Source organism: Zingiber officinale, chromosome 1B (genome assembly GCF_018446385.1).
Source record: "Zingiber officinale cultivar Zhangliang chromosome 1B, Zo_v1.1, whole genome shotgun sequence".
Lineage (NCBI taxonomy): Eukaryota > Viridiplantae > Streptophyta > Magnoliopsida > Zingiberales > Zingiberaceae > Zingiber > Zingiber officinale.
In genome coordinates this window covers 8,646,572-8,718,660 of record NC_055986.1, presented here as the reverse complement: position 1 = coordinate 8,718,660, position 72,089 = coordinate 8,646,572, and the positions used below count along the sequence as shown (strand labels likewise).

The 72,089-nt window shown below is 38.2% G+C and overlaps 4 protein-coding genes and 1 pseudogene across 6 annotated transcripts; 1 reads left to right on the top strand and 4 right to left on the bottom strand.

The window, feature by feature from the left end:
- Positions 1–5,611: 5,611 nt before the first annotated feature.
- On the bottom strand, positions 5,612–10,411 carry LOC122049284. Of its 3 annotated transcripts, none has more exons than XR_006130912.1 (6): positions 10,021–10,411; positions 9,641–9,711; positions 8,765–8,870; positions 7,877–8,009; positions 6,772–7,502; positions 5,612–6,064 (listed from the first exon to the last, which is right to left on the bottom strand). XR_006130912.1 is itself a non-coding variant. In XM_042610699.1 (6 exons), exons 1-6 carry the CDS (start codon positions 10,086–10,088, stop codon positions 6,032–6,034), a joined length of 504 nt encoding a protein of 167 aa, XP_042466633.1. In that variant the 5' UTR covers positions 10,089–10,411; the 3' UTR covers positions 5,612–6,031. The 3 variants fall into 3 exon arrangements, 2 of the variants coding, with proteins under 2 accessions (XP_042466633.1, XP_042466624.1); XM_042610699.1 differs by having other exon boundaries at positions 7,410–7,502; XM_042610690.1 differs by having other exon boundaries at positions 5,612–7,502.
- A 161-nt stretch (positions 10,412–10,572) lies between these two features.
- On the bottom strand, positions 10,573–13,237 carry LOC122025050 (mannan endo-1,4-beta-mannosidase 5-like). Its single transcript, XM_042583835.1, has 6 exons — positions 12,848–13,237; positions 12,545–12,739; positions 12,351–12,473; positions 12,029–12,231; positions 11,479–11,934; positions 10,573–11,168 (listed from the first exon to the last, which is right to left on the bottom strand). The coding sequence occupies exons 1-6, from the start codon at positions 13,235–13,237 to the stop codon at positions 10,697–10,699; spliced, it is 1,839 nt and encodes a 612-aa protein (XP_042439769.1). The 3' UTR covers positions 10,573–10,696.
- Positions 13,238–14,327: 1,090 nt separating this feature from the next.
- On the bottom strand, positions 14,328–17,238 carry LOC122049272. Its single transcript, XM_042610682.1, has 2 exons — positions 16,947–17,238; positions 14,328–15,832 (listed from the first exon to the last, which is right to left on the bottom strand). Exon 2 carries the CDS (start codon positions 15,711–15,713, stop codon positions 14,697–14,699), a length of 1,017 nt encoding a protein of 338 aa, XP_042466616.1. The 5' UTR covers positions 15,714–15,832; positions 16,947–17,238; the 3' UTR covers positions 14,328–14,696.
- A 1,151-nt stretch (positions 17,239–18,389) lies between these two features.
- On the bottom strand, positions 18,390–19,439 carry LOC122038274 (glucuronoxylan 4-O-methyltransferase 2-like). The gene has a single exon (XM_042597969.1). It carries the CDS (start codon positions 19,343–19,345, stop codon positions 18,485–18,487), a length of 861 nt encoding a protein of 286 aa, XP_042453903.1. The 5' UTR covers positions 19,346–19,439; the 3' UTR covers positions 18,390–18,484.
- Positions 19,440–36,371: 16,932 nt separating this feature from the next.
- LOC122024963 lies at positions 36,372–42,667 on the top strand (annotated as a pseudogene).
- The last annotated feature ends 29,422 nt before the right edge of the window (positions 42,668–72,089 follow it).

Sequence of the window (72,089 nt, the reverse complement as noted above, 5' to 3'; positions counted from 1 at the left end):
ATTCATGATTATGGAATTGGAATTCTGATGCGATGTGTTGATTTGGGGGAGTTTCGGAGTTATGCATGTATAAACCTAATCAATTAGGTTGTGGAATGGTTGAGGTTAATTGAAGAGATTAAATCTAATCTAATGAAGATGATGGATTGAGTTTTGGCTTTAGCTAGTTATTATATATGTGATTAGCTAAACTGTATATCATGTGATTTGCAGGACTTTGATTTGAGACAAATATCTCGACGTGGAATTGGTTTATCACGATCGACAGATAAAGGCGGGTATTTCTTCCTTAACCTCTATATAGTTCTTTGACCTTAGTGCATGGTTATTATTTGATGGATTAGTCTGATTTACCTTATATCGTGTTCGTTTGCTACTTTCCTGCTTGATACTTCTGTTTGACCTTAGAGATGATCTAGTTATTTTATATACAGTCTCGACTCTTGATATCTATACTCTATTGTTTATGCACACATAGAGTATGTATTGTAGCGGTTGTCTAGTTGATTGAGTTACCATGATGATTATGCATTTGATGTGGATTGAACGCATGTTGGTATGTGGTATAAGAGTCATCATGTTGACCGTACATTTACATGTTGTGTGGACATGTGTCTAGTGGGATTATTGGAGGTTTCTTGATGATTATACCTAGGTGGTTGTGTGCATATGTGTTTGGTATAACTGTTGGAGATGTCATATTGATAATACATATGTCAGTGATCATATATGTCTGGTGAGATATTGGGGGAGTTATGTTGATTATACTTACATTGTAGGGTGCGTATGAGTATGTTGTGTACATATCTGGTGGGCTACTTATTGTATTTATTTGTTAGTAGACACTAGTTAGATCTACCCATATCTATGGATATAGGTGTTAGATGGATCATTGTACTAGAGGTGCTTATGTGGATTGGGAGGTTACATTGATGATGACTGTGTCTATATTATGATTATCACATCATGTTCATCATTGCACTACATGTTGACGACCATTTGATCCCTTGTGGTATGAGCTACTTGTCAGTCATATATGTGGAGGGTTTGATGACCACTAGCTCCTTTAGGTATGAGCTAGTCATTAGACATGTTAGCTGTCCATTCGACCACTGAGGGAAAGTGGTAGCTAAGAGTGGAGCTAGTCCTGTCATGCTCACTTGGCCGCTCAGTGTTATACTCTATCAGTCTCGACCATTCATGAGTAGTGAGTCTGGAGGGTACAGTAGTCAGGGGGCTAGAGATGTGAGTGGTCAGGGACTCTGATGCTTAGTAGTTAGATAACTACTTAGCTAATTGTCCGACTCGGCCGCTCTATAGTGGTTGTACTGGAGGCTAGTACAGTTGTCATGGACCCAAGCCTCTCAGTCATACAGGGGTTGTGGTTTCTTGAGAGGTGGCGGGGGTGACCATGGAGCATGCAAGCGCATTTGCATATGATGCACGGTGCATCTGTGGAGATATATTTGCATGCATGATTAGTAGATACTAGCTACATATGGTTGTGATATGTTGCACTTGTTTGAACTATGATTGTTGCATATAGTTGTCATGCTTCATATATGTCATTTATTATACATGTATATGTTGTTGGTTATATTGCTCAGGTGTTGTGAGCAGATCTGTTGTTGATCGCCGATGAGTTTACTGATCATTATATCGTATGTGTCGATTCCAGATTGGGTATGCACATTTATTATGTCATTTTCGATCTTGACCTTATGTGTTAGATTCAGATTAGGTATGCATGTTTATTATACTATGGGTAATCATGATCTTATATGTTAGATCTAGATTGAGTATATATATTCATTATGTCAGTTATGTTTAGATGCATTGATTATGTTAGTATGATCATGTTCTTATTTCCTTACTGAGACTATATACTTTGATCTCCATGTTTTGTATAGATCATTTACTATCTTATCTATTACTCGCTGAAAGACCCACACTCCCCGTCGCATTCTTATGTTGTCTATTTTCTCAGGTAGCAGGTAGTGATTATGGAGTCTATCGGTCCCACATCATATCAGAAGATGATTTTTGTTTCGCTTTCATTTTCTTACATATTTTCTTTATGGTTTTGATGTTGTATTAGTGTTTAGGCATGTGGCTATTTTATCGTTTTGGTATTTGTCTTGTTGTTGTTGTGTTTAAGCCATCCCGACACGCATTGTATCGTTTAGGTTTGTATGAGCTTTCCTTTCATTTTTTACTGTATTTTTAGTACAGTCGTGTGGACTGTTTATTATATAACTACATGGTTGTGATCATTTTGTTCCAGCCGAGTGTGCTGTGTATATAACTGCGTGGTTGTATATGTTCCAGTCGTGTGGGCTGATGATTATAGCTTGTGAGTAGCTTTGTGGTTGTATTTATGATTCATATTGTCACAGTTACAGGGGAGATGCTGTCCTTTTGTCGGATAGGGACTTCTTTGGAGCGTGACAATTTTAGAATGAGTTACTTCAATTTCAAGGAAATATTTTAGTATTCCAAGGTCCTTCAATTTGAAGCAAGATGCAAAAAAGTCTTCACATTGTTGATGACCTTTTGATCATTTCCTGCTATAATCATATCATCAACATACAGTAAAATGATTGTAAAAGAGTTTCCACACACTTGTGTGAAGAGTGAGTAATCGGCCCGTGATTGTTGGAAACCAAACTTGTTAATGACAGAAAGAAACTTTTGAAACCATGATCTTGAGACATGTTTTAATCCATAAAGGGATTTGTGAAGTCGACATACAAGTGACTCTCCTTGTTGACGAAAACCAGGGGTAGTTGCATATAGATTTCTTTGGCAAGGTCACCATGTAAAAAGACATTTTGAACATCCATTTAGTGAAGAGCCCAACCACGAACACATGCAACAACTAGAATGCATCGAAGAGTGGTGAATTTTGCAACTGGAGCAAATGTTCCATTATAATCAATACCTTCTCGTTGGGTGTATCATTTGGCAACCAGATAGGCTTTCTATCTTTCAACAATACCATTAAAGTTTTACGTGATCTTGTATACCCATTTGCATTCAATGGGGCGATGTCTTATGGGAAGGGGGATAAGGGACCAAGTCTTATTTGCTTCCAGTGCAGAAATTTTAGCATTCATTGCTTCATCCATTTTTTATCTTTACATGCCTGCTCATATATTTCTGGCTTGACCAAGTGAGAAACATTAGTTACATTATAGATGAAAGTATGGTGAGAAGGAGAAAGATTACAATATGACACATACCTTAATAGTGGGTGTTGAGTGCTAGATTTAATTAGAAGAGACGAGGCAGTGGTTGGTAGAGTATAGTTGACTTGATAATCTAGTAGATCTCTAGAGTATTGATTCTGGTTGAGGAAAAGTTTCATTCGGTTGATCTGATTATTCCTGTATATTTGGGTTGTGTGTAGGCATGATGTTGGGTTGGAGGTCAATGAGACTGAGTAGTGTTATTGACATCTTGTATAGGTTGAGTAACTAAAGGTATCTCTATTTTGTTATCGACAGGCTTTCGCAAAACTAGTACATTGATTTGGCCATCATATGACGTGGTTGAGTATGGAAAAATATTTCCATAAAATATGACATCTCAAGAAGTAATCATTTTTCTGTCAATCAAATCATAAAGAAGATACCCTTTTTGCCTTGGTGGATACCCAAGAAAAATATACTGTAACCCCCCCAAGTTTCAATGGAAGATCGGCTTGAAAGCGAATAACGCGGTCTATATTTAAGAGATGATGGTGTTTGCATTCAACTACCTCATTTTATTGGGGTGTGCAAGTATAGGATCAATGAAAATTGGTGTCATTGCCATCAAAGAAGATTTGCAAAGAAGGGAATTTCACCCCATTATCGTATCTTAATGTTTTGACTGGGTAATTATGTTGTATTTTCACCCAAGAGAAAAAAAATTCTTAATGACTGATTGGACTTCAGATATTTGATGCATAAGATGAACTCAGGTATAACGAGAATAATCATCAAAATTATCAAAAAAATATCTTTTTTTATAATAAGAATGAATTCTATGGGATCCCCAAATATCACAATGTTCATATCAAAAGGTTCATGACTGTAAATCTTACTAATGGAAAAAGGCAAATGAAATTGTTTTGTTAAATAACAAATATCACAAACATTACTTGAATCTAAAGAAATATCTAGAATAGTTTTAGATAATAATCAGAGTGGATGAACGGAGGGGTGCCCAAGATGTTTATACCAGAGGTTGCCTATCAAGTTGATGGCGTTGCAAAGGTGAGAGATTAGATTCACTGTAAGATAGTACAAACTATTACTCAATTTGCCCAACCCAATTGTCTTCTTCGTAATTAAATCCTGCATTACATAAGAATCAGGGTAAAATGTCACTTTGCAACCTAGAGTTTGTGTAAATTTGCTAATCGAAAGAAAGTTTAACTTGAATTTCAGAACATAGAACACATTCTCAATAGTCACATTGTTGCTTAATTTCATAGACCCAATGAATTTTATTTCTACATGTCTTCCATTTGGCAGTTGCACAATAGCATGTTTAGAGATAAATTTAATTGCAGTAGGTGGAGTATTAGATATGTGATCAGTGACACCACTGTCCAAAATCTGTGTTATTTGTGTAAATAAAATCGATACCTGAAGTATTAATAAGAGATTCAGTGTTACCGATATCTTTGTGAAGGAGGGTCATAATCTGATCATATTCTTTTATCGTCAAGTGCTTGATTTCACTTCTCTTCATATTAAAAACAACAAAGGAATTTATAGATTTTTTATCTTTCGATTTGAAGTCTTTTCTTTGATATTTGTGTCCCGAAGGAAAATCATGAATATAGAAGCAACAATCGATGGTATGACCATCCATTTCACTTTGTCTTTCGTGTTGTAAAATAAGCACACGGACCTTCCGAGTGTTGGGAAGAGGATTCATTAAAAGTATGGATTCTCGAACCATGGAAAAAAGAATCATTCAACCCCATAAGGAATTGCATGACTCGTTCGTTTTCTTATGTTTTTAGTGAAGCCCTTGAGGCTACCACAAGTGCAAGTGATTGGATCGTGGTACGAAGATAGTTCATCCCAAAGCGCTTTCATCTTGGTATAGTAGATTGACAAAAATTGTTATCCTTGTCGAAGTTCTGCAATTTCTTGATAGATTTTAAAAATCCAAGTGTCATTCCCTTGTGAGCTCTGTCTTGTAAATCATTCTATACATCGGTTGCGAATTCTATGTAGATAATACTACTTGCAATGTTAGAATCAACATAGTTAAGAATTTATGAAAAAGTTAAGAATCCATGAAAACACCTTGTGATTACAACGCTCCCATATTTAAAATGTGTCATGATCTTCTTTTGGCCTCTTGATTGTCCCGTTGACGAAATTAATTTTTGTTCTTCACGCTTAGAGTTATGCACATTGCACGACTTCATTGCCCATAATTATTTCCTTCAAATAATTTGGAGACGAGAACCAACCAAACTGAGGTAATTCGAATAATGCAAAACGAAAAGATTCGATTGGTAGGCTCCCTTCTTAGAGCTTTCTTCTCCTATTACTACAGCAGAAGTGTATTGTCTTCATAATCTTTATTGCTTTAATACCATGAAAAATATGAAAGTAACTGGGAGAAAAGCTCTGTTAATTATGTATGTAATCATCAATAGTCAATTACAACAACATATACCATCTTTTCAACTATGAAATCCGCCCATCTGATTGATTACATAAAATAAAAAAACTAAGACCTAATTTGATATCATATAGAATATATTCTGAAAATCATATTTAATCAAATTGATTGGATCAACCAATTAGAATTCTTTCGGTAAGACAGGTGGTTCCCCTGTACGTCAAGCATCACAACTTCACAAGAGAGGAACTCCAAAGTGGAGGGGGATGCCTCCTCCAAGATTGTTCCGCGCTAGAACAAGCTCAGTCAGCGTGGTTAGGTTTCCAACTGAAGTAGACACAGTGACGGCGAGCAGGCTTATCAGCCAAGTGCAGTCCTGTTAGGCTGGAGAGGCTACTGATCAAAGAAGAATTGCTTCCTGTGAGTTTGTTGGCTGCAAGAGAGAGCACCTTGAGCTTCGAAATTAAGGGAGCCAATGGCGATAGATATGAATCAATCATCATGCAAAATCTTGACAAGTCATTGCACACAGAAATTGCTCCTAAAAAATAAATTAATTAATATTGGGAACCAGGATCCTTAAGATGTTAAGAGTATCAAATCACATAAATAAACATCAGAAGCCTGGCTTCAGGCAGAGGGATTGCCTAAATGGGGGTTGCCTAAAAGTGGACGTCAGATTCTGCCTTGTATCAGTAACCAATCTCCTCACGACTCTCTCTCTCTCTCAAACTGAGTTTATTGTGACAAAAGACTCCCATCAACCCATCTCAAAACATGAATGACTACTAGTCTTTGGAATAGAAACTAACACATAAAGGATAAAGGAGGTATTAAACTCTCAAACTGAGCTCATGATCTATGATCTGGTACATGAAAAAATTCTCATTCATAAAAAATATATATATAAAAGAATCAAGATTACGATTTATTCAGGTTGCACACTCAAGATTGGAACAACCACTGGATCGAGAGCGGGATCCAAAAAAAAAAAAAAAAAAAAGAACAGAAAAATAGGACAAAAATGAAATATAAATCTCATCAAAAGAAACAAAGTAAAACCCGTGGATAATAACAATGGAAACTCCTGAAACGTCAGGACCAAAAAGGTCTCCTCGAATAGCTTAAAACGACACCCACCAAGCCAGGATGGGAACGGCGACCGTAGGAAGCAAAGCACGCCACGTCGTCGTGATCGGAGACACTATCAAGAACAAAGAAAGGCTGCGGTAAGGCCTAGAAGGAAGGCGGGAAGTGAGATTCCGGTAGCCTGGCATCGGACGCGGCGAGGGAGCGAGAGCGGAGGCCGCCTTGCGAATCGTGTCCTTGCTCGAAAAAGGAAGAAACAAGGAAACCGGAGAACTGAAATGAAAACGGGCGAGGGAGCGAGTTTATTAGAAAGGGGCAAGGTAAGGAACGTTGTAGATGCAACACACGTGGACGGCGTAGAATCCCGATAGTGACGCGTATATTGTAATCCCGGTTATACATCAACCCCTCATAATTCGTTCAAAGGAGTTCATTCTACAAATTATAAACAAACTAAACAATCAATTTTATTTAAGATTCGATGAAAATAAAAAAAAAATAGAAAAAAAAAGACAGCAAATGAGTATATTCTACATACACGATGAGATAAAATGCGAGAAGTTATGCAAATATTGGAATATCAATGGAACCATAAAATTGTTGTCATTATTTGGCACATCTAAATGCTCTTCTTAGGCATATAACAGAGTTCAATCTGTGGCTAGTATCTTTGAGCTTGAAGGACTTACGCTAAATCTGCGAACCAGTAACTTAAAACAAGGGACCAGGAGAGTATACAGAGTGGCAAGGATGAATGGTGCCGCAATAATCCAACCCAACAACTGCAAGAAAAAGGTTAATGGTGAATTGATGATGTATTGAAATCATAATTATCATCGAGATAAAGTATAACCAAGAGATGATTTATGAAGGGTAAATTATAAGGGATTCTCCGTGAAAGATTTTTGGAGGTTTGTGGGGGAAAAAAAACTAGAACCATTGTAGACAAGATTTGGGATTTTCACTGAAAATTCCAAAACTACTTCTTTATTTCGAAATTAACCCTGCGGATGGTACTAGCAATTAACTAAAAGTTTAAGGTTTGTAGGGAGGTTTTTCTTATGGTGAAAATAAATTTTTATATTTTGATGCGACATATTTAAAAAATATAAAAAAACTTTATTTAGAAATTAACGATTGAAAATACTTCACTAACCGCATGAAATATGCTGATAAAAACGTCTTTCGAGGCCTGACCAGTTATCACTTTTTTAAAGGCATCTGAGGTCAATGCGAAATGGTGACCGCCGGAGATGAGTTCGCCTAGCCGCAAGAATGGTACAATTAAACTGGGCAAAAGTAAAGGGTCTTAGGGGTCATAAATAAATAATCAACCATTATATAAAATAAATATATGCAAAGAAAATTCATTATTTTGGTATAGAAACAAAGGAAGATATGTGATTTTAATATTTGAAAGCACTGTGGTTGCATTAAAAAAAAAACAGAAATAAGTGGGTTCTAAGTTAAAACATTCCCTATGTAAACTAGTTCTAATTTCTCAAATTTAGCATGATAGTTTCTCTAAAGAAGGCTAGACTCTAAAAGAAAAAGTATCAATTTTTTTTCATAATTAACACACATGGCCCTCTGAGAACAGTCTATCTGCAAGGGCTTACCCACCACCAATGATCTAGAAATTAGCATAATTTCTGTTTGCAGGGAAACTTAAAATGTGGTAAAATTCTCATGTCATAATACCCAATATACAAGCATTTTGTACTTGTGCAACATTGCGGAAGACTTGTTTCAGCTGTTTGGATTGCCTAATTTCTATGATCTGCAAGACTATAAATGTATGCATCATATATTAAGTGATCAGTTGAAGAGTAGTGAGGTAGAGATGCTACCACTAACAGGAACTTCCGGATCAAGATAATGCATCTATGAACATATATAAACCAAACCTTCCTATGTTTGCCTTTTGATGAAAGAAAGGGTGATATAAAAACGTTTTATGCATATTGACAAAAATGGGAATTAAAAAAAAAGACCAACACAAAATGGATATTGGAACTTGCTTTAGCTCTAAAGATAATATCACCTCAACTCAATCGGGGTGGCGACAAAATTGGCAAGCATGAGAGTTGGAGCATGGCAATGGTTTCCAATGAGTCCTATGGCTAAACCACAAAGGAAAACCGTCGTCCCTGGTAACAGCACAGGAAGAAAAATAATGATTGATTGCAGTTAAAGTGTAACTATAGTCTATTAGTTATATCAAATATGTATTGGGAATCCATGCAACCTAGCCAGACGTTGCAGCAATACTGTACCAGTAATCCATACAAATAAAATCACAAATCACACATGTAACAAAATCCTCAATTTTTATGCTAATTATGATATGAAAGTTAAAGGAAGTTGAAAATAGCCAGATAATTCTTTCTTTAAAATCACAAAAAAAAAACGTAAACAAGTTTCATGACATGCTATCGTAACAACAAAAGATTTTGTGAACAATATATGGTGATCAATTCCAAATAAATATCATAATTTGAAGCTACCAATCAAAACAAAGCCTCCAGGTTCAACCTTAACTTTTATAAATGCCATCCTCCATATTAGTTTCAACTATTTTAGTTTTAAGGTTGGCTACATGGATCTTATTTCTCCAGTGAAATCAACGCAAGACTATACCGTATGAATATATTAACTAGAGTTCTTTTGGTCACCCTGTACTCCTCACCTTCCACTTTACTAAAATTAAATAGTCTAACTACAGTCCAGCAGCAAAATGTCAGGGTGAAAAAAGCAGGATTAAGCAATCAGGTCTTAGTTTTGCAAAGATAGAAGTATAATAATGCAATAGTCTCATTATCCTCAGTATTGCAATCATCTCAATACTAATAAGAGAAAAAAAAAATCATTGTGTATCAAATCATCAGCAAAGACAGGCACCAGCAACTTAAATTCTTACCACATATTGGAAAGACACCAAGAGTAATGCCTAAAGCAGTAGAAAGGGCCAATTGCTTCGGTTCAGCACCCCTACATTAGAACAGACACTCACTTTAAAATAGTCGTAACTGAAAAATCAGCTAATATCAATACCACAATAAACAAAAAAATTATGGAACCAATATCACAAGGATCAATTTTTTTTTTTCAATAACAAACACGAAACTAAGCGTTAGAAAACAGATCTATCAAAACAATTACAAAGGACAGATAATAGACCCACATATATATTATTTATAAGGAAATAAGATCTAGAGTAAACCCGCGTTATCGGGAAGACAAGATAACAAAAGGCACAAACGCATCATCCAAAAAACTACTACGATGACAAGAATTCACCTTCTAATGATCTGCATAAGCGGATCGACGATCTTCCTCTTGAGCCAAGCCATTAAATGGAACGACATGTTTAACCGACACAATCCCAAAGATACAATCTTTTCCCCTTCAACGAAATATGAAAAACAAAAACAAGAAGAAAAAAAGAGAAACCCTATTCCGAATCAACTTCGAGATTTCGCTGCAACTTGCACTGGATAGCGGAAGATAGCGGCTCCTCTTCAATCCACAAGAAACAAGTTCTCCATTTCTAGATTGCTTCCTTCCAATTTCACACTCTTCAACCAGGAAGCTTCAATCTTCGAAACGCCCTTCTCGCCCTCCGATAGATCGCAAACGAGTGGAGCGCCGACCGAACACGTAGCCCCCAAATCAAGCCCACCGATTCGTTCACGGAACATTGTTAAAATTAAATTAATATAATAAAATACGAAACATTATTTTAAAAAATTTATAAAGGCTCTTAAGTTTTGACTTCTAAAAGTATTAATTATTATTTTATGTATATTTATTAATATTATGAAATAAAGTATGAGAAATAACTTTTGCGAAGCCAAAGAATGCCTGATATCTCTTTGCAATTTCCTAAATTAATACTCGATTTATCGATGGAGAATAATCCATCAAAAAGTATTTTTAATCTTCTCTATAATTTCAGCCGCAATTGCAACAATCGTCACTGTTCGCCGGCCTTCGGCGAGGTCAGAGGAAACAGGGGCAGCAGGTTCGGCTGGGGCATCCTCGTACTCGACCGGGGCGAAGGGTGCAAATAGAACCGCCTCTCTTTGATCGCCTGCTCCTCCTCCTCTTCGTTGACGACGATCACCTCCTTGTGTCCCACCTCCTCCTCCGCCGCCGCCGCCGTGCCGGCCGGCTTCGAGGCAGGGCCTGCTGCTGCGGGTTTGTGGACGGAGAGCTTCAGCCGCGAGCAACCGCCGCCGCCCCGCCGCCTCTCGTGGAGCCGCTTGACGCCGGAGAGTCTCGCTGCGTCGACGGACGGAGAGTTTGGCGGCGAGCGGCGGTGCTGGGGCTCGTGATGTCCTGTGAGGCGCTGGACGAGCTCCTTGAAGGTGGCGGCGTCGGCCTGGACGAAGGTGGTGGAGGGCGGCGGCGACGGCGCGGAAGGTGGCTTCTCCATGGGTGCAACACTGCGATCCAATTCTCCGTTGCGTGAAGGAATTAATTAATTACAAAAGAAAGCCAGCCAAATAAGAAGAATAGGGTTTGGCGTCCATTTCGGACATATTTCGTCGTCGAAGAAACAGAAAATGGCGATTAATTGGGAAAGGGCAGACTGAATCATTGATGGGAGGAGTTGGCATGAACAGTTGGGAATTAATTCTATCGGTCAAAATTAGTTAAGCGTTTACTTAATTAGTCAAAACAGCACAAATTTCAATTATTATTATTATTAAATTATTTTAATCCCTATCATTTTCTTATTCATAATAAATTCACCCTCGATGAAGGCCATTCCTTTCACGTCTAGTTCCCCGGCCACCTCGAGGCGCAAAACGGCCCACTTCCTTCTCATCGGCGACGGCGACTTTCATCGTGCGGGCGAGCACCGACATCAAGCGAGACTGGCGGGAGAGCACCGCCCTGGCGGCCGCGTCCTGAGCCAGCACGATCTCGTAGCCGTCGTAATAAGACTCCATGCCCTGCGCCATCAGTTGCCACACCAGCCCGCCGCCGAGCGACCCGTCGCCGATCCTCGCCAAATCGTAGACGCCGGAGAAGACGGCGTCGAGGTAGACGTCGCGGGCGTGCTCGGAGTAACCGGGGTCCTTCTTCGACTTCCCGAACTCGCTAAAAACCAGCGGCTTCTTCAGTGTCTTCCCCGCGTCGTCCCAGTGACTCCGCAGCCATCGCTGCACGAATCTGGTCCGCGCTTCCTCGTTTTGACCAGGGAGCCTGAAATTTTGACGAATTAATCTTTTAAAATTGACTAAATTTCCCTTAATGTTGGCACAATCTTATATCAAATAGAATTTAATTAAATCTTTACCAAACGTCTGGGTAAGCATGGATGGTTGAAAAGTCAATCTCCTCAATAAGATTGCTCGTTATATAGTCCGTTCCAACTTGATACCCAGGATTGTACTGCTTCTTCTCAGGCATGGAGTCACCGTAGAACCCTTCCATCCCAATCTCCACCATGTGTCTCTCGTCCACCGACTTGCAATAGCTAGCCATCTCTTGAACCCAAGCCTATATATACATCATTAGTTTTAACCACCAAATTAACTCTCTAACTAAGATTAGTCACGTTAATTAATTAATTAATTAATTAAATTGTTCGAGGAGACGATCGAGATGACGTCCCAGACATTGACAGTCTTCCCGGAGTAGTCTTCCTGGCACCGAGGCTCGTTTATTAGCTCCCAGGCGAGGATCGTTGGATCGTCCTTGTAGGTTACGTTGGTGAACTTGTTCACTCTCGTCAGCACTTTCTGCGATATGGAAAGGAGAATATATAATTAAAGTGATTTTTATCGTAAAATGAGTGTGTTAATTACTGTACCTGGACGTGATTCTTGTAGTATCCTCTCACCACTGGGTTTGTGTAGAAGTCATCCTCCCCGTTGACTGCGACGCCTGCTTCGCGTGCCCATTCCACGTACTGCGCCCTCCCTCCGAAGTCCTTGTAGTTGTTCGCCAAGCTAAGGATCAGTCTCACGCCGTTCTTCTGAGCCTCCGCGATCACAAAATCAAGTCCCTGTTTTCGATCATAAATGTGCATGTGTGTACTTATACGAAGATGTAAAGCCGATCGATCGATCGATCGATCGTTAGTTAATGCATCGAATGCATGCAATTGTTCTACTTGGAAGACTCGCTCGTCGTAGACTCCCGGGGAGAGCTGGAGGGCCCTGTCTCCCCCGTCGGAGAAGGCCCAGGCGCGGCCGACGGTGAGCCCTGCGGCTGCGGCGGCGCGGAGCACCTCCGAGACCTTGGGCCGTTCCGCCGGCTCCGCGGCCACGTGCATCAGCCAGTAGGCGTTGAAGCCGTTGAAGAGGAAAGGGGAGCCGTCGAGGACGAACTGCGTTCCGCGCCGCCTGACAAAAGAGCTGCTGCTGCTCCTGCCGACGCGGAAGCTGCTGCACGGAACAGAGACGATGGCCAAGAGCGCCAGGGCGGCCGCAAGGCAGCAGCAGGACTTGGCCATCTTGCTGCTGAACAGAAACGAGGCTACTCGATTGCGGCGGCACTGCATGGGGATAAAGATTAATCCGCCATTTATAAATTCGACTGGGGTATAAATTCCAGATTTTGCGATGTTATTCTGCTTTTTTTAAATAATAATAATGATAATAATACTAATAATAATTTCGGTGGTCTAAGTGCACTAAATAATCGACAAGCTTGTAACGAACACTGACGGGGGTTGTTGCATCGATCAGATATGTGTATTTATATATTGAAGGTATAAATATATATAAAAGGGAAGAAGAGAGATCGTTGAAAAGGGCCGGGAGATGCTCACGGAAAAGGGAAGGATATTGTTGGGGGTGACGGGGGAGAGTCATGTGGGCCGTTACGAGGGATTAGATCATGTCTTAACCGATTGGGTTCACTGACTTCGAAAGTTCCGGAGTTTGTTTCCTCAGTCAAATTGACCCGCTCGGGAGGATTTTTTTTTTCAGGGAAATATTATTATTGTGTATTATTGACAAACTATAATATTTATAACTATTAGATCATGTTTATGAAGACTCTTAACTTTGAAGTTAAATTTATAGTTTTTATTAATAAAATATTTGAAATTCAAATATAATATTTTAGGAATTTTTCCATGCTGCTTTCTGATTTACCTGATCATCAGTAAAAAAAAATATGATAATTTTTAATAATAAGGGGGAATTAAATAATTATTTTAATAATAATATTTTTTTAAAAAAATCTATACTGATAAAAAAAAAGAGAAAAATAATTGTAACGAAAATAGATTCCCCTCCTCTCATTTGACTCGACGCAAAGAAGAGTATTTATTCTTTTCCCATCTTTTCATTTTGTTGTTTCCTTCCAAAATAAATCTTCATTTGATCGAGCTCCATCTTAGGGCAGCTTACTTAGGTAGATCAAGCTCGTCTCCAGCTATCATCGACTCGGATAGATTGAACGGAAGGGCAACAAATTTCTCATTCTTTTCATCGAAGGATTTTATTCAGTTCTAGGAACCAGAATAAATAATGCCAGGAGACCTCAAATTACACCGCTGTTCGAAGCATAATTGCCAGTCACAACGCACAAGCACTAGGCCACAGCTCAAGAAAAGCTATAGAAAGCTGTGGCGCATGAGAGGATTTTGTCAAAAGTGTGCTGAGAAACATTGAAACACTGATATTATCCGACTAAAGCATAGTAAGTAATGTTACAGAATCAAGAGGCAGCAGAAGAGAATAGGATGATAGAAAAATAGCAAAGTTAATCCAATTGAGCAAAAGGCAAACCATGTTTCAACAGTATTGCTTCATAATATCTTTTATCTTTTACAATCTCCATCCATCCAAAACTGTAGAACCTTCAAATAATAAAGGTCTTGAAAACAAGAACTTGGAGTCTTCCTATGGTGAAGCATGTTCTCTGGCTGTTATGATTGACCTGTCAAGTGAATGTCTTACAAGGCCATGTGAAAACTACCTTTGGAGCCTCTGATGCTACGACTTCATACTTTAAAAGTGTATGGAGGCACGCATGGGAGATTCATCACTGATTACATCTTGATGGGTCTGGTTAGATATGAGAGATACACCATCATAATAGTAATCATCATATGGTATCCCTTCGGTTTCAACATGGCCTACATTTCTCAATGCCAAAGAATCTGCTACAGGGAAATATACCAGCATGAATACCCCAACCGTGATGGAAGATAGCAGAACAAAGAACGCTAAAAACACAATGCCTTCATACAGCCAATTGCCTGGTGGAGGAAGAATGGACAGTGAGAGAAGAGCAGCCCTGGATGGAAGAATGATTACTGGCGTTACCAGCACATAAATCCTCCGACGCAGACCTTGGTTGATAACCAAAGACAACAGCCTTGTGCAAATGTATATAACATAGCCAATCAGCAGAACATAAAAGCACGCAAGAATTATAGTGCTTAGTAGGGGATACATGCATATAGTGTCACCATTTGATGAAGAACCAACATATCTGAAGAACTTTGCTATGTTTCTTTTCTTGGCACTGCTCTCTTCATTGTTATACTTTGGTCCAAATGAAACAAGGGCAAAGTGCATGGAAAGAATCGGAATGCAACAAAGAAGCACATAACTTAGGGTCTTTCTGTTCCATCGAGGACTAAGTGTGCCAGACTCCTGCAATGCAGCATGCAGAAGGAATGATAGCAAAAGAAACATGCTTGGTTCTGCAAATCCTAAATTTGAAACGACATAGAACTTGCAGATAGTTTTCTGCCATGGTTGATCAGAGACAATTTTAGATTTCAGGTAACTCAGCCTGATGATCTCTCCAAAACCCCACCAAATACAGATTATAATTAGAATAATACGGCTAACCCAGGGCCCATTAAAGTAGTTCAGCTGCGGATAATGCCTTCTCCTGATGCAAAATTGGAAGTACAAGGAGTGGAATATGCATACTAGACCAAGGACAACCGCGAGCAAGACTAGGGAAATTGTCAGTATACCAAATACATCGGTGGTAAGACGTGTCAGGAGCATCACCTGAAAAACAGATTCCAAGCATGCTATCTGCCAGGATCAAATCCAAGAAGACCCAAAAGTATGTTCATATATTTGCTCCGAAGCAAAGATGTATTTTTCACAAGCAACCAAACAAGCTGTAGCAAATTTGTCAAATTAGTTCTCCTGAATCATCATGCAACATAAGAATATAGTTTACTTTATCAAAATAGAAACAGTGATTAAAGTTGTCTAAATCTCAGGTCTGAATGGTAAGACAAACTAAAACAGGTTGGTCTTGCGTGTTCTTTTCCTTTGATACTCTATAAGAAAATAATTAGTGAAAATATAATTAGGAATGTGGGCATCCACCCAAGTGTCAGAATTTTTTGTTCGTCCTTAAAAAAAAATAGGTACAATGATAGTTGGAATAATATGAAAACCCTACTTCAAAGAGTTCATAGAATGAATCTAGTTGCCACAACATGACCATTGTATTAGTAAAACACTACAGAAAAATAATGAAAAATACCAACCCCCATAACCTTAAGTTTCAGGGAACTAAATTCCTTAAGAAGAGAAAAATGTCAACATCAAGTTACTTAGGGTTACAACATCAATACATTAAAACTTCTGATCTAATCCACAATCTAAACTTCAAAAATTCAAGACATGGAACACTGAGCAAATAACCAGAAATTCTAATGTAATGCAAGAATTACCCTGTACCTATCTGCAATATGGCAAAACAGACGGAACTGATTATTGGTCTTAGAAGAAAAAAAACAATAATTTGCATCAGAGCATAGTATGTTAGAACTTCATTCACCATAGTTCCATCTTCAAACACAGTATCCAATTGTTGACAGAGGAACAAATTTGTGTTTCCATATTCCAAAAACACATAGGAAGGTTTAATTGGACTCTACCTATTGCTTGCAAGTTGCAACCCAGAAATTTGAACAATTTTTAATAAATAACAAGCTTAAAGTAAATCGGTAAAACTACAAAATTTCTACAACATTCTTAGCAGAGTAGCTATAAAAATCAGAAAAAATTCAATTGGACAATGCAATGTCGAAGACCAAGACGTGGTAACTATTCGAGGGGGAAACCCTTCTTATTTTGAAAGAAGTAACTTAATGCCCATCAGAAACCCAAAACTGACATACGACCTAGGATCCACGTTCTCAACCAAATTACAAAGAATTTTCACCAAAGAAAAAGTCAAATAGACGAAGACAACGCGGAAGAAAAGAGAAGAAAATCTACCTCCCAAGCAAGACAATCGCAGGAACCAAAGTTACATCCCCTCCGGACAAGATCTCGGAGCTCCTCCCTTCTGGAGGCGGCCGAGAGCCAAATCCTACGGTCAGGAGCTCAAACGAGAGTCCTCGCAGGAGCCGACCACAGACGGCAGAAAACAGCAAGACACAAAAAGCCGCAAAGCGAAATCCTGGTCGGAAGGAGGAGAAAGCAAGAGGAAAACAATTAGTACGACGGGGAGAGAGGGGGAGAGGGGGAGAGAGAGAGAGACAGAGGGAGGGAGGGAGAAAAGGTAGGAGGAAGAAAAAAAAAAGGTCGAGGGAAGAAAAGCCTGGTGACAGGCTGTCATTCCTGGACATGGTAAACTCACCAGCCGCGACGTGGAGCATGCAGCGAAGACGAGCGCGTGGCCCCTCCTGCCGTCCATCGTGTATCGGACGGCGGATCCGTCTCCACAGGGTACGGCGCGGGGTTTGCGTTAAAAAAAATAACTCTTTCACCCCACTGACGTTACCCGGACAAACTACCGGCGCTGTAAGCGGAGATTAGACGTCGGTCCTCCTAGTTTACGTGGTAATTATGGAAGAGTACACGCTGGGTAGGAATCGCAATAAATACATCACTTTGCTGTTTGAATTATTCGGCCATCGCAATAAATAATCCAGCTGTAAATTAATTGAATTTAACATTATATTATTCTTGCTTAGGGGTAGACAAAATTTCAAAGAATGCTTCTATTATTATTAATTATTATTATTATTTTATATATAATGTTATTTTATTAATAAATTAGAAAAAAATCATCCATCACAATATTAATATCCTCATGTTCAAAAAAAAAACTTTATTTTCATCACCTGTATGTAAAGTATTACTTTTTCAACTCCCTCATATAAATATTGTTACCTAAATTGTCTCTCAATTTTTTTAAGTACAAAAAGTCAAAATTGAATACAAAAAGTCCAAAAACGAATATAATTCTTCTTAAAGTCAACACTTTATATTAAAATCGAGTATATTTTCTATTAAAATTGTCCATCTTATTTTTTAGGTATAAAAAGTCTAAAAACAAGTATAATTCCTATTAAATTCAGCACTTTACACTAGAATCCAACATTCTATAATAGGATCGAGTATATTTTTTATCGAAATTAACCCTCATATTTTTCGGTACAAATAGTTTAAAAATGAGTATAATTCCTATTAAATTCAGCACATTAAACTAAAATCGAATATATTTTGAGATGAAAAAAAATCGTATTCAATTTGATAAAAAATATACTAGATTCTAATTTAATATACTGAATTTAAGAAGATTTATACTGATTTTTATATTTTTTTTTACCTAAAAATATCATGGACAATTAAGTAAATATATATGTCTGAGGAATGAAAATAAAAATTTTCATGGATGAGAATTGTAAGTAAAGATTTCTTTATCAACAGGAATTGCATGTAAAATTATTCATATTTTTTAAAAATATTTGCCTAAAAAATTTCGGAAACAATATTGAAAATACAGCGATTTGACATGAAGATTGAAATCATGGGCAGAATTTGATTCCAGGGCTGCCTCTGTGGCTGGGGATGGTGAAGTGCCTCAGCTTCCCAACCTCCTCCTTCATGTACCCCACGCAGAGGAAGGCCATGGAGAACCTGTCCTCCACCGACCTGTCCACGTCATGGACCATCACGTCCGTCGTCCCGCCTGCGCTCCTCCCTCGCGCCACCATTCCCGCCGTATATATCGCCCCCATCCTCCCGGGCGCATCCGCCACGTACCCCGTCGGCGCGTCCACCATGATCACGTCCCACTCCACCTCGTAGAACGCGCTCGGCAAATCAGTCAGCGCCAGCTCGCAACCTGATGGCCTGCTCGACGCGCCTCCTCCCGCCTCCTCCGCCACCGCCCCCGTGCAGTCGCTGGACTTCCCCTTCTCCATCAGCTCCTCTGCCTCGCGCACCTTCGTGCCGTACCTGACGTGGTACGCCTCCAGAGTCGGGAACTTCTTGGTCACTCTCGCAATCCACTGCTCGTCCTCCTCGAGGAAGACGGTGCGCCCCCCGTGGTTCAGCGCGCTCCACATCAGGCTGTCGTGGCCTAGGCCGAAGACCAAAAAGTTGCAGGGGGACCTCCGCTGCAGCACCCGCGCCGTCACGGACACTTCCTCCAGGGTCTGCTGCGGTGTGATGTTCAACGTCGCGTAGTGTATGATAGAATGCGCCAGAGAAGGCGGGATCTTCGCGCATCCATCCCTTTGATCTCCTGACGCCGGCGATCGATTCGCCACGGATGAGGACGAGTTGCTGGCTGGCAGGAGGAAAAAGAGGAGGAACACGGCGACGACGAATCCGAGGAAGAGGAGCTTTGGCTTCCCAGCACTGTTTGAGCTCTTCAGCTTCATCGCAGAGGATAGATTAGCTTGGGGGAGCTTTGGACATCGGCATGGAGTTTTATGGTGAGTCGATGGGAGTCGGTTGGATACGTAAAATTGCAGCATTCGGATTGATACGGATAGGTGGCCAACTCTTTAGATGCGGATGTAACTTATTTGGTGCATGGTTGTGGAAGAAACTCGATCGTTTGGTGACACTGAAGTATGATACACAATTAATATTTATTTATATATTTATATATCTTTCATACCAGCTAAGATAGTTTATTTATTAGTTACCAAGTTTTATAAGATCAAAGTATATCCTCTTAATGATCATAATGGAATTAGAAGATGTTAATTCGAAAATATATGGTGCATGTCATTTTGATCGTTCATGGTTGAAAGAAAATGAAAATTGATTGGACAACATCATCGAAAGGGATGCAGTATTTTATTTATGCTGTTATTTTTTTATAATAAAATCGGGTGCAAGAGATGGCCATACATTTCTTAACAGTACGCAGAAATGCAATCAGAAGTTCCAAAAATGAATATGGAGACGCTTCAACTAGAGGCTAAAGCTGCCTCTTAACCACTTTTTGTCCAATTGTGTTGCAAATCCATGAACGGAATGTTTCGATGTTTTGATCTTTTGAGATGTATCGCGACCAGCAAGATTTTGGTGTCTGAGACTGGAAGTTAAAGTTAGAAGAAAGAAGGAAGTAAAGACTTTAAACAAAGAAAATTGCAAATGGTTTCAAGTGTAGTGACGCCTGGACCACATAATAACAATGCTGACAAAATGCTTATCTTCAAAGGGAACTTATGATGTGTCAGATCTGAATTTTCTTAATTTCATGTTTTCAGTGTAACAAAAATCCTGTGTCAAAGACTGTTTCTTATTCTTGTCGAAAATTCATCTTTAAGAGGGTAATAGATGCTCCTTTGATAATTTTGCATAGTGAAGCACTCTGTTGATGATTTTGCCTTACGAACTGTCAGTAGAGGTCCAGTTGCACATCGTATTACGTATATAGATAAGCACAAAAAAAAACACATGTTAGGAGTTAAAGACGGGTCAGAAAGAAAACGACTGAACTTAATAATGAGCTAGCTGACAATTTACAGATAAGCAAACCCCAAATGTTTCATTCCAACTCTCCACCAAAGATATGATCCATCCCCTATACTCGTAATACAACGACATGCATCCTAACCATCGCATCCCATCATGAAATAAATATTTATCCTAAAATTAGAAAAGAATTGCAAAAGATTGGTATATCAGGTACCTGCCTGGCTGCATCCCCATACAAATTAATGCGGCGGATATCAAAAACCTCCTCTTAGATTAAGGAGATCAATTATGGAGGTCAAAGTCTAAAAAGTTAATTTAATTGAACTGATCGAATCATCCGGGACGAAAGGTACAATTAGATGATCGATTTGACTCAGCAGTTGGTCTATCTAACTCTAAGAGCTCAGCTCATAGATTTCACACTTTGCTCAGTCAACTCAATACTTTCACTGGGTTGGTCGCCCTAACCCCGGGGCTTAACTCCTCTAACCCCATACTTTACTCAGTCATCTCATATACTTCTAGTTGATCGGTCTGCCCAACTCCAAGACCTCAGCTCCCCCGAACCCAGGGCTCAACTCCCTCCACTCCACTCCACTCCACTCCACTCAGCCAAAAGTTCCCTCCACTTCTTAAAGATGAACATATATTAAGAGTAGGCATTAGCAATTCGTCCGACCCGTAGGCCCAGCTCCCTCGATTCCACTCCTCTCAGCCAAAAGCTTCCTGACTCCTAAAGGATGAACATATAATAAGAGTGGCCTTTAGCGATCCATCTAACTCTTAGGACTCATCTCTCTGACTCAATGCTCCATTTAGTCAGATTAGCTCTCACAACTCCTTTAAATGGTTCATTCGACTCCAAGGGTTTAGCTCCCCCGACACATTGTTCTGCTCTGCTCTGTTTAGTTCCGCTGACCCGACTCGACCTCTCTTAATGGGTTGGGCCCCTAAGCCCCAATAGGCTCTATGCTTCATGGATTAACATCGTAATGAATACAATAGAAGGATTGTCAAAGCACGTGGAGCAATATAATTATACTAATATAGAATATGGATGATGTAATTGTTTGATATGGCAGAGATACAGTGATGTGATATTTTTCTTACGATGAACATTTTAGGATCGATTGCAAGTGAGGGAGGGGGGTGAATCACGTATATTAAAAACTTTCTTTTGGATTTTTAAAATAAGCGCACAACGGAAAGAAGCAAGTAAAAGAAGGCAAAAAAGAACAAAAAACATAACACTATTATTTTTACTTAGTTTGAAACAGACGACGACTCCTACTCCAAGACCCAGATCTTTTGGACCTTTCCAACAGATAATTCATTAACAATCATAAAATTAGTACAGATAGAGAAAATGTAACAGCTTACACTTTCTAATACAATAATAAGTAAAAGTAGTATTTAAATTATATCGACAAAGTAAAGTTAATCTTGAGTTGCCTTGTTTTTGAAGATTCCTTAGCGCTTAAAAAAAGCAGCACTAGCACGAGATGATCACAGAAAGAATAGTGTGGTTGCTTCTTCAAAAAAGAAATATTATCTTTTTTTCTTAGATATTTAGCCTCCTTTTATAGATGAATTTGCTCATATCATATTCATTGAATTCGGAATAAACTTTCAGACTTCGAATTTTACAGATAATTATGTAGAGAAAATTAATTAAATAATTCGGATCTTATTCATCGCTTTGATTTGGTCTGATTTGGTTCGGTCCGGTTCGATTTGGTCTGGTCCAATTTGATTCACTCCATCCGCTTGAGACGCTTCCAATCACTGGTTCAACACAACAATCTTCCGAAAGTCATATCCTTTGACTCCGAACTCATAAAAATGCTCCATTCGTTGCCATGCATGTAGGATTCAAAGATTTACGTATGTATCTACACGTTTTCATCATCTTTGGTAAAATCAAAACAGAGTTAGAAAATATATGTGCGAATAATTTATATATATTTATCAGCTAGATTCTGTCTTACCAAGACCAGGATCTAGTTTTAGTTTCAACCTAGATTTTTAAAATGGATCTAAGTTGAACCAACACCTATAGTCTTACTAGAACTCGTCTTCACTAGATCTCTTTTCTCCAGTACTTACCTCCACTTACTATTCGCAAACTTACTTGACTCTAATCTCTTGACCCACCAGTGTTGGGTTTTTCGGGCCGCAAAAACCGTTTTTTGGCGTCGCGGAAACCCCGAAACCCCCTAGCCATTGGATCCGTGCGAAGAAAACTTTCGAAAATACGAATACGAGTTTCAAACGATGATCTACAGTAGATCTACTAAGGAAAAAATATTTTATACATTCGATGCGTGCCCTCACAAATCCCGCTCGTCCAACGGTACGCCGGATCTCGAAGTTGTCAACGTAGACAACTCTCTAGTGATATCCACACGAACAAGATGTGTTCTCTAACACTCAAGGATAGAGAAGAGAGCAACCCAAGTGTGCTAGCACTTTCTAGGGCTCTCGGATGGGATTGGAAAGAAAAATAGAGAAGATGAAATACAAGAACACTCTTCTTCTTCTTCTATGTGACAATCACTCTATTTTCTTTCATGAAACTCAAAAACCACTCACCTTGTTTCTTCCTTGAAACTCACGGCCAAGAAAGAGGAGAGGAAGAAGAGAATAGCTAGAGGAAGGAGATGAAGTGAATGAGAGTTAATTCACAAAATGAAAAATAAAACTCTCCACCATTAGCGTGGCCGGCCACATGAGATTTGTAACTCCCTCCACATTAAATGTGGAGGCTATTAAGAGGTGATTTGTAACCTCCATGATGTGGCACACATATGTAACTATGATGATGTGGAGCATCATCATTGGTCCACATCTTGCCAATTCACTAATGATGTGGCAAATAGTCAAGTCAAACTTGACTCTCCATCTTCCTCTCAAGTCAAGTCAAACTTGACCAAATCTCTCCCATGGTTGATCTAATCCAACCATTTGATTCAAGCCAACTTAATCTAATTCATTAAATTAAGTTGATTTAATGAGTCATAATCTAAATTAGACTCATTGAATACATGAATCAACTTGAGTCTAACTCAATTAGCCCAATTTGGATTACTCTTAATCCAATTTGATTCATCAAATGAATCTAATCATCTTGGTTCATCATATGAACCTAATCTCCATCCACTTGTTCTTTGTGTGTGACCCAATAGGTTCTTGTAACGTTGGCAATGCCCCTAAACTCATTTAGAAGCATAAGTAATGAGCGGTATCTAGCAATACATCATTACTACCCAAGTTACAAGAATGTTGAGATCCAACAACACCTTGTGACTACTAATTGTGACTCCTCACAATATATGACAAGTGTCCTTCTATCATAGACATCTAGATTGATCAATGTGAGGCATAGACCGTGTCATCCTCTGATCAATCTAAATCCTGAACTCCAAGTAGACTCACTGAATAAAATGAGCTCACTATCTCATATTGACTCATTTGGGCATGGTCATGCACTTCGTGGTCTCACTCTATCAAGAATACCGATGTCTCTCCCGTCATAATATAAGGGATAGATCCCATCTACATCACTCACATCCCTCCGCATAATTTGTTACATACCCAGTAATCGCCTTTATAGTCCACCCAGTTATGGGTGACGTTTGACGAAACCAAAGTACATAACTCCTTATGTAGGGAACCATGGTGACTTCAGGTATAAGGACTGATAGTCATACTAATAGCCACATGAGAAAGTATATGACACTCATATAACGATCCATGATACTTTCTCATGGCGGGTCATTCAGTATACATTCTCTAATGTATACTCATGTGTCAACTTGATATCCCTATATCCATGACTTGTGAGATCAAATCATCGAGTTGACCTACATGCTAGTCTTATTGCATTAACATTGTCCATGAATGTTAATACTCGACTAGCAATGATTTAGAGTAGTGTTCCCTATATCATCTCACTATCGATTCAACCAATCGATTGATATAGGTAAGAACCTTCTACTCAAGGACGTTATTATACTTAGTTTATTTGGCACCAATACAAGTAAGTGTTGGTGCAACATCCCTCAGGTCAAGGTTGACCTGGTTAACCAAGCTGAGTCTTGGTTTGGGTTTAGATGTTTGACAATAAGATATTGATCGAAGAAGAGTCAAGTAGGTCAAGGTTGACCGGATACTTGACTGGGAAGTCCTAACTGGCAAGTTAGGCAGGTGAAAATCCTGGTGAGTGAAGCCAGGTGAAAGTCCTAGTGAGTGAAGCTAGGCAGAAGGAAATCCTGGTGAGTGAAGCCAGGTGAAAGTCCTAGTGAGTGAAGCTAGGCAGATGGAAAACCCTAGTGAGTGAAGCTAGGTGAAAGTCCTGGTGAGTGAAGCCAGACAAAGGAAATCCAGATGGATCAAAAATGATCGGACATCTGGTGTTGGGAAGTCCGAGTAGGTCAAAGGATTGACTGGATACTTGGCAAGGAAGGAAATCCAGATGGATCAAGGATGATCGGACATCTGGTGTTGGGAAGTCCAAGTAGGTCAAGGGAGTGACCGGATACTTGACGAGTAAAAGTCCAAGTGGGTCAAAGGGATTGACCGGGGAGTTCTGGCAGTCAAGGGAGTGACCGATGCTAGGCATGATGTACCAACAGTCAAGGTTGACCGGATGTTGGTTAGAGGTTTGGGACTTGGTTTTGGGCAAAATCGCGCCGGATCGATCCGTGGATCGATCAGGTGGATCGATGGATCGATCCATTCTTCCAGGTCGGATCGATCCGTGGATCGATCGGTCCCGATCGATCGGGAGCGATCCGATAAGCGCCGGATCGATCCGTGGATCGATTCTCTGGATCGATCCGTGGATCGATCCAAAGCCTCCCCGATCGATTCGGAACATTCGAATCGATCGGGATCCGACCGTTGCGTCGGGTTTAAAGCCGCAGGCGAGCGTGGTCTTCGGCAATCTTTTTACAAGATCTTCACCGATTCATTCCAGCTCTTCACCAGCTTCTCCACAGCACCAGTTCTTGAAGGTTCTTGGAGGCTTTCCAAGTCAAGAGGCGGATCCATTGCAAGAGGAAGAAGTTAGGGTTAGGGTTTTCACTGCATTTCTTGTAAGCTTTTACTTAATCTTTACTACCCTTTCTTCTTCTTGTACTGAGAGTGTTGTAGGGCTTCTCCGCCCTCGGTAGTTACCGAAAAGGAGGGTTTCATAGTGGAGGGTGCGTGCGTGGTGTGGATCCTTGGATTAGTCACCTCCTTTGGAGGTGGATACCAAGTAAAATCCTAGTGTTAGCGTGGTTGTATTTGTTTCTGTATTTTCCGCTGCATATCCTTGAAGAAACAAGCGACGAGCACGCGACGAGCTATTCACCCCCCCTCTAGCTACTTTTGGTCCTAACAAGTGGTATTAGAGCAAGGCCGCTCTTCACCGGAATCATCGCCGGAAGGGTCAAGCATATCAAGAAAAGCTAGAGGGTGAAGAAGTTGGAGCAAATTCTTCAAGTTCAAGATTTTATCAAGCTCAACTTCAAGATGCAATTCCAAGATGGACTTGGATTTGACACAAGGGTGGCTCCACCATACACATCCACAAGCTTCGATTCTTGGAAATCAAGAATCGAAACCTTTCTTATGATGGAGATAGAGCAATGGTTTGCTCTAATGGAAGGCTTCGAAGCTCCAACAAACTCCAAGGGCAAGCTTCTCAAGAAAAGCAAATGGAGCTCGGAGAAAATCCAAAGGTGCGAGGCCAATGAAAAAGTGACCAAGCTTTTGGTCAACTTATTGCCAAGCACCATCCTTTGCAAAATTGGAGAATTTGAAGATGCAAAGGACTTATGGAGCAAATTGGCCAAGCTTCATGAAGAGATCCCCTCCACTGTACAAGAGCAAGAAGAATCCAGAGAGGGTGACTCTTTGGAGCAAGACCAAGAGGAGGATTCCGAGGTTGAGAGATGCTCAACCTCCGAAGAAGAGGAAATCCAAGAAGCTTCATCCTCAAGGGAATGCAACGAAGGGAACAAGGAGGGAGCATACTCCTTGTTTCATATTCAAGATGATGAAGCCTCCACCTCTAGGATTGAGGGGGAGCAATCCTTGGTGACACCGGATCAAGAAGAAGGAGAAGCTTCTACATCCGGGTCAAGAGAAGAAGAGGAGGAAGAAGCTTCTGCCTCCACAAGTCAAGAAAAATCAAATGGAGGAGAATCAAGGTCCGATCAAGAGGAAGCTTCTACCTCCGGATCCAAAGAAAAAGATGCCACCCCTACAAGCAAAGGTATAAATATTTCAATTAATAATAAAAATCATATTATATGCTTTGAATGTAGGGAACATGGGCACTACAAGAGCAAGTGCCCTAAATTAGCCAAGAAGAAGGGCCAAGTGGCACAAAAGGGCAAGGTGAAGCCCAAGGAGACCATCCCCAACACAAAGAAGAGCAAGGAGCATATTATATGCTTCTCTTGCAATCAAAAGGGGCATTACCGAGTCAATGCCTCAAGGGGAAGAAGATGGTCAAGGCTCAAGGAGGCATTAGTCAAGGGGAGCCTCCAAGGTAAAGAAGAAGGTAACATTTATTGAGCCTACTCCTTTACATTATGGTAAAAAGCATGATAGTTCTAATTTTTATCATTTTAATGCGATTTACCATAAGAATAGGAAGCATGAGGGCTTTAAGGAAAAGCATGTGGCCCTACATGCCAAAACTACTACACCTAAGGCTAGGAATGTAGGTAAAAGTCTAGGCAAGAACTCTAAGGATTGTAGCTATAAGCCTAGAAACAAAAATGCTCATGGACTTAATGAAAAACCAAATTCTAAGGATTTAATGATAGAAAATCAAGTCTTGAGATCAAGACTTGATAAAATGGAAAAAACCCTAAAAAGGATAGAAAATATCCTAAAAGGGCAAAATGAGCAAAACCTAGGGCTAGGAAAGTCAAAGCCATCAAATAGCCATAGAGGTTTGGGATACAAACTAAAGGCTAAGAAGGATGTGCCTAGTTATCATAGGGTTCCATATAGTTATGGAACAAACCCTAGGTTTAGTGGTCAAGTCAAGAATACTAGGGAAGTCATCCCTAAGAGTATTTCTGCAACCAAAGTGACTAAGACTTCTAAGAAGTCTAAGAAAGTCACTAACAAGGTCACAAGGGAGGCTATCCCTAGGGTTGACCTAGAAAATGTGACCAAAGCTTCTAAGAAGCCCAACAAGGTCACTAGGAAGGTATCTAGGGAAGTTATCCCTAGTGAGTACCTAGAGCATCCAAGGAGCACCAATAGGTGTTGGGTTCCTAGGAGCATCTTCTCTACCCCATAAATGGGTTAGAGAGTGTCAACTCCAATTAGAAGGGTAGTTAACCCAACTTTGAGGAAATTGACACTCAAGGAGCATTTTCAAGGTTTTTGTTAACCTTTGAAAATGAAATGGAACTATTATTTACTCCTTGAAAGAGTAAAATGTGCCTAGTGGTGAAAAGTTGATTTTAATCTTAAAAGGCACATATTGGGAAATTCATAAGAGCTACCAAGTTGGGATTTTGGTATGTTCTTAGGAAATTTAAGGCAATCCGGGCCTTAACTTTAAAGTGCTACTCTTGTGGAAAAATGAAATATGCCAACATTTGAGGAATATGCTTAATTTCAATTGGCATAAATTAATCAAGGGAATTAGAAATGCCAATTTAGGTTTTGGCATTTTCTTGACGCACTTAAGGGCAATCTAGGTTTAAGTTGTAAGTTTAGCTAAGGTTTTAAGGATACTTAGATAGCTAATCTAGGTATATTTTTTTTATGCTAAATCTTGCCATGATTGTTTGCCCATCATATGCCATGACATCATGTCTACTTTTGCATTCATGACTTATTATGAAAAATACAAAAATACCATGTCATGACATTCATACATCATGTAGTTATAGGATATTTTCTTTTGAAAATTATTTCCTTTTGATGTATGCCATAACATTATCATGCATTAAGTTTAATTCCTTGTAATCAAGGACAAAAGGCATTTAACAACACTTATTAACAAGTGACATCCTAGGTGGGTGTCTAATATCTTCAAAATGCCTAGATAGTATGCATGATCCCTAGATTAGGGCAAAACCAATCTTCACATCTCACAAAGACCTATAAGATAACTTGTATGTGTTTTAGTGCACATTAGATACAAGTGAGATGTTAGGATGATGAACAAAACTCAAGATGTTGATTTAGTGCATCCTTTTGAGTTTTAGTTTCATCAAAACACAATAGATATGTGTTTTCCCATCATTGGGAAAGCTAATGTACAAGTCATGTGCATTAAGCCCAAGGAATGTGGTGGGATATTGGTTTGAAAAAGTTTTCAAAATGATTTTGGAAAACCTTGGTGAAGGCTATCTTTTGATAGTAATCACCATTGAATAGTTAGACACAAACTTGAAGAAAACACTAAAGTTTTTTGCAAGTTTTCAAGTTTGTGTCAATCTTTGAAAATATGATGTATTTTCATAGAAAACTATTTTTCCTTGATAATATATGCCCTAAACAATGTCTACACGAAATTTCATTATTTTTGGATTTTTGTAGAATTTTCTAGGGGTTTGATTGACCGAAATGGAATTTCAGCAACTATCGAGTTCGATCGATCCATGGATCGATTGAGTGCTGAATCGATCCATGGATCGATTCGACAAATCGACCGTGGATCGATCAGCCGATCGATCAGTAGGTTCTGTGCGTGGATCGATTCAAGAAGGTTCAATCGATTGGAACCCAACTCCAATCGATCCAAGTTGAGGCTGGGAAAGCCTGATTTCAGCACTTTGAACCTATTTTAGTCTAGGTAACCATTCCAAACCCTTAAGATACATTTGTATACATAAAAAAGGGTGTTTTCGTGCTGAAAACAAGGATGGAATGGTTAAGGAAGACTTCATTGAAGTTTAGGTTGAGGTTTGTTTCAAATTTTGAACATTTGAACCTCAAAACTTCTAAATCTGGGTTTCCTAAAGGTTTAGGGATTCCAAGTCATTGTTGGTGCAATGACAGAAGTTACCACCATGTCTTTAGGGGGAGGGACTCTTTAAAGACATGAAAATTTATTTTTTTTCATGAACCTTGGAAGGTGGTCAACCTTCTGTTTGAAAATGCTCAAGGTTGAGCGATTGAACTTTAATGGGGAGTGGATATCCTCATTGTTCAAGTGTTTTCAAAGGATAATGCTCAAGAATGGGCATTTACCTACATTGGGGGAGAATGTAGGGTAAGGATAATGAAGGGTATGGGACCTTCAGTATCGTGTTGATCACAATAAGTGATGTTGTGAACAACGATGAGCAACTCTTCAGGGGGAGAGTTTTTCAACAATGGATCGGTTGATGTGTGTCCCAAGATGGGTTGATGTGTTTTATTAGTAAAGGGTTGATGTGTGCCAATAGGGGGAGAATGAAAGGGCTTGTGAAAGGGAGTAAGTTAGGCTTTCATTACCTAGAGGGAGTTTGCCCTCTTAGGGGGAGAATGAAGAGCTTAACTTATGCTTTCATTACCTAGTGGCATGAAGAATGAGGCTATGGGATTAGCCTAACTTACATGTGGTATTGTAAGTGTGATTGTAGTATTGTCAAACATCAAAAAGGGGGAGATTGTTGGTGCAACATCCCTCAGGTCAAGGTTGACCTGGTTAACCAAGCTGAGTCTTGGTTTGGGTTTAGATGTTTGACAATAAGATATTGATCGAAGAAGAGTCAAGTAGGTCAAGGTTGACCGGATACTTGACTGGGAAGTCCTAACTGGCAAGTTAGGCGGTGAAAATCCTGGTGAGTGAAGCCGGTGAAAGTCCTAGTGAGTGAAGCTAGGCGGAAGGAAATCCTGGTGAGTGAAGCCGGTGAAAGTCCTAGTGAGTGAAGCTAGGTAGATGGAAAACCCTAGTGAGTGAAGCTAGGTGAAAGTCCCGTTGAGTGAAGCCACCAAATGGATCAAGGATGATCGGACATCCGGTGTTGGGAAGTCCAAGGAAGACAGGCAAGGAAAAATCCAGATGGATCAAGGATGATCGGACATCGGTGTTGGGAAGTCCAAGTAGGTCAAGGGTGACCGGATACTTGGCACGACAAGTAAAAGTCCAAGTGGGTCAAGATTGACCGGACACTTGGTGGAGTCTGGCAGTCAAGGGAGTGACCGGATGCTGGGCATGATGTACCAACAGTCAAGGTTGACCGGATGTTGGTTAGAGGTTTGGGACTTGGTTTGGGCAAAAATGGATCGATCCGTGGATCGAATCGATGGATCGATCCGACGAGGATCGATCCGATCGATCAGGTCTGATCGATCGGCGCGATAGCGCCGGATCGATCCGTGGATCGATCCAGGTGACCGGATCGATCCGTGGATCGATCCAAAGCCTCCCCGATCGATTCGGAATATTCGAATCGATCGGGATCCGACCGTTGCGTCGGGTTTAAAGCCGCAGGCGAGCGTGGTCTTCGGCAATCTTTTTACAAGATCTTCACCGATTCATTCCAGCTCTTCACCAGCTTCTCCACAGCTCTCTACAAGCACGTGATCGCCAATTCTTGAAGGTTCTTGGAGGCTTTCCAAGTCAAGAGGCGGATCCATTGCAAGAGGAAGAAGTTAGGGTTAGGGTTTTCACTGCATTTCTTGTAAGCTTTTACTTAATCTTTACTACCCTTTCTTTTTCTTGTACTGAGAGTGTTGTAGGGCTTCTCCGCCCTCGGTAGTTACCGAAAAGGAGGGTTTCATAGTGGAGGGTGCGTGCGTGGTGTGGATCCTTGGATTAGTCACCTCCTTTGGAGGTGGATACCAAGTAAAATCCTAGTGTTAGCGTGGTTGTATTTGTTTCTGTATTTTCCGCTGCATATCCTTGAAGAAACAAGCAACGCCAAGCGACGAGCACGCGACGAGCTATTCACCCCCCCCCCCTCTAGCTACTTTTGGTCCTAACAGTAAGTATAATAACCAAACAAATACCATTATTAATATAAGAATATGATACAATAAGTCCATAATACAATCATCAAATGATTGGCTCTAGGGCTCTAGCTAACAATCTCCCACTAGCACTAGTGTCAATCAGTGTAGGCTCTAAGCCCCAATGACCTAGTGTGACCATCATGCTTCCTCTGTGCCAAAGCCTTGGTCAAGGGATCTACGACGTTAGCCTCTGTAGGTACTCTGCAAATCTTCACATCTCCTCTTTTGATGATCTCTCGAATGAGATGGAAACGCCGTAGTATGTGTTTGGTCCGCTGGTGTGAGCGAGGTTCCTTCGCCTGTGCTATAGCTCAAGTTCAGTGATGAACTTGCGGATCCAAACTACCTCCTTGCTGCCTCTGATGCAGCAATGTACTCGGCTTCTGTTGTAGAATCAGCTACTGTATCCTGCTTCGAACTCTTCAAGCTGACAGCACCACCATTAATGCAAAATACGAACTCTGACTGCGATCTATAGTCATCCTGGTCGGTCTGGAAGCTAGCATCACTGTAACCCTTTACAGCTAGTTCATCATTGCCTCCATATATTAAGAAATATTCTTTAGTCCTTCTTAAGTACTTAAGAATATTCTTGACCGCTGTCCAGTGACTTTCACCTGGATCTGACTGGTATCTGCTCGTCATGCTCAAAGCATACAAGACATCAGGTCGAGTACATAGCATGGCGTACATGATCGATCCTATAGCTGAGGCATAAGGGATCTGATCCCTCTCTAGAAGAGGGATCTTGAGTCTTCGAAAGACTCACGCCATGTGACATCGGCAGAAATCCCTTCTTGGAATTCTGCATGGCAAACCGAAGGAGTACCATGTCAATGTATGTACTCTGACTTAGGTCAAGCAATCTCTTAGATCTATCTATATAGATCTGTATCCCTAGAATACGGGATGCCTCACCTAAGTCCTTCATTGAGAAGCAACTCCCTAGTCAGGTCATAGGGATGTCCTTCCCAATGAGTAGTATGTCATCCACATACAATATGAGGAAGATAATTATATCCCCTACAACCTTCTTGTAGACACAAGGCTCATCTTCATTCTTGATAAAACCAAACTGTTTGATCGCATCATCGAATCGAAGATTCCAGCTTCGAGAATGGCCTCTAGTCCATTCGTAGAATCAGCTACTATGTCATGCTACAAACTCTTCATGTTCACATCACCACCATTCATTCAAAACACGAACCCCGACTGCCATCTATAGTCATGATGGTCGATCAATAGCAAGCATGATCCGAATGGACTTAAACATCGCTACTGGAGAAAAGGTTTCATCATAGTCAATACCATGAATCTGCTTGAAACCTTTAGCTACCAAGCGACCCTTATAGATAAGTCCATCTATGTCAGTCTTTCTCTTAAAGACCCACTTGCACCCAATGAGTTTTACCCCTTCAGGTGGATCAACCAAAGTCCATACTTGGTTGGTGTACATGGATTCCATCTCGGATCTCATGGCCTCTAGCCATTTCTCGGAATCTGGTCTCATCACAGCTTCCTGATAGGTGGTAGGCTCATCATCTATGAGTATCTCTCAGGATGACGACGTACCCTATCAGACCTGCGAAGAGGTATGTCTACTTGAACTGGTTGTTGTTCCTCAACTCTTTATGGAACAACATCATCCACAACACTTTGTGGTTCCAGTTCAACTTCCATCGAGGCATCAGTGCTATTGTTCGCATCTTGAACTTCTTCAAGATCGAACGCGCTCCCACTAGTCTTTCTAGAAATAAAGTCCCTTTCTAGAAAGATCTTACGCTACCTGGAAATGTAGAAGTAATATCCCTTAGTTTCCTTGGGATATCCAATAAAGTATCATTTGTCGAATTTGGGTCCTAACTTGTCTGAGACTTGACGTCGAACGTAAGCCTCATAACCCCAAATCCTCATGAAAGACACCTGGGCTTCTCTTCCAGTCCATATCCTATATAGTGTCTTTATCACGACCTTGGATGGAACTCGGTTGAGTATAAAAGCTGCCGTGTCTAGAGCATAGCCCCAAAGGAATGTCGGAAGATCAGTGTGACTCATCATAGATCGTACCATATCTAATAGGGTATGATTCCTCCTTTCGGATACACCATTCCACTGTGGTGTTCCAGGAGGAGTGAGTTGGGATAGAATCTCACACTCAGCTAGATAGTCACGGAACTCATGGCTAAGGTATTCTCCACCTCGATCGGATCGAAGTATCTTAATACTCTTGCCAAGCTGGTTCTGTACTTCATTCTTGAATTCTTTGAACTTTTCAAAGGATTCAGATTTATGTGTCATCAAGTACACATAATCATATCTACTGAAGTCATCAGTAAATGTGATGAAGTACTTATAACCGCCTCTAGCAGCGATATTGAAAGGGCCACATACATCACTATGTATAAGTCCTAACAAATCAATCGCTCTCTCGCTGTGCCCACTAAAGGGAGTCTTGGTCATCTTGCCTCGTAGGCATGACTCGCATATCTCATATGATTCAAAATCAAATGAGTCCAGCAAACCATCCTTATGGAGCTGGGATAAGCCTAAGCAACAGTGCCAGAGGTAGGTTTGGTTCAAGTCATTTGACTTGAACCTCTTGGTATTTATGTTATAGATAGGGCTCTCAAGATCTAGAATATAGAGTCCGTTTATCAGAGGTGCACTACAATAGAACATATCGTTTAAATAGACGGAACAACATTTGTTCTTTATTATAAACGAAAATCCTTTCTTGTCCAAACAAGAAACTAAAATTATGTTCTTAGTCAAGGCAGACACATAACAACAATCATCTAATTCTAGTACAAGCCCAGAGGGCAGAGATAGATGGTAAGTTCCTACAGCAATAGCAGCAACCCATGCTCCATTGCCTACTCGTAGGTCTATCTCACCCTTCGTCAATGCCCTGCTATTTCTCAACGCTTGTACATTAGTACAAATGTGCGAAGCATATCCGGTATCTAATACCCACGATGAAGAAATAGAGAGGTTGACTTCTATAACATGTATACCTGAAGTAGAAATCTTATTTCTCTTCTTCTTAAGATCTTCCAGGTATTCTTTGGAGTTCCTCTTCCAGTGCCTTGCTTGCCCTTGATATATGTGACAAAGATGTTCAACCATATCGTAAGCGCCCATCAACTCATGTTGCTTCTGAAGCTCAGAGTTCATGGTCGCGAGCATAAGACAGGACACATCTAATGCGTCATCTTGATGCTTCTTGTAAGCATTGGCAGGAGGAGTCTCCGGAATGGGCTGCTCCAAAACGTACAGTTTACATTCTTGGGTGAGAACTATTCTCAGGTTCCTGTACCAGTCCAGGAAATTTGCTCCGTTGAGCTTGTCCTTCTTAAGGACAGATCGCAGGGAGAAGATGTTCGTATTCGACGTCATGGTAATCTACAACAGAAATAAATGCAGAAATAAGTATCATATTCTTAATCATTTAATTAGGCCTTTAACTAAATGATGCTCCCACTGAATTCTATAATTCATGTGGGACAAGATCCACATCATACTAACCCTTGAGTTATGTTTGGCTAATACGCCCAAGACTTAGTATGATCGGTAGGTAACGATTACCAATTACATCTCTATGCAACTCTTGTTTATAAGTTCAATATCCGCATTTATATTAAAACTCGAGTTAGCTTTGGCTAATACGCCCGAGAGTTAATATATATGTGATTTTGACCTATCTTTCCAACCGTTGGAAGAATGCCTATAGTTATACTCGATCCAACCGAGTTAACTAGGAATACTCAATCTAATTGAGTTGTACTCACCCATTTGTTGATAGGCGGGACCAAGATTGTCCCTCCGTACCCTACCAAGATAGTATGTGTTGCTCTGCTTTGGCAGATTCAACAACAACATGCGATCGAGGTAGTGGTAGGTATCACGGCATGGTAGGCATTACGAGTTGACGTGATTTAGATCTAATCTAAACGATGATGCGTATCATATACTCAATAGATCTAATCTAATCGAAGGGTGCATCATGTGCACGACTTAGATCTAATCTAATCGTAAGACACTAATTAATTACTTAATTAACTAGCATGCATCACATACACACAAAATAATTAATTAAATAATTAATCAAATAATTTTGTGATTATGTCATGGCCCTACTACGATCTTCTCAAGCCAATGAGAAGATCGGATGGTCAACCTAAGGTCAACAGCTTCTCAAGCTCCTTCCTTTGACCACCTCGTGTTGCTCGCGCCCTCCTCGTAACTCCGTCTCGAGTGGACCTTCCACCGCTTCAAAATTTACATTACATTTTGAAACTTGAGTTACATTCGAGTCTAAATCTAATTTACAACAAGAATAAAAAGAAAGGCACGACGCGCAGGTCGCGAAAAATAAAAACATACAACACACACATCACATCACGGCACGCAGGCCGTATTATGAATTACAACACGAATTATCCAATCAAATTGGGTCTTTGGGCCATGACTATCACAAAAATAATATATAATTCAAAATTATATATTTCTATAATTTTCTGTAATTTTTTTTATAATTTTTACAATTTTTACGAGTACAATTTCCCGGCGGTTACGTTTAGCGATTTTCGGGCGCAATCACGGAACGAATCCCCTTGTGGGGCCAGGGGCAGGGCCCCTACCCACGATCTAACCATCGCGAGGGTTCCATTGCGATCTAACAGCACCTTAGCCCGCTGTCCCAAAAAGTTTTGGGGCGAAACTTTGCCGAGCCTACAAGCGCCGAAACACTTGTGCTTCGCTTCTACGAGAAAATTACCCATAAAAACTATAAAAACATGAATTTACAGAAAGTTTACAAATCTATATTTTTCATAAAAATACGAATCTAAACTCGTACTCACTTCGCACGTGGAATCGCTTTTTCGCGTCGCGGAAACCCTGAAACCCCCTAGCCATTGGATCCGTGCGAAGAAAACTTTCGAAAATATGAATACGAGTTTCAAACGATGATCTACAGTAGATCTACTAAGGAAATAACATTTTATACCTTCGATGAGTGCCCTCGCAAATATAATCCAACTCGTCCAACGGTACGCCGGATATCGAAGTTGTCAACGTAGACAACTCTCTAGTGATATCCACACGAACAAGATGTGTTCTCTAACACTCAAGGATGGAGAAGAGAGCACCCCAAGTGTGCTAGCACTTTCTAGGGCTCTCGGATGGGATTGGAAAGAAAAATAGAGAAGATGAAATACAAGAACACTCTTCTTCTTCTTCTATGTGACAATCACTCTATTTTCTTTCATGAAACTCAAAAACCACTCACCTTGTTTCTTCCTTGAAACTCACGGCCAAGAAAGAGGAGAGGAAGAAGAGAATAGCTAGAGGAAGGAGATGAAGTGAATGAGAGTTAATTCACAAAATGAAAAATAAAACTCTCCACCATTAGTGTGGCCGGCCACATGAGATTTGTAACCCCCTCCACATTAAATGTGGAGGCTATTAAGAGGTGATTTGTAACCTCCATGATGTGGCACACATATGTAACTATGATGATGTGGAGCATCATCATTGGTCCACATCTTGCCAATTCACTAATGATGTGGCAAATAGTCAAGTCAAACTTGACTCTCCATCTTCCTCTCAAGTCAAGTCAAACTTGACCAAATCTCTCCCATGGTTGATCTAATCCAACCATTTGATTCAAGCCAACTTAATCTAATTCATTAAATTAAGTTGATTTAATGAGTCATAATCTAAATTAGACTCATTGAATACATGAATCAACTTGAGTCTAACTCAATTAGCCCAATTTGGATTACTCTTAATCCAATTTGATTCATCAAATGAATCTAATCATCTTGGTTCATCATATGAACCTAATCTCCATCCACTTGTTCTTTGTGTGTGACCCAATAGGTTCTTGTAACGTTGGCAATGCCCCTAAACTCATTTAGAAGCATAAGTAATGAGCGGTATCTAGCAATACATCATTACTACCCAAGTTACAAGAATGTTGAGATCCAACAACACCTTGTGACTACTAATTGTGACTCCTCACAATATATGACAAGTGTCCTTCTATCCTAGACATCTAGATTGATCAATGTGAGGCATAGACCGTGTCATCCTATGATCAATCTAAATCCTGAACTCCAAGTAGACTCACTGAATCAAATGAGCTCAATATCTCATATTGACTCATTTGGGCATGGTCATGCACTTCGTGGTCTCACTCTATCAAGAATACCGATGTCTCTCCCGTCATATAGGAGGGATAGATCCCATCTACATCACTCACATCCCTCCGCATAATTTGTTACATACCCAGTAATCGCCTTTATAGTCCACCCAGTTACGGGTGACGTTTGACGAAACCAAAGTACATAACTCCTTATGTAGGGAATCATGGTGACTTCAGGTCTAAGGACTGATAGTCATACTAATAGCCATATGAGAAAGTATATGACACTCATATAACGATCCATGATACTTTCTCATGGCGGGTCATTCAGTATACATTCTCTAATGTATACCCATGTGTCAACTTGATATCCCTATATCCATGACTTGTGAGATCAAGTCATCGAGTTGACCTACATGCTAGTCTTATTGCATTAACATTGTCCCTGAATATTAATACTCGACTAGGAATGATTTAGAGTAGTGTTCCCTATATCATCTCACTATCTATTCAACCAATCGATTGATATAGGTAAGAACCTTCTACTCAAGGACGTTATTATACTTAGTTTATTTAGCACCAATACAAGTAAGTATAATAACCAAACAAATGCCTTTATTAATATAAGAATATGATACAATAAGTTCATAATACAATCATCAAATGATTGGCTCTAGGGCTCTAGCTAACAACCAGGTCTTCTGCCAGATGCACCATATAAACTTCAACCAATCGTCTAGTCCTCCCTGACCTGACTGGACTTCTTGCCAGTTGTTTGGTCCTCTTTGACCCATGCTGAACTTCTTGCTAATCGTCTGGTTCTCCCTGACCCGACTGGACCTGACCTGACTGTAGTATCTGATCTTCTAGATCCATTAAGTCTTTTAGTCCTTCACACTTAGTAAACATATTAGATCACACATAATCTAACTTTAATCATTTGTCATGCATCAAAACCCTAGTTTGATTATTATTGTTGGCTACATCAATAATCTCTCTATTTATGATGTAATGATAATCCGTATTAAAGTTAGAAAAAAATACATAAAAATAATAATATGATTATATTAAGAGAAAAAGTAATAGTAAGCATGATATTATTTTATTCTCTTAAGCATTATTATGAGTTTTCATTATTTTAATTTTTCTATCTTAATCTGCTATCCTCTCACTTTGACATATATCAACTGAGAGCTATTAGATTTTCATAGCATTATAAGGTTCACTTTTCCCCATTGACTTACATATAAAAGATTTAACTAATTGGTCTTTAGGTGTGCACTAACAATAACTTTTGAAAAGTTTTCAAAAATATTTCCAAGTCATCAACAATATTTTAAGTTAAATGAATGGAAAAAAATTATTTGACATACATAATTAAGACACATATTAATTTTTGAAAATATTTAGAATATTTGAAATAAAGTATTGTATTTAAAAATCTTTTAAGTACATAAAAATTTGCTAAGTATATGAATAGTTTTCAACCAATAGTTTTGCTAAGTATTGTAAGGAATTTTTATATAGAATTTTCGAAAGATTTTTTCAAACTTTTATAACGATTTTTCAAGGTATTTCAAAGCTTAAAAAAAACTTTCTAGATTTTCAAAAAAAAAAATCAAATAAATTTATAGAGTATTTTTATGGAACAACTTTTCAAATCAAAATATTTTTCAAAGCATTCTCCCTTAAAAAAACATGCATCTCCAAAATGTTTTTAAGATAATGTTTAAACATATTTTCAAAGTGTTTCACAAGGAAAAAAATAGTTTTCAAACATAATTCAATAATTCAAAAAGTTGTCTAATGCATGTATTTGTAGAAAATTTTCAAAATAATTTTGCAAATTATGTTGAACCCATTTTTCAAAATTTTGAAGATAAAATTTTCAAGATATTTTTAAAAATAATTTATTTGAATATATTTGTAAAATGTTCTCTTAATCTGACATTTTCTTTGGAAATCCTTATTAACTATAAGGCTTACATACCTATGTGTCTGGATTCTAGAAATTTATGCTTGACAAGAAAGATCTAGACACTAAGTGTTGATTAACAATTTATTTTCAAAAATGTATGCTTTTGAAAATTATATAAGTAATTGCACTTAATCACTCATGAATTAATCATTAAAATCTTGAAAATAAAAATATACTGAATTTACTTTTCCTTGACATCTCAAGGATTCTAGATTTTCAAACATATTAACCTTATATGTATTTAGAGAGGTGCTTAATATGATTTGTTTAGGGAGAAGAAATTTGATTGTTAATTAATGTCGGATTAAAATTTTTAAATACTCCAAATTGACCATGAATTTTTAATTAAGTTTGATTAATTTATTAAAAATAATTTTTTTAAATGAATCATTATTTAATTATAAATTAATTAATTATTCCTGAAATTTGAATAAAAATTTCAAATTAATCTTGGATTTTGATTAATTAAGTTTAATATTATTTTCGGATTAACTTAATTAAGTTTAAATTAATTTTAGATTAAATGAATTGATTAATTATTAATGTATTAGAAATTAAGTTAAGATTAAGTTAATTAAGTTTGAATTAATTAAGTGAACTTAGTTAATTTTGGATTAATAAGTTACAATTATTTTTGGATTAATAGTTAACTAAAATTAAATTAATTTTTGTATTAAAATAATTATTGGATTAATTATTATTAAAAATTGATTAATTATTATTTACTTAATTCAATTGATTAATTTAATTTAGTATTGATTTAATTACTTCATTGTTAATTCAAATAATTAAATTAGTATTATTTAATTAATTATTATATTTTTGAATCCAAATTTAATTAGTAATTAAATTTGGATTAACTAAATTAAGATTAAATTTTGGATTTAATTTTAATTTTAATTTATGTTTTAATTTAATTTTTATTTAAGGTTTTAATTTTGTTTTAATTTTAACGTTTTTATTTTTTTAACCCTTTTAAATAAGTTTTATTTAAATTTTAATTAAATTTTATTTATGTTTTAATTAAGTTTTATTTTAATATTTTTAGTTAAATTATTCATCTCACCCGGTTTAAGTTTTCAACCAAGATAATATTATAGTTTTATCAAATGTTTAGCTAAATTTCTTATTTTGCATATTGTTTGATCCTATGTTAGATTCAGGTAATCGTTGGTTAGTTAAATATATATTTTAAAAATTAACTTCTAGGTTGTGGCGAGACATATGAGTCTTCTTGGGTATTGAAACAATGACTACTTTTAGATAAAAGTTTTTTTAAAAAATATATATGTAACTTTTCTATTGAAAATATTGATCTAACTAGTCTAGGATGTAGCAAGGTAACAACAATTAGTTCCACCTAACTATGTAGACCAAGTAGAGTACGTTTTACCCTACTTAACTTTCTAGATCAAACTTTCCTAATGTATTATCATCTTGTCTCAACTTGGTATTATGTTGGATAAAAATTAAATTATCTTTTTTCTATCTTGCCATATTTACTCAAATAGTTAGATTATATTGTTCCAACTAATTTAAAGTTTTCCCCTAAATTACATATTTTATGTTTTATAAAATGTTTCAGTTATTTGATTTTTCGGAAGTCATGTTTTAGTTTATCAGAAACTGGTATAAATAGGGTTTTTAATTTTAATTTAATTTTAAATTGAATCTTTAATTTAATTCAGTTTTTATTTTAACTTGAATTAAATTTTAATTCAATCGGAATCATTTTTTATTTAATGTTTTGGTTTAGTTAATTAATTAGAAGTAATTCATTGGTAGAATGGAAGGAGTTAGGGGAGGAGGTTCCCCTGAAAATGAATGGCAAGATAGAAAAATTAGAAGAAGAAAAGATTTTTTTTTGTTAGACACATAAAATTAACTAAACATTTTATTCGAACAGATGTAGTATTAGAATTGATGGTTTTGTACTTATTACCAATTCTTCCTCCTAAATTGAGATCAATCATTCAGATAGATGGGGGTAAACTAATGAGTTCGGATGTTAATGAACTCTACTGTCGAGTATTTATCGGAATAATACTCTTACCGATTTATTAGCAACAAGTAGATCTACGTCGGGGGAATTAGTAATGAGTCAGGAAAAATTGGTACAAGAGGTCGTGGATACACTTCTTGATAATGAGATTCGTGGACAACCAACGAGGGATGGTCACAATAAAATTTACAAGTCATTTTCAGATATAATTGAAGGTAAAGAAGGAAGATTTCATGAAACTCTACTTAGTAAACGTGTCGATTATTCGGGGCATTCCGTTATTGTCGTGGGTCCTTCGCTTTCATTACATCAGTGTAGATTATCTTGAGAAATAGCAATAGAGCTTTTACAAACATTTGTAATTCGTGGTCTAATCAGACAACATGTTGCTTCTAACATATGAATTGTTAAAAATAAAATTTGGGAAAAAGAACTCATTGTATGGGAAATACTTCAAGTTATGCAGGGGCATCCCGTATTATTGAATAGAGCACCCACCCTGCACAGATTAGGCATACAAGCATTCCAACATATTTTAGTGGAAGGGACCGCTATTTGTTTACACCCATTAGTTTGTAAGGGTTTCAATGTAGACATTGATGGGGATCAAATGATTATTCATGTACCTTTATCTTTGGAAACTCAAGCCGAGGCTCATTTACTTATGTTTTCTCATATGAATCTCTTGTCTCCAACTATCGGGGATCCTATTTCTATACCAACTCAAGACATGCTTATTGGACTCTATTTATTAACAATCAGAAATCGTCGAGGTATTTGTGCAAATAGGTATAATCCATATAATAGTGGAAACTAACAAAAAAAAAGTTGATAATCATAATAATAACTCTAGGTATACGAGGGGAAAAGAACCCTATTTTTCTAGTTCCTATGATGCACTTGGAGTTTATCGACAGAAAAGAATCAGTTTAGATTGTCCTTTGTGGCTTCGATGGAGACGAGATCAACGTGTCGTTGGTTCAAGAGAAGTTCCCATCGAAGTTCAATATGAATCTTTAGGTACTTAGCATGAGATTTATGGACACTATCTAATAGTAGGAAGTATACCAAAAGAAATTTGTTCTATATACATTCGAACTACTCTTGGTCATATTTCTTTTTATAGAGAATTAGAAGAAGTCATATAGGGTTTTTGTTGAGCCTACTCATATGCTATCTAATCTAATTTTTTAAATTAGGCGATGTTTGTGCCTAGTGCCTAGGGTAATTTAGATCTCCCAAATTTCACTGGTATTTTAATTTCTGAATTTCTGTGTGAATCAAGATTGAGGAAAGGAAGTTTTCAAATCATTGACCTGAACTACTATGAAATGACTTATTAACAGATTAATCGATCATTTCGGAATGACATATACATCACATATCTTGGATTAAATAAAAACTTTGGGTTTCCAATAAAGCCACTGCTACATCGATTTCATTAGGAATTGATGATCTTTTAACAATCCCTGCGAAGGGATGGTTAGTCCAAGACGCCGAACACCAAAGTTTTATTTTAGAGAAACACCATCATTATGGGAATGTACATGCGGTAGAAAAATTAGGTCAATCCATTGAGATATGGTATGCTACAAGTGAATATTTGAGATAAGAAATGAATCCTAATTTTGGTATGACTGATCCTTCTAATCTAGTACATATAATGTCCTTTTTGGGAGCTAGAGGAAATGTATCTGAGATATATCAATTAGTGGGCATGAGAAGATTAGTGTAGGATCCCCAAGGACAAATGATTGATTTACCCATTAAAGTAATTTACGAGAAGGACTTTCTTTAACAGAATATATAATTTCTTGCTATGGAGCTCGCACAGGTCTACTAGAAGGTTTTATTGAAAATGTTCGGAAACATCTTGAAGGTAACAAAAATTTATTGGTTTTAACTCTGCGACATAAAAAGACTAGGAAAAGAATATATAAAACTATTTTAAAGCATATCAACTGACCTAGTTTACGAATTTATTCCAACTACCAACAAATTCCTAAGATTTTATGTGAAATAGAAATTGTAATTCTTTCCACTTCTCAAGGTATAATGACGGATTGAGAAGCTCGATGAGAAAAAATTAGATGTGAACTTTTGTTATATAATGGTGATCCTACTCCTCCGATTTCCTAATTTTATCTCTAACTTCTTATTTTATAGAGAAGAAAAGTGAATTATATAACTTTTTCTCCGTTAGTTGATATTTCAAGGAGCTTACCTGGAATAAAAGAACAAAAATTGATTCATGAAGGTTTAATTATTGAATCACTTCCCAACGGTATGTTCCGGGTCCGCTTAGCTAATGAAGTTGTAATTCTAGGTAATATTTCGGAAAGGATCCGTCGTAGTTTTATACGGATACTATCAGGGTATAGAGTAAAAATTGAAGTAAGTCGTTATGATTCAACTAGGGGATGAAGATCTTCCACCATCAGTTTCTTCTTTTTGGTTCCTCCTTAGAGTACAAGGATCTAGTCAACTGTTAGACGTTGCATCAATTGCAACGTCAGGAAGATGAAGGGGTGCCCATTCACCTTCATCTTCCTCCATTGAAAGCCAGCCATCAAAGCATCGGTTGGTAATCGATGTTTTGCTTGCTATATATGATGGCGTCCAAGAGCAATCGTGGGAAAAGCGAGAAGAGCATAAGGTGAAGGGCGACGATGATCAGAGGTGCATCGAGTAAAGAAGAACATCCGAGAGGCTGGGGATTTGGCTCGTGAACCTTGAAGCACTTTCTGATTACCCGTAAGCATGCTTCCGACAGCAGCGACGTCCAGCGGTTCTTCATCGATTTCTTTGGGAGATCACTGTGAGTGGTTACCGCTTTGTTTTGTGTTTTTCCATGTTGAAAAAAGAATCCAACAATGGTATCAAAGCACTATTTTTTTGAAAGCATGGAGAAATCGCGACGTTGCGATTTCAGCGATCTATGCAAGAATCGCATCTCGAATCGTGATTTCCACTAGGTTGCGTGGAAATCGTGTAGTCCTCGGTGGCATAGAGTCGCGACAGAGGAGCGTCGGTGACCGTGTTTAAATACCGATGAAAGTCTGCCACAGGAAGAATCGCGTTTGTCGCGAGATAGAAGATGAATAATGCACGTTTTTTTTTGTTTTAATCTATTACTCAATCGATTCATGCATTTGAATCGATTGGGAAGGAAATTGAATTGATTAAGTTCACGGCACAGTGACTTAATCGATTGAATGCAGTTTTAATCGATTAATGAATCGATTGAAAAAAAAAACGAGATGCACAGTGCCTTAATCGATTCATGAATCGATTGAAGAAAGAAAAAAACAAGATGAACAGTAGGTTTTGACGAAGCACAATGCATGTTTTTTTTCTTTCTTCACGTATATAAACCAGTGCATGTTTAAAGTTTAATTAAATATATTTATTAATTAATTAAATGCATATAGAAATGTATTATTAATTAATAAATAGATATTTAATTAATTTATGGTTCAATTAACTGAAAATTGAACCATACCAACTTATCCAATCAAACCCAGGTATGGTTTAAATTATTAGTTGATTTAAGCAAACCAGTTTGATTCAATGATACCTAAATCTGGTTCAAATTATTTGTTAGTTTAACCAGTTCGGTTTATTATTAAATTAATTGGGGTGATCTTGATTACAGAAGTTGGATTGATCAAATATGATAGGATTTGTTCTGTTGTGTCAGATTTGATCAAAAAGATTAGATTTATTCTAATGGGGCAGACTTAATCCAATGAGCATTGGATGAATCAAACGGACCTAAGTTTGATCAATAAGTCTGAGAATAACTCAAATGGGCTTAAACAATAATAGAACATAAGTTTGAAATCTATGTCCAATTAGATTAGTTCTATTGAGGATGATAGACTAAGCTTAAGATCCGGACTCCTGATCGACCGGTCCAATCGGTCAGTCGACTTAAAACTCCTGAAAATTAAGAAGATTTATTTTTCTTGATTCATAATGACAATTGTATATCTGTATAAATTGAATTAAACTGGTTTTGTACTGCTTAGTCAGTTTTGTACTGACTTATTTGAATTCAATTTTTTAGATGGCTCGGATGATTACCATATTGACTCGTCGCGAAGTGCGCCGAAACCAGCTCTGGGAGGAGATTCAGGAGATAGAGTATAAGTCTGTTTATGGAGTCAACGGACATGTTAGAAGACTTGATAGACTATTCTGGAAACTTGAGTAAGAAGAGCTTTCAGTCCTAGACATTTATAGGATCTGGGCATTGATGCATTCATTGCCAGAGTATCCTAAGGTGATAGCAGATTATGTATGGGGACGTCATGAAGGACGCGTCACATATTCAGAACTGTGTGAGGAACTACTTCACTATATGGGTGAAGAAGAGCCTGAAGAGTCTAAAGAGGACTTGGAAATGTTCGGGGAAGATCCAGAAATGGATCTGATAAAGAATCCTAAAGTTGCCCCATATGAGATTATCCCAAATGAGTCCAAGTTAATAGAGATAATGTTGGCCGTTACACTAGTATTTGTCCTAGTGGGAGTAGTGCTAGCCTATCTATGTTATTAGTGTTTTGTTTACTGTCGTTATATACGAACATTGTTAGCCCATTTAGTGTTTGAGTCATGTAATAATTTCTGTCATTATGTACAAACAGAGTTATGATAAATAAACAGTTATGTTATGTGTTAACTAACTTGCTCATGATTAGTTCATGTGAATATGATTAATTCATATATCCATATGATTAGTTCATATGAAAAATGATTAGTTCATTTTAAATAATGATTCATTCATTAGATGGGATGTGTGTAATATGATTGATCAATGTTGATTAGATTAGAACATACAAATGATGAGTGGAAACAATATTATCACTTGATTTTGTAAACTAACTATAATTTACACTGAGTCAATAAATAATTGCACATATATGAATTATACTGAAATAATAAATAATATGTTTATTTATGTAGATCATGGCAACTAAAAATATCATAACTGAACTCAATAAGGGAGAGAAATTATATGGGGATAACTACAAAATCTGGCACCTTAAGATACAACACGTTCTTGAGGAACAAGAAGTTCTAGAGGCTGTAAATCAATTCATGGAAGAACCAGCTGATGGTTCTATAGCACAGCACAGACGTGACCTTGATGCCTATAAGACATGCAAAAGGAAAGACTTCATTGCTAAGGGAATATTGATTAGTTCAATGGTGGATGACCTAGTATTTGAGTATGAGCCATTACCATCGGCTCATGCTGTCTGGGTAGCCCTTAGAGAAAAGTACAGTGGAGTTAGTCTCAGTAAGCTCCGTTAGCTAACAATTAAGTTTGATAGCTATAAAAAAATGCTCGAATATTACCATGGCCCAACATCTCAGGGAGATGGGTAACATTATTTGAGAGCTTAAGACTGCTGGTCATGGGTTGACCGATGAACAACAGGTTCAAACAATTATCCATTCCCTTCTTGATTCTTGGGAAACGATGAAACCAAATCTGACCCACGGTGAGAATATCAAGACTTTCACCGATGTCTCACGCCATGTTGAACTTGAGGCGAAGAGGATTGAATCCGCAAGGATTTTTTGTCAAGCTTTTGTAGCTGAAGGTTTTGGCTCCAAGAATAAGAAAAGATGGTTTAAGAAAGGAAAGGGAAAAGGAAAGGAAGCTAGTGCTGTTGCTATTAAAAACCAAATCAAGAAGAAAGGAAAGAGATATGGACAAAAACCTAAGAGCAAGTTGACCTGCTTCAACTGTGGCAAGAAAAGTCATTTTGCTCGGGATTGTACTGAGCCTAAAAAAGTAGATCCATCTCTATCTTCTTTCCATGAGCATCATGTTACAAGTATAGTGTTGTTAGCTGATTTGTATCCTTTGTGGATTATAGATTCAGGAGCAACGAACCACGTAGCACGTGATCGAGCTACATATGTGGAGTATCGTCGGGTACCAGCTGGCAACAAATGGATATATGTAGGAAATAATGCAAGAATTAAAGTCAAAGGAATTGAAACTTGCAAGCTCAACCTACGTGGTGGATGTACCTTGTTTCTACATGATGTCCTGTATGTTCCTAAGATCCGACGGAATCTGGTTTCCGTCATTTGTCTTCTTGATTTAGGTTATTGTGTAAATTTTTATAACCGTTGTGTGGATCTTCGAATTAACTCTATGTTAATTGGGCATGGTTATGCAACAAATGGTTTTATGGTTCTTGATGTAGAACCAAATAATAATGATGGTTATTTTCCAAACATTGCTCTTACTAGTAATGCTGATATTAATGATGAAATTTGGCATGCTAGATTAAGACATATATGACAAGGACGAATAAATAGATTAGCTAAGGAGGGCCTTTTAGGCACTCATGCTAAGATTAACTTGTCTATATATGAGCATTGTCTTGCTAGAAAAGCAACTCGGAAACCATTTGACAGACTATTAGGGCTGAATCACCATTATAATTAATTCATTAGGATATTTATGGTCCAATGAATATGAAGGCTAGAAATGAGAGTTCTTATTTCATTACATTTATTGATGACTTCACACGTTGATTTCTCACAAATATGAAGCATTAGATTGCTTTATTCGTTACTTGAACGAAATTGAGAATCAATTGGAACGTAAGGTTAAAACCTTGCACACTGACCGTGAAGGTGAATATTTGTCTGATCAGTTCAAGACAATATGTAATGAGAAAGGGATCATTAGACAGCTAACTATCCCTGGAACTCCACAACAAAATGAGGTTGTTGAAAGAAGAAATAGGGCTCTTCTTGAAATGGTTAGGTCTATGATGGCGCAGGCTAATTTGTCAATCTCTTATTGGGGAGATGCATTATTAGCTGCGGCCTATATACTTAACAAAGTGTCTTCAAAGTCAGTTTCATCTATCCCATATGAACGTTGGACAGACAGAAAGCCGGATTTAAGTAATCTGAGACCTTGGGGGTGAGCTGCCTATGTTCATGATAAGACTCACGAACATGAAAAATTAGGACCCAGAGGTAAGAAGTGTATCTTTATAAGGTATTCTGAAACTTCTAAGGGTTATGTTTTTATTGGTGAGCGACAAGATGGAACCATCTCTGAAATAGAATCAAGAGATGCTACTTTTTTTGAAATTGAGTTCCCAATACGAGGTGAAGTTGATAAGACAATTCTTCTATATGAGATAGAGGAGGAGGATAATGTTCCTTTACTAACAAATCAGGAGATGCCTGAATCTAGTCAATCTAGTGAAAGTAATTTACCACTGAATGAGTCAATTTCTCAACAGTCTAACCTACGAAGAAGTAGTCGTCAAATTATTCCTCAGAGAAGGTTTGATATTGAGAATGAGACATTGATGATTCTCCCAGTTGATGATGAGGAACCTCGAACAATTAAGGAAGCTTTGAGAAGCTCAGTAAGAGAAAAATGAAAAATTACAATGGATGAGGAAATAGAGTTAATGAGAAAGAATCAGGTTTGGGATTTAGTCGATCTTCCTCCGACCGAAAGGATATTGGGAATAAGTGGATTCTCAAAATAAAGAGGAAAGAAGATGGATCGATTAATCGATACAAAGCTCGATTAGTTACAAAAGGATATACTCAAATGGAGGGTATTGACTTTGAAGAGACATTCTCCCCAATTATGACGTTTGTGTCAATACGTGTCATCCTAGCTATAGTAGCACAATTTGACATGGAATTACATCAGATGGATATAAAAATGGCTTTTCTTAATGGTAATCTTGATGAAGAAATCTATATGGTACAACCAAAAGGTTATGTTGCTGAAGGATAAGAGAATAGAGTATGTAGACTTAGGAAATCTATATATGGGCTAAAGCAAGCGTTAAGACAATGGAACATGAGATTTAATGAAGTCATTTTATCTTATGGTTTCGAAATGATCAATGAGGATCATTGTGTTTACCTTAGAAAGGAAAAAGAAAAGTTTGTCATTTTATCATTATATGTTGATGATATGCTAATAGCTGTAAGTGACATAAAGTGTGTGATAGAAGTTAAATGTTGGTTTTCATCGCAATGTGACATAATAGATATGAGAGAAGTAGAGTACATCTTAGGAGTGAATATCATTAGAGATCGATCAAAAAGACTTTTGGATTTGTCTCAAGAAGCTTATATCACTAAGATGCTACAACACTTCAATATGTCATATTGCAATATCGAACAGACGCCTATAGTGAGAGGTACTATTTTGAGCAAAAGTATGTATCTCAAGACTCCTGAGAAAATAGTCGAAATGAAGAAAAAATCATATGTCATGCTATTGGTAGTTTAATGTACACTATGTTGTGTACTCGTCCTAATATAAGTTATGTTGTTGGCTTAGTTAGTCGTTTCCAATCAAACCCAAGATCGAGACACTGAAAGCGCTGAAGAGAATATTCAGATATCTCAAAGGAACAACGGATTATTGCCTCTATTTCCAAGGATCAGATATGAGCCTAAGTGGCTACACAGATGTAGATTGGGCAGAGGACCTTGATGACAGAAAATCCACATCTGGCTATGTCTTCTTGCTGAATGGTGGCGTCATCTCATGGAACAGCAAGAAGCAGGCTTGTGTATCCTTGTCGATAATGGAAACTGAGTATGTGGCTTGTGCAACGGTTATGCAAGAGGTTGTCTGGCTAAGAAGGTGAAGGGCGCTAGAATTTCGTTCTGTTTAAATTTTCTTGTATAAAAATTGTACAAGTACAAAACTTTTCCTAGCAACCCGCATGTTCGATTAGATATGTGTTTGATCAATCAAGCAAGTTCTTGACGGATCAAAGTACACCTTGATTGAAGTACAAGATCACTAGCCTCTTGTGTTGGTATTCCAAAAATGATACAAAGAAAACTAACTAATTACGCAACGGAATTAAAGAGCTAGTTGTACCTTTTCTTTGTAGCTAAAGACCTCTTGATCTTCTATCATATTCCTCTCCTCTTCTTGCACGTCGTGTGGGCGACGATCTACCAAGACAACACCACTCTCCTTCTCTTCTTGGCTTCCAAACCGCCGGCTACAAAAGGAGGCTCTAGGATGGAGCACCTTCTAATCTTCATCCTTCTTCTTTCCTCTCCTTCCTCTTCTTCCTCCTCTTCCTCTTCTCCAAGCCGCCGCCCACCAAGGAGGATATGCAAGAGCCGCCGACCCCTAGCAAGGAAGGGGCGCCGACCCTAAGGAAGGACAGATGAGGGGGGTGAGACTTTATATAGAGGCTACAACAGGGATCTAGATGAGGAATTGGTTTAGGCCTCCTGATGGGCTTGGGCTTCGTGTGTTCGGCCCGAACACCCAACTCAAGTCTATCAATAATAACTCATACCACTAAAGTATTATTATTGAACTACCACACTAATCCCATATTACAATATGGGCTCCTTCTTATCATGAGTGTGTTAATCTCCCTGTGTTTAAGATATTGTATGTCCATTAATTAATTGAGTTACTGACAACCCAATTAATTAACATCTGATTCTAAGAGTAGTACCACTCAATTTTATTATCATGCTGGACTAAGTCCACCTGCAGGGTTTACATGATAATCCTTATGGGCTCCTCAAGGGGACATCATCAGCATAAATAATTAGGACACAGATTCCTTCTATAATCAACAACACACCATATAAACAATATTATTTCCCAACTCATCGAGCCTATTGATTTAACGAATAAATCTCACTTATTGATAAGTTAAAGAAAAAAATACTAAGTATACGTGCTTGTTATTATATAGGATTAAGAGGACGCACATCCATAATAACAGAGATTTTGTTCTTTTATGTAGTCAGTATAAATCGAATAACCTCAAACGGTCATGCTCAATACACACATAGTGCACTAGTGTAATTTTATAGCCAAGACAGACTAATACCAAATTACACTGCAACTGTTTCAATGTTTGCCCCAATTCATCTTGACCGTGAGCTACTATTTATAATTTATAAGGAACCGATAACATGATCTTCTGTGTGGCACCACACACCATATTATCTACAATATAAATTAAATGGACAACTGCATTAAATATATATATAAATATAAAATACAAACATTTGATCAAAGTGATTCTCATTTCAAAATATTACAAAACAGATATTCATACAAAAGCTAGGCTTATAATATACATCCCAACAGAAGATTCCTAAAGCATCTGAAGATTGCTGAGGACAGTGGGAGTCCTATTACAATGTACTATGACAGTCAAGCTGCAATAGCTTTTTCCAAGGATCCCAAATATTACAGCAAAGGCAAGCATATAGAAATTAAGCATAATTTTGTAAGGGATATTATTGACAAGGAAAAGATAATTCTTGAGTACATCCCTACACGAAATATCCTTACTGATTCTTTTACTAAGTCATTGACTAAAGAGTCATTTTATGGACATATAAAGTCTTTGGGACTTCGAAGAATGTAACTTATTGTAAAAACATTTTGATAAATGAAAAATGTCATGATCTATTCAGTGTATATGTCTTTGTTACATTCGAATAAAGTCTCGATAAGCATGTTGGCAGATTGAGATTGGTCCACTCATATGGACAATCATCTCTATTTGTTAAGTACGAATAGAGGTAAGACTGTTGCTTATTGGATAGCTTATATAGCTATGAATAGAGACATACCCGTAAGTTAAGATCGCCTTGATAATTGTATCAAGATGAGGTCATTTATGTAATGATCAGAGTAAATGTACCCACCATTTATTAAATCTGCTTAAGGCCAGATTGGAATTCATGTATTGAATTCAGGATTAGACATTAGGTATGTCTAGATCAAAATATGTATGATGTTAAACTTTGGAAAAAACATGTGCTCTTTTTAGTAAAGAGAATAACATCGTAGCATATGATTCATACCATATGTGCTATGACGATAAGAAGGGTAGTAGGAGAATGGATCTCTACTTCTCTACTATGTGAGCCATTGAGATTATAAGTTAATCTCAATCTTACCCTAAGTGACTATTTAGAAGTCTACTTGAAGTTCTGATCGGTGTCTGCTACTTTAGCATGTTTCCTATTGGCTATGGATGATTCGGTCTATGGAGCATAACTAGGAAAATGACTGATTAGAATGAATAGATGCTAGCTAAAAAGGAAGATTAAGATTGATTTACATCTGTGACATTTATTCACTGGTACCAGTTGCATTTTTAGTTCAGTACATAAAATATAATTGTGAATAATTTTTTTAAATTGGAGATGTTGAACATGCTCTTGACATATAATCAATATAAGAAATTGGAGATGTTCATAATGATGTAAATAATTTAATCTGGGGTTAAAGATAAGTCATTAATGTCTCTGATTCGTCCTAAAGAGCAGCTATGTAAGGTGTAACAATATTCTTAACAATAAATGCTCAGTATACTTGCTGTTGCACGAACCATTTTCCCTAATGTATGGAATGAATGTTCTTATATGGTTTTTGTGACTAATTAATATTCTGGTCCTTGTGACTTGATCATCATAAAGTCTATGTGACTTATTTGGTCTTTGTGACTAATTAATTTTGCTCAGGTCTTTGTGACCTGATCGTCAAATAGTCTATATGACTTAATCGATCTTTGTGACCAATTAATATTTGACTTTGGCATTATGACATGATCACGTCGTAGTCTATGTGACTGACATGGTCTATGTGACCATATATAACCTTATGGATTGACTTGGACGAGTGGGAGATGTTAGACGTTGTATCAGTTGCAACATCAGGAAGATGAAGGGGTGCCCATTCACCTTCATCTTCCTCCATTGAAAGCCAACCATCAAAGCATCGGTTGGTAACCGATGTTTTGATTGCTATATATGATGGCATCCAAGAGCAATCGTGGGAAAAGCGAGAAGAGCATAAGGTGAAGGACAACGGTGATCAGAGGTGCGTCGAGCAAAGAAGAACATCCAAGAGGCTGGGGATTTGGCTCATGAACCTTGAAACACTTTCTGATTATTCGTGATCGTGCTTCTGACAGCAGCGACGTCCGACGATTTTTCATCGATTTCTTCGGGAGATCACTGTGAGTGGTTACTGTTGGATATTGGGGCCTTAAATGGACCAAAACGATTTAGAGGAAGGAAGCCATCAATTGTTGAAAGTCGTAATTGACTTCAAAATTGAAATCTACGATTCGCGTAGATAGATTTAGACTATTAATTTGCTCAAAACCGATTAAGGGTGAATGAGAAATTAATGTTTAAAGTCAGCACAAAATAACATTTATTATTCATTAATAAAGTGCATGGGAGAATAGTCCCACATCGGAAATTCTCGATGTGTATTCTCTACTTATTAATGAAGATGTGTTAATGGAGTTAACACAAAAAAATAAAAGGGCAGGTGACCCCTTAGCCCAGGGCGAGCAGGTGCTCGTACCTGTGAGCCCGCCACCCGCCACGTGCGCAATGGGCGCTTTGCACTTAGGGAGATGACTGGACAGTTGACTTAGGGAATGGATGGCTACCATTGATCAAATAGGTATGATGGATCGCTTGTGATGCGATCTAGAGCGTTAGATCGCAAAGAGTAACGATCTGACGGCCTGGGATGAGACTTGATCTGAAGCATCGAATCAATGGATCCAGATCCGATGGCCGATGACAATAGGCGGATCTGAGGGTCACAACTCCTCAGATCTGATGGATGAGATTGAAGTGGGCTTGGTGAAGGGTTACAACCCTTCAGAATAGATGATCTAGATCGATCCAAATAGAACCCTCCAGATGATGGAATACTCACTCAATCCTCTCTTCTCTTCCTCAAGCATTCATCTCATCTTGTGCATACAAGAGTCCAAGAAGTCTACTAAAAGGTTCGCTGGTCTCGGAAGTCGGAGTGCTACGATTCCGAGACGTTCGTCGTTGTATCTTGGGAACGAATTGCAACAATCCGTTAAACACCGTAGCAGAGCAATATCGTTTACGGAGATAGTGTCGAACACTAGCCTCGACGATCAGTTTGCATACTCCAGAAGCTACCCGGGGATCAACAGTTACCGCTTTGTTTTGTGTTTTTCCATGCTGAAAAAAGAATCCAACATCAACACCAAAGATATCATCGATGGCTCATCTTTCGACACTCTTAAGCAGGATCAACATCTAAGCAAGCAAATCAACTTCCAGGACAGCAATAACTAGTTCAAAAATTTGCTCATGAGGGGGACTTCTATCTTTTCTCTCAATCATCAGAAAGAACACAAGAAGCCGGATCAACATCTAAGCAAGCAAATCAACTTCCAGGACAGCAATAACTAGTTCAAAAATTTGCTCATGAGGGGGACTTCTATCTTTTCTCTCAATCATCAGAAAGAACACAAGAAGCCCACAGCAATTATGACGGGCATCCAGTCAAGTGAAAGAGTTGTGTAGCAGGTGTAGCAACAATGTTCTCAGTGGCGGAACTGAGAAAATTTTGTAGCGAGTGCAATAATTAACCTACATGAAATTTTAAAGTTTAAGTATAACACTTTTTACTGTCAATAAATAGTGTAAACATTCTTATATATGGTTGATAAATGGTTTCAACTAAGAGCATGTAATAGACAGAATCATTATTTGAAAATTGTTCTTGAAGGCGTGAATGAGATCATTAATTGGGCATGTTAATCAATGTGGTTAATCAGAAAAGTATCAAGATTATTAAGTGAATATGAAAGAAACAAGATTGGACAGAAATGAGATGAAATAATAAAATTATTGATTTATTTGGTTTGTTCATAAAGGAACAATTCATAGATATATTAGAAGACTCCGTCAATTGACAGAATAATAAACGAAAGGAATAATTCATAGATCATAATTTTATTTTTACGTAATCATATTGAATGATTCTTTTTTACCTCTCGATAAATTCAACGGGAGATTTCTGACGTTGAGTTTGCTTACTAGCTTGTTGAAACACTATTTGCATAATAACTTAGTAAATATATCAGCAATTTAATCCTATGTAGAAATATAAGAAACTGATAATTATTGAATTTCCACACGCTCTTAAACAAAATGAAAATCAATTTCCATATGTTTTGTACGAGCATGAAAGTTTAGATTTGCTGTGAGATATATTGCTCCAATATTATCACACCAAATTTTTGGTGCAATATTTTATGCATGATGAAGTTCAGAGAGAAGTGATTGAAACCAAATAATTTCAGACATTGTATTTGCTATAGCTTTACATTTTGTCTCAGTGCTTGAACAATGTTGGTGCAGTGAGCACCAGATGATCGAACCTGAGTTTTGATTATGGCAAATGGTTCAAAGTTAAGTTGTGGTGTTATCTAACAAGGTTCATGAAGCTTGCAGGAAAATTCTAAGTGATACTTAGGCAAAAGTCCTAGCTGCGGTTAGGCAAGGTGAAAATCCTAAGGGGTGGTAACCTTAGGTCCTAGGGGGTGGTAACCCTAGGTGAAGGAAAACTTTAAGGGGCGGCAACCTTAGGTCCTAGGGGGTGGTAACCTAGGTGGAGGAAAAATCCTAAGGGGGGGTAACCTTAGGTCCTAGGGGGTGGTAACCCTAGGTGGAGAAAACCCCTAGGGGACGGTAACCCTAGGTCGTAGGGGGTGGTAACCCTAGGCAGAAAGTCCAGTCGGTCTGGAGGACCGGACTGACATCAGGTAACTCTCCTGAGTGGAGTAGGTGAGGGTGCGCTCCCCGTAGAGGGAACAGTCGGCGTCGGGTCGACCTAGGATTTCCGGTTGGAAATCCGAAGTCAGACCCAGATAGTCTGACGACTGTCAAGTATATTTATCAAATTATCCATGTGCTAACTTTGTTTTGCAGGATTTTGTGTTTGGTACTAACACAATTTGCAGGAACAAAGGAGCATCTTTAACCTCGGATGAACAGTGTTCGAGGCGCCTCCATGGGGCTTGGAGGCGCCTCGGGTGCTAGCCGAAGCCAGCTGTCCAGAGACGCTGGAGGCGCCTCAGAGTCCACTAGAGGCGCCTTGGAACAGCTTGGAGGCGCCTTCAGTGGGATAAGGTGCGACCAGATCAGAGTTGATCCATGCGTACAACTCGGCGGCCTGGAGGCGCCTCGGACAGGCTTGGAGGCGCCTCCAGCACTGTTTAAAAGGGGACTTCGACCAGCAGCTTGAAACATCTTCTTCCAAGTGATCTTTCTGCTACAAACTACTAACGAGACGATCGCGGAGTGCTGCAACGAGATCCCGATGACCCGAAGCTTCGAAATTACACATTCTTGTTGTCGGTATACTCTTTCAATTCAAATAGATTGTAATAATTCTGTAATCATTATTCGAGCTTATAGTTGTTACCCACCAAAAGCGATCAACGATCGCGGGCCTTGGAGTAGGAGTCGTCACAGGCTCCGAACCAAGTAACTCCTCGTGTTTGATTGTGTTCTTTTAATTTCCACTGCATTTATTACTCGTGTTTTAAATCGAACGAGATAGCCACGAGCGCTATTCACCCCCCCCCCCCCCCCTCTAGCGCTTCTCGATCCAACAAACAAGATATCGTAGGTTGCTTTTTTGAATTTCATGAGATAAGGTTTCGTCCAAGAAATATTGTATCCACTAGTAGAGTGCCTGCCTTCAGGAGAGTTTGCCCAATCCGCATCATTATAGATATATAAATCTCAAGACGATTGGCGATATAAAAGAAGACTATGTAGAATAGTACCTTTGAGATAGTGAAGTATTCTTTTCATATCTTTTCAATTTTGTTTAGTAGGAGAATGCATGAACTGACAAGCACAATTTGCTGCAAAGGTAATATCAGGGAGTGTGATAGTGACATATTGTAAGGTTCTAACAATGCTTCAATGAATCTGTGGATCAGACATCATAAGAGAGGATGAAGTTGCAAAGAAGTTCTTTATAGCAATTGGTGTACAGAACGGATATGCTCCATTCATTTTAGCTCTTTAAAGAAGCCTAGTAATGTATTTGTTTTGAGAGAGAAGATAGTCTTCCTCATGTAGAATAAGTTCAATACCAAGAAAAAAATGAGCATTACCTAAATTTCAAGTAGAAAATTTTTGATTGAGAAGACTTAATAAAGTTGTGATACCCTTATGATCGTTGTCGGTTATTAGGATGTCATCCATATAAATAATAAAAAATATCATAAATTCATCATTATATTTGTGGAATAGAGACGAGTCAGTCTTTAATCCAGAAAATCCTTAAGATTGTGTAACCAATTAAATAATCGATGAAATCATGTACAAGGAGCTTGTCGAAGACCATATAAGGATTTCTTGAGTTGACAAACATGAGATGAAAATTGTGGATGAATGAATCTAAGTGGTTGCTCCATAAAAATAGTTTCCTCAAGATAACCATGAAGAAACGTATTTGAAATATCTAATTGTCATACATGACAATTAGAACTAACAGCTATTAATAACAATATTCTAACAAATATAATTTTGATGATTGGGCTAAAAGTATTATTAAAGTCAATACTAGTTGTGAACTAAATCCTTTGGTTATAAGTCAAGCATTGTGTTGGATCATAAAGACGCTAGAGGGGGGATGAATAGCGATCGTCACTTTTTAGAAAATCAAGAATACGCAGCGGAAAAGAAACATGAAACTTCACACGCTAACACAAGTAATTTTTTACTTGGTTTGGAGCCTTCGACGACTCCTACTTCAAGGCCCGCACTCGTTGAGTGTTTTCATTGAACAATCACTATCAGTTCAAAAATGAGTTATAAAGATTTGAGTAAAAGATCTGAAATGAAAATGTTACCGATAAACAGAAAGGAAATTTGAAGAAGTCTTCGTTCTTCGAACTTCGGAGCAGCCTTTTGGTGTCGTCGGAGCATTTTTGAAGCAGCGTGCGAATATGAAAGTTGTAGTAGATGTTGTTATAAAGCTACTGGTTGAAGGCCTTTATATAGGTTCATTCCGGGCCCTGGAACCCCTACGGGCGTTTGGAACCCCTACGGGCGCCTGGATCGTTACTGACATGGTGATCTCTCATTAAAACTTGATCCGTAAAGTTTATCTACCTTCGGGTGCTTGGACCATTAACGTGGGTTCAGTCAATCGTCGTGCTCTAAATCAGCTTCTGGATGACTTTTCTAGTTCGAGCACCTAGACCAACTCCAAGCGTCTGGACTGCCCGAGTGCCTGCCAGGCACCCGCCTGAGCGAAGTTAGTCCGGGCGCCTGGAACAACTCCAAGCACCCGAACACTCTTTTTTCAGCCTCTTCTTTCTTGTAAAAAAAAAGTTAGTCTAGGCAATAAAAAATATGTTTATCGTACAAAATAAAATTAGCACAATACAGTAAGATAATAGTGTAGGACCGTTAGATTCGATAGAGGGGGGGTGAATATCGATTCGAAAAAACAAGAGTTTAAACGCAGCGGAAAAGTAAAATAGACACAATGGTTTTACTTCGTTCGGAGCCTGTGACGACTCCTACTCGAAGGCCCGTGGTCCTTGACCACTTTCGTTGGGCAATCACTAGCAATTGAAATGATGATTACAAAAAGAGTGAAAACAAATACCGACAAAAAGGGAAAAGAACGGGGCGTAGTGTCGGAGCTTTGTTGGCGTCACAGCAGAGCAGCAAGACCAGCAGTAGAAGAGTTCTCGGTTGATTGAAGCTCCTGCCTGGTGCTTCTTTTATATACTGTTCAGTGTGACGTAACTGCTCAAACCAAGATGCTCACGTGGCGACGACTTGCTGGATAGAATTTGCCTTGGCGGATCCCCTCCGCCGGACCTGTTCGGAAAAACTCCTTTTCTGCAAAACAAAGTTAGTCAGGCAAATATACATCATGTTAAACAGATTGTTAGCACAGTTAAAGTTCAACAGATGGAAAAAGAGTATGACTTAGATTCCATCTTTCGAAATCGGAATCTAGTCACGATCTCGACTTAGACATCCGAAATGGATCTAAGCGGATCGGCGCTAATGTCCCTTCACGCGTCCTCACGTCCTCCTTCCGGTGACTTACCTACTTACCACGGCGTCCGGTCAGCCCGTCGACCGTCTGGACTTCGCCGTCCGGTCAGCCCGTCGACCGCTTGGACTTCTCGCAGCTATCCGGTCGGCCGTCGACCTAGCGGTCAGCCCGTCGACCGCTTGGACTTCTCGCCGACTATCCGGTCGGCCGTCGACCTGGACTTCGTGCCGGACATCCGTGCGGACTTCTCTACTCGATCAAAGTGTCGGACAACAACAAAACTAACTTAACCTATTTATCATTCATCAAACAGGTTAAATCGTTAGTGCTAACCGAACAATCTCCCCTTTTGATGGAATGACAACTTGGTTAAGTTAGTGGAAATGTCTGAAACAACATGCATTTATGTGGTTTTTAAGTTAGTTTGTATTTTCAATTTTGGTTTAGCTAACTTAACCACCTAACCCTCTCCCTTTGGCATTCATCAAAAATAAGCAAGGGTAAACAATCATAGTGTAGAGTTACTGTAAAAGGTAATCAAATTTTGAAACATATCTAAGTTTGGTTCAAAAATTGAAAGATAAAAGTACAATTTTTAACAGCAAGTTAAAAAAAATAGTCAAGTGTTGACTTGGGGGAGACAAGTTGAATTTTGAAAAGTATAAATTTAAAGGTAATCAAGTGTAACTTTTCAAGCGTGTAAAAATTTTCAAAACAGGTTTTTCAAATTTACTTTTCATGTTTAAGTAACATTTACTTTTCAAAAAGGTAAATTTTCAACTTCGATTTTTCAAAATAAAGCAAAAATTAAGCAAGTAAGAATAATTTTTCAAGAAGTAAAATTTTTTCTAAAATAAATTTTTAAGGCTAATTTGATAAAAGGTAAGTTTGGAAAGTTGAATTTTCAAGCATATGTTACAAACCTGAATAAGTTTAAATTTGTAATATTCAACTTTTAAAATCAAGTTTAAAAATTAGGTGGGATTAAACTTAGTTAAATTTAACTTTTTGAAAACTGGTATTTTAAACATAAGTTAGTTTTAACATAGATGTAAAAAGACATTTTTCAAACACACATTAATTTCTCCCCCTGAACTTGACACTTATCTTTAACCAGCTGTCTAACAAATTAGGTACTAACTAACTATCAGAAGATAGTAGCTTTCACTTGGTTAGTCAGATTAAGTTAATTATAACCAGTCAGTGTTTGACTTGACTGATGAACTTTAATCTGATTAATATCTGAGTTGTATTTAACGTCCAGACTTATCTCGATGCATAAGCATCTTAAGTCCAGACAGTTGGCCTATGCATCTCACCCCTTTCTATGTTTGTCAAACACAAGCAAGGTAAACCTAAGGTGTTGGTGAGATGCTCAAAAACTAGTCCTATGGGTACATGCTTTCTAAGGATTCAAAACTAGTCTAAGGCCAAAACTGTTTTTGAAAATCTAAAAATGGAAAGTTTTGAAAACAAACAAATTTGACTTATAATTTGAAAGAGTGATTTTTGAAAACAATTTTGAAATTTAAAATTCCTAGTCTATTGAGCACATTCCTAAGTTGCTAAACTCACTTTCAGGGAGTGGTTTTGTGAAAATGTCAGCTAAATTTGATTTGGACTCAATGTATTTGAGTTCAATATCACCTTTAGTAACATGATCCCTGATAAAGTGGTGCCTAACTTCAATATGTTTGGTTCTTGAATGATGCACAGGGTTCTTGGTTAAGTTAATTGAACTTATATTGTCAATTAATACTTTTACATTTGTAATGTTTAAGTTGAAATCTTTTAGAGTATGCATCATCCATAGTAATTGTGCAACACATTCACCTATAGCTATGTATTCTGACTCAGTTGTAGATAGAGCAACACAATGTTGCTTTCTACTAAACCAGCTAACAAGTGATGAACCTAATAATTGGCATCCTCCACTTGTGCTCTTGCGGTCTAATTTACATCCAGCATAATCTGAGTCAGAATACCCTATTAGTTCAAAATTATTGGTTCTAGGATACCAAATTCCTACATTTATTGTTCCTTTAAGATATCTAAAAATTCTTTTAACTTGTGTCAAGTGGGATTCCTTAGCACAAGTTTGGTATCGTGCACACATACTAACTGCAAATAAAATATCAGGTCGGCTTGCAGTTAAGTATAGTAGGCTACCTATTGCACTCCTATAATATTTTAGGTCAACTGATTTTCCATTTGGGTCATTATCTAAGATTGTGTTTACTGCCATAGGTGTTTTTATTTCTTTTGTATTTTCCATTCCGAATTTTTTAAGTAATTCTTTAGTGTATTTGTGTTGATAAATATAATTTCCCTCATTTGTTTGTTTGATTTGTAATCCTAAGAAATAAGTTAATTTTCCTACGAGGCTCATTTCAAATTCTTTTTCCATTAGATTAATAAATTCCTCTAAAAAATCTGAATTTGTTGAACCAAATATTATATCATCTACATAAATTTGTGCAATAAATATGTTTGAATTCAATGATTTAACAAACAAGGTTGGGTCAATTTGACCTTGTTTGAATCCTTTAGATGTTAAGTAGGATGTTAGCCTTTCATACCATGCCCTGGGTGCTTGTTTAAGTCCATATAATGCTTTCTTTAACTTAAATACATAATCATGGTGTTCTAGACTTTCAAACTCAGGAGGTTGACCTACATAAACTTCTTCTTTTATTAGTCCATTAAGAAAGGCAGACTTAACATCCATTTGGTATAGTTTGAACCCTTTATGGGCTGCATAACTTAGTAACATTCTAATGGATTCTAATCTGGCTACTGGGGCATATGTTTCATCATAGTCAAGTCCTTCAACTTGACTAAATCCATTCACTTAGTTTGTTTCTAAATACCCATTTTGTTTCTATTATTTTCTTATTCTTAGGTGGTGGAACTAGGTCCCAGACCTCATTACGCTCAAATTGGGCTAGTTCTTCTTGCATAGCTATTATCCAATCTGGGTCTAGTAGGGATTCATCCACAGAGGTTCAATTTTTGAGATTAATGAAATTTGACTTAGGTTTCTAAAGGATGATCTGGTTTGAACTCTTAAGTCTGGGTCACCGATTATTTGATCAATTGGATGATTTGGGTTAACCCTTATTGTTCTAGGAGGTTGATTCTCTTGATGTTGTTCCTCTTCTTCATGACTTAGAGTTTGGTTGGTTTCTGGAACAAACTCAGGTGTTTGTGTAGATCCTATGTCTTGTTTAGTTTCTTCAAACTTTACATTAGTAGTTTCTTCAATTTTTAAGGTAACCTTATTGTAAATTCTGTAGCCTCTACTATTTAGGGAATATCCTACAAAAATTCCATTTTCAATTTTAGATGTGAATTTTCCTAAGTGTTCTCTTGTATTTAAGATGAAAACTGGGCACCCAAATACCTTAAAATATTTTATATTTGGTTGTTTATTATAAAACAATTCGAAGAACGTTTTGTTATGAGTTTTATTTATTGTTGTTCTGTTCTGTACATAGCAGGCTGTGTTAGGATCCTTCGTACGGCTAGAGAGTGGGGAGTGAATAGCCGACCCCAATCGATCGCGTTTCTTCCTACGATTAGGTTAGTGTAGCGGAAATACAACGTAGAAAGAAAAACAGGAGAAGAAAGACAAACCATATAACGAGGTTCGGAGATGAACTCCTACTCCTCGGCGTGTCCGTAAGGTGGACGAGCCCTATCAATCCGTCGGTGGATGAGTCCCCGGAGAACCGGCTAATATCAACTCCTTGTGGGTGGAGAAACCTCGCCACAATCACTTGCAACAGCAAGCTTCTACAAGAGAATAGCAAGAACAAAATGAATGTAAAACAAACAAGCTTGCCTTCTCGTCGACTGGGGTCCCGGATGAAGTAGCAACTCCACGGACAGATGGGAGAAAAAGCGTGGAAGCTCAGTTGAGCTCGGCAAAGCTCGAGCACCGGCGAAGCTTGAGGAGAGAGAACTTCGGAAGGAAGAAGAAGCTGCGATGAAGATACCCTCGATCCTTTATACTGCGAAGAAGGCGGTGAAGAAACTGGCGTTGCGTCGCGGCTAGAACTGATCGATGCGTGGACCGATCGGGCCCTAATCGGTCCCGAAATCGGTCACGTGACGTCGATGCGGGACCGATCCTGATCGGTCCACGATCCCAACTCTGGTGCTTCGCGACGCCGTCTCACGATCGGTCGCCACGGCCGTCGAAGCTCTGATCGGTTCTTCGCGATCGGTGCGGGCCGATCGATCCGCGATCGATTCTTGATCGGTCACGGACCGATCGAGATACCTAATGACTCGGTTTTGCCCAAACCAAGTCCCAAGCCTTCCAAACCAACATTCGGTCAACCTCGACTGTTGGTTCTTCATTCTAACATCTGGTCACTCCCTTGACTGCTAGAATTCTCCGTGTCGGTCAATCCTTTGACTTACTTGGACTTTCCTCAACACCGGATGTCCGATCATCCCCGATCCATCTGGATTTGCCCGGCTTCACTCACGAGATTTCCATCGCTAACATCCCTTAGGACTTTCCCGCCTACTGCTCACTCACGAGGACTTTCCACACCGCCTAACATCCAGTTAGGACTTTCACCTGCTTCACTCACGGGACTTTCCACACTGCCTAGCATCCCACTAGGACTTTCCATAACTGCCTGGCTTCACTCACGGGACTTTCCCTCTGCCAAGCTCCCTGCTTGGACTTCTCCGTCCAAGTCTCCATACTTGGACTTTTCCAGGCCAAGTCTCCATACTTGGACTTTTCGTGCCAAGCTCCTGCTTGGACTTTTCACAAGTCTCCATACTTGGACTTTTCCAGTGCCAAGCTCCCTGCTTGGACTTTTCTCACGAATTAGGTCAACCAGGTCAACCTTGACCTACGATTGCACCATCAATCTCCCAAACATCTATTCTTGTCCCACATCAAGAATACTGTCAAACATCAACATACAACTCAACTAGGTCAACCTTGACCTAAAGTTGCACCAACAATCTTCCCAAGTCAAACATCAAAATACAACTCGAGTCAAGTCATCTCGAGTCGGGTCAACCAGGTCAACCTTGACCTAAGGTTGCACCAACAATCTCCCCCTTTTTGATGTTTGACAAAACCCATAATCAAGTTAGGTTGACCCGATAACCTAACTTAGGTTTTCCAACCATCTTCCAATGTCCAATGTTCTTTCCTTGAACATTCTCTGGACATTCTCCCCTTAGGTTAATCCTAACTTGGGTTCTCCAATAATTCTCCCCCTTTTTGACACACATCAAAAAGAATTCCAATGTTCTTCCTTGAACATTCCTTGACATTCTTCCCCTAGCTTAGGTTAACCCGATAACCTAACTTGGGTTCTCCAATAATTCTCCAATGAACACTCTCCCCTTTTTGACACACATCAAAAAGAAAAAGGAGGGTATCAAGGTCAAGAGTTTCTTCCTAATAAAAGTCCCATACCTTTCATTGAAACTCTTAATTTCCCCCTTGATACTAAACTCAACAATCAACTTAGTGATAATCCCATATCACTAATCCTCAAAAGTCTTAAGGAGTAAAAACTCCCCCTAAAAGTCAACTCCCCCTTGACAATTTGCACCAACAATGTCTTTGAGAGTTCCAAACCTTTAGAAATCCAAAAACACCACTTCCATAACTGAAATTTCAGACAACAGCTGAAAAATCAGAAATTCGGCACCCCCTGATCGTGCTACTGGAACTCACTGGATCGGTCTGCAGACCGATCCACAATACTCTGGATCGGTCCGCAGACCGATCAGATCTTCCCTGGATCGGTCCCCGGACCGATCCAGCCACTGAAATCAGAGATTTCTGATTTTTCTCCCCGGGAGAAATTCAGAAACTCCTAGAAAATTACAGAAAATTCTAAAAATCGTAAAATTTTGAGGATACATTCCTCATACCATATACTATCATGGAAAAATAGTTTTAGATGAAAATAACTTCCATTTTCAAATCTTGATACAAAGTTCGAAAAGTTTTGAAATAGCTCAAAGTTTCAAAAACTTTGTATCACTTTGTTCAATGATGAATGCAATCACTAAGATGGCTTCATCAAGGTTTTCCAAATCAATTTCAAAATGATTTTAAACCTTTTAATTTAGAACCATAATCTTAGGGCTAAATGTACATGACTTGTACACAATCATTCCCTATGATCCCCCATATCTTGAATTAGGCTCATCTAGGTACAAGAACTATGCACCTTGATCCTAATTCAGGATCCTAATATCTCACACACATCTAGAGTGTATCAAACACATCCATGTCAATTTTGATGTGAGATATGGGTTTAGGTATCTTAGGCTAAGGTCTCATGCATTTTCTAAACACAAATTTGATCTCAATATCAAAATGTGTTTTTCATCCTTAAATCAATTCAATTGATTATTAATGCAAGAGATGATGACATGGCATAAAATGGTATCAGAAATGAAAACATGTGCCAATGTCATGATGTCATGGCATAAAGTTTGAAACTAAACTAACACATGACATATAGATAACCTACGCATTATCATGACATTTCAAATGATAATAAAATAAATATGATGTCATGGCATGGCATATGGCAACCAATCATGGCAAGTTAACACAAATAAAATACCTAGATTACCTATCTAAGTATCCTTAATCACTTAGCTGACTTAAATTCTAATCCTAGATTGCCCAAAGTGCTCCAAGAAAATGTCAAAACCCAAATTGGCATTTCTTGATCTCTTGTTTGATTTATACCATTTAAAATTTTACAAGAGTAGCACTTCTAAGTTAAGGCCCGGATTGCCTTGATTACCTAAGAGAATATCAAAATCCCAATTTGATATTTCTCTAGGTTTTTCCAAATTGTGTCAATTTAAAGTAAGATTAATATATTCTCACTTTGGCACAACTTACTCTTCCAAGGAGTGAATGACAAAGATTATTCCATTTCATTTTCAAAGGTTCCCAAAAACCTTGAAAATGCTCCTTGAGTGTCAATTTCCTCAAAGTTGGGTTAACTACCCTTCTTATTGGAGTTGACACTCTCTAACCCATCTATGGGGTAGAGAAGATGCTCCTAGGAACCCAATATCTATGTGAGCTCATTGGGTTCACTAAATATTCACTAGGGATAACTTCCCTAGCAACCCTCCTAATGACCCTCTTAGGCTTTGAAGCCTTGGTCATTTGGGACTCATCAAGATCAACTCTAGGGGTGACTCCCCTTGTGACCTTGGCAATGGTCTTCCTAGCCCTAGGTTTTGTTCTATAATCGAATGGAACATTATGATAAGTGGGCTTGACCATTTGGGACTTAGGTTTGTGACCCAAACCTTTCTTGTCCTTGGACTTGGGTTTTTGACTCTTAAACCCTAGAGATGACTTCTCCATGTTTTTAAGAGCCTTTTCTAAATTATCAAGTCTTGACCTCAAGACTTGATTTTCCCTCTCTAATACCTCAAGTTTTAATTTGTCATTTTCTCTTGAGATATTCCTAGGCATGTGTCTAGTCTTCTTGGGATTTCTACCTAGGTTTTCCTTAACTTTAGAAGCGTTAATCCTAGGGTTGGTATTTCTAGTGTTATCCTTACCTAGGCTAACATGTTTAGCTCCTAAGCACATGTATTGGTTCCTAAAGTTAACATGCTTATCATTATTAACAATTGCAACAAAACTACTAGCATGAGTTTTATTAGAATTTCAATAATGAACCTTAGAGATTACCTTAGGGTTTGCCTTAGCTCCCCCTATCGATGTGCTCGGTCTCTTGTCCTTGTGAGATTGCCTCCCCCTCGGACATTGGCTCCTATAGTGTCCCCTTCGCTTGCATTGGAAACACACCACGTGCTCCTTGCCCTTGCGTGTCGGGACTCCGGCTTCCTTGACTTTTGGCGCCGGTGGAGTCTTTCTAACCCTCTTTGGACACTTACTCTTGTAGTGCCCAAATTCCCTACACTCAAAACACATTATATGCAATTTACTTGAACTTAAAGTGTTTGAGTTACCTAGGGTTGAGGATGAATGGATGCTCTCTTCTTCATCCCTCCCGGAGGTAGAAGCTTCTTCTTCGTGCTCCGATCTTGAAGAAGAACTCACTTCCTCTTCTTCTTTAGATGTTGAGTAACCCTCAACTTCCAATTTGCTCCCTTCATGATGTGAGCTACTTGACTCACTAGGCTCCTCTTCATGGCTTGAAGTGGAGCTCTCTTCATGGTACTTGGCCAAGTTATCCCATAATTCCTTGGCATTGTTGTAACCTATCTTACACAAGATGTTAGTAGGCAATGAAAATTCAATTATTTTCGTTACCTCTTCGTTGATTTCGGATTTGTGAATTTGTTCTCTTGTCCACTTCTTCTTCTCAAGTGGTTTTCCTTCCTTATCCACCGGAGGAGTAAATCCTTCTTGTACACAAAACCAATTCATTATGTTAGTCATAAGAAAATACTTCATCCTTACCTTCCAATACGCGAAGTCGCCGCATTCGTAGAAGGGTGGAATGGTGACATCTTCTCCATAGAGATCCATTCTCTAGCTTTGCTCCCACGGGTGTTGATCCGATGAAGAGCGGCCTGGCTCTGATACCACTTGTTAGGATCCTTCGTACGGCTAGAGAGGGGGGAGTGAATAGCCGACCCCAATCGATCGCGTTTCTTCCTACGATTAGGATAGTGTAGCGGAAATACAACGTAGAAAGAAAAACAGGAGAAGAAAGACAAACCATATAACGAGGTTCGGAGATGAACTCCTACTCCTCGGCGTGTCCGTAAGGTGGACGAGCCCTATCAATCCGTCGGTGGATGAGTCCCCGGAGAACCGGCTAATATCAACTCCTTGTGGGTGGAGAAACCTCGCCACAATCACTTGCAACAGCAAGCTTCTACAAGAGAATAGCAAGAACAAAATGAATGTAAAACAAACAAGCTTGCCTTCTCGTCGACTGGGGTCCCGGATGAAGTAGCAAAAGCTCGGAGCACCAGAAGAAGCAGAAGCTTCAGGCAGGAGAGAACTTCCGAAGGAAGAAGAAGCTGCAGTAGAAGATACCCTCGATCCTTTATACCGCGAAGAAGAAATAGCGAAGAAACTGGCGTTGCGTCGCAGCTAGAAGATCGATGCGTGGACCGATACGATCGGTCCCCGAGCCGTCGGTACGCATCGAACATACATGCGTACTACGTCGATCGTGGACCGATCGACATCTGATCGGTCCACGGCCGATCCCAACTCTGGCTATGCTTCCGCGACATCGTCTCTCGACCGATCAGAGGAAGCTCTGATCGGTCCCCAGGACCGATCGGTTCTGCGGCTTCGATGCTTATTCTTGATCGGTCACCAGACCGATCAGATACCTAGTGACTCGGTTTTTGCCCAAACCAAGTCCCAAGCCTTCCAAACCAACATTCGGTCAACCTCGACCTGTTGGTTCTTCATTCCTAGCATCTGGTCACTCCCTTGACCTGCTAGAATTCTCCGCCAAGTGTCCGGTCAATCCCTTTGACTTACTTGGACTTTCCTCAACACCAGATGTCCGATCATCCCTGATCCATCTGGATTTCACTCACCAGGATTTCCATACTGCCTAACATCCCAGTTAGGACTTTCCCACTGCCTGGCTTCACTCACCAGGACTTTCCACACTGCCTAACATCCCAGTTAGGACTTTCTCACTGCCTGGCTTCACTCACCAGGACTTTCCACACTGCCTAGCATCCCAGTTAGGACTTTCTCACTGCCTAACATCCCAGTTAGGACTTTCCACTGCCTGGCTTCACTCACCAGGACTTTCCCTCGTGCCAAGCTCCCTGCTTGGACTTCTCCGTGCCAAGTCTCCATACTTGGACTTTTCCAGTGCCAAGTCTCCATACTTGGACTTTTCGCGTGCCAAGCTCCCTGCTTGGACTTTTCCAGTGCCAAGTCTCCATACTTGGACTTTTCCAGTGCCAAGCTCCCTGCTTGGACTTTTCTCACGAATTAGGTCAACCAGGTCAACCTTGACCTACGATTGCACCATCAATCTCCCAAACATCTATTCTTGTCCCACATCAAGAATACTGTCAAACATCAACATACAACTCAACTAGGTCAACCTTGACCTAAAGTTGCACCAACAATCTTCCCAAGTCAAACATCAAAATACAACTCGAGTCAAGTCATCTCGAGTCGGGTCAACCAGGTCAACCTTGACCTAAGGTTGCACCAACAGGCTGTACTAACGGCTTCTGCCCAAAAGTATTTAGGTAGGTTATACTCATTTAACATTGTTCTAGAAGCTTCAAGTAAGGTTCTATTTTTTCTTTCTACAATTCCATTTTGTTGGGGGGTTTTAGGGCATGAGAACTCATGATGGTAACCGTTTTCTAGACAAAAACTGTTAAAGTGGTGATTTTTAAATTCTCCCCCGTTGTCACTCCTAATTCTTTTAATTTTAATATCTTTTTCGTTTTCAATCTGTTTGCAAAAATTTGAAAAAATTTCAAAAGTTTCATCTTTAAGAATTTGACCCAAGTAAACCTAGAATAATCGTCTATAATTACTAAGCAATATCAGTTTCCATTTATAGATTTGACTCCATGGGAGTCAAAAAGGTCTAAATGTAGAAGTTCTAAGATTAAGGTAGTTTGTGGTTGATTTGTTTGTTTGTGGGTTGATTTAGTTTGTTTGCCTTGTTGACAAGCATTACATATGGTTGAATCTAAGTTAGGTAACTTTGGTAAGCCTTTTACAAGTCCATTTAGTTTACTTATATTTCTAAAGTTGGTGTGAGACATCCTCCTATGTCATAACCAAGTTTCTTCTTTTTGTGTTAAATAACACTTAATGGAAGAAATGGTTAAGTTGATGACATAGATGTTGTCTTTTCTAAAACCTTTTAGGCTTATGGTAGGATTATCTAGATGTTTGATTGAGCATTCTGTAGATAGAAATTTGACCTTATACCTAGTATCACACAATTGACTTATACTTAGAAGATTATATTTAAAGTTTTCAACAAGTAAGACATTTGTAATTATAAAGTCTAATTTTAATTCAATATTATCTATACCAATTACCTTGAGTTTGCCGTTGTTTCCAAAGGTAACTGTTCCTAGGCTTTTGTAAGTGAGTTGAGTGAGTTTGGAGCAACCACTGTCCAAAATCCACTTGGTTTCCTACAGTAAGTAGGATTTAAAGTTAGTCTTTTGAGCATGCATTAATTTAAGTTTAAAATTAAGATTTTGAGATTAATTTTTTAAGTTTAAAATTAAAATTTTGAAATTAAATTTTTTTTTTTTTAAGTTTAAAATTAAAATTTTGAAATTAATTTTTTAAGTTTAAAAATTAAAATTTTGAAAATACCTTTTTTTTAAGTTTTAAAATTAAAATCTTGAAAATAATATTTTTTAAGTTTTAAAATTAAAATTTTGAAAATAATTTTTTTAGTTTTAAAATTAAAATTTTGAAAATAATTTTTTTAAGTTTTAAAATTAAAATTTTGAAAATAATTTTTTTTTTAAGTTTTAAAATTAAAATTTTGAAAATAATTTTTTAAGTTTTAAAATTTAAATTTTGAAAATAATTTTTTTTTTAAGTTTTAAAATTAAAATTTTGAAAATAATTTTTTAAGTTTTAAAATTAAAATTTTGAAAATAATTTTTTAAGTTTAAAATTAAAATTTTGAAAATAATTTTTTAAGTTTTAAAATTAAAATTTTGAAAATAATTTTTTAAGTTTTAAAATTAAAATAAATAAATTTTTTAAGTTTAAAATTAAAATTTTGAAAATAATTTTTTAAGTTTTAAAATTAAAATTTTGAAAATAAATTTTTTAATTTTTAAAATTAAAATTTTGAAAATAAATTTTTTAAGTTTAAAATTAAAATTTTTGAAGCCTTATTCATCTCACCCGATCTATATTTTCAATTAGGGAATCCTATGATTTCGTGAGATGAAATTGGATTTTTAATTATGGAGTTTTGGTTTAACGTGTGTTAGATTCAGATTTAGTTTTGGTTTCCACAATAGGCATTCTTCGGATAAACTTCTAAGCTTGGTGAGTCACATGGACATCATTAGAAGTAACCAACCTTTCGAGGTTTTCCGAATAGTCCTATCCACGGAACTTAGTACTAAATCTTGGTCTAACTGGTTAGGATTCATTTAAGGGTAGTTCCACTTGGCCAAATGCACCAGATCGAAGCCATATCTTTCTAGACATGCGATGCCCAAGCTTCCCTAACGTACTATCATCTAAAAATTTCACCAGTACCATGATTCAAGTTAAACTTGGTCTCTTTTTAACTAATCTTAATTACCTTGCCGGGTTGGTAAATTTTGGAGGTGCCAGCTATTCTGGAGCCTCCCCCTGAATTATTGGCCATTAATTTAGTTTTTGGTTTTAGGCTTGTGTCGATTCTTTTTATAGTTATAGTTAACTTGGTGATAATTTTGTTGATTTTTAAACTGTTTAGATTTTGGATTTGATTTAGGTTTGTATTTTGGATTTTGGTTTGGTTTATTCACTTTTATATAATGTATTTTTTCTTTAGGTATATAATATTGATTAAGTCCTACTTGCGTGGTCAGACACGCTTTCGGAACCCAAGCTAGATTGGTTGACTTGTATTGGGTTATTAATGATTTGAAGGTTTTATTTGAATTCGACTTATATCCTAGTCCGGTTTTATTATAATATGCTTTTTGATTATTTAGGATTAAGTCTAAATTTTTTGATC

Bases quoted from the DNA above. Each gene is read 5' to 3' on its own strand.
- LOC122049284 (XM_042610690.1), bottom strand. From the start codon at position 10,088: ATGTCGTTCCATTTAATGGCTTGGCTCAAGAGGAAGATCGTCGATCCG. The intron at 9,712-10,020 runs GTGAATTCTTGT...GTTCTAATGTAG, and splicing joins CTTATGCAGATCATTAGAAG to GGGTGCTGAACCGAAGCAAT. The intron at 8,010-8,764 runs GTGATATTATCT...ACTTTTGCCCAG, and splicing joins GCCACCCCGATTGAGTTGAG to TTTAATTGTACCATTCTTGC.
- LOC122025050 (XM_042583835.1), bottom strand. From the start codon at position 13,237: ATGCAGTGCCGCCGCAATCGAGTAGCCTCGTTTCTGTTCAGCAGCAAG. The intron at 12,474-12,544 runs GTACAGTAATTA...TCCATATCGCAG, and splicing joins ACTACAAGAATCACGTCCAG to AAAGTGCTGACGAGAGTGAA. The intron at 11,935-12,028 runs GTAAAGATTTAA...TCAAAATTTCAG, and splicing joins CATGCTTACCCAGACGTTTG to GCTCCCTGGTCAAAACGAGG.
- LOC122038274 (XM_042597969.1), bottom strand. From the start codon at position 19,345: ATGAAGCTGAAGAGCTCAAACAGTGCTGGGAAGCCAAAGCTCCTCTTC.
- LOC122049272 (XM_042610682.1), bottom strand. From the start codon at position 15,713: ATGCTCCTGACACGTCTTACCACCGATGTATTTGGTATACTGACAATT.